The sequence below is a fragment of the Coregonus lavaretus genome (assembly GCF_964263955.1).
Source record: "Coregonus lavaretus genome assembly, chromosome: 40".
NCBI classification, from domain to species: domain Eukaryota; kingdom Metazoa; phylum Chordata; class Actinopteri; order Salmoniformes; family Salmonidae; genus Coregonus; species Coregonus lavaretus.
This window is the reverse complement of record NC_140027.1, coordinates 12,792,039-12,864,127: the sequence shown is the minus strand read 5'-3', so window position 1 is coordinate 12,864,127 and position 72,089 is coordinate 12,792,039. Positions and strand designations below refer to the sequence as shown.

The 72,089-nt window shown below is 41.2% G+C and overlaps 2 protein-coding genes across 5 annotated transcripts; both read left to right on the top strand.

Moving 5' to 3' along the window:
• Positions 1-49: 49 nt before the first annotated feature.
• Positions 50-9,513, top strand: LOC311113390 (VIP peptides-like; the record flags this gene model as incomplete). The annotated part of the gene is made up of 6 exons (XM_084156601.1): positions 50-216; positions 665-763; positions 2,710-2,814; positions 4,332-4,463; positions 4,635-4,740; positions 9,400-9,513. 6 exons carry the CDS (start codon positions 50-52, stop codon positions 9,511-9,513), a joined length of 723 nt encoding a protein of 240 aa, XP_084012727.1.
• Positions 9,514-27,663: 18,150 nt separating this feature from the next.
• LOC311113580 (equilibrative nucleoside transporter 1-like) lies at positions 27,664-70,149 on the top strand. Of its 4 annotated transcripts, XM_084156830.1 has the most exons (14): positions 27,710-27,753; positions 29,036-29,075; positions 43,891-43,967; positions 44,482-44,563; positions 44,977-45,155; positions 48,356-48,495; positions 52,235-52,369; positions 52,465-52,562; positions 53,053-53,131; positions 59,557-59,636; positions 63,542-63,650; positions 63,840-63,925; positions 66,465-66,664; positions 68,271-70,149. In XM_084156830.1, the coding sequence occupies exons 3-14, from the start codon at positions 43,942-43,944 to the stop codon at positions 68,380-68,382; spliced, it is 1,326 nt and encodes a 441-aa protein (XP_084012956.1). In that variant the 5' UTR covers positions 27,710-27,753; positions 29,036-29,075; positions 43,891-43,941; the 3' UTR covers positions 68,383-70,149. The 4 variants fall into 4 exon arrangements, with proteins under 4 accessions (XP_084012958.1, XP_084012955.1, XP_084012956.1 ...); XM_084156832.1 differs by lacking the exon at positions 29,036-29,075 and having other exon boundaries at positions 27,664-27,753; positions 63,542-63,641; XM_084156829.1 differs by lacking the exon at positions 29,036-29,075 and having other exon boundaries at positions 27,664-27,753.
• The last annotated feature ends 1,940 nt before the right edge of the window (positions 70,150-72,089 follow it).

The window sequence follows — 72,089 nt, the reverse complement described above, 5'->3', positions numbered from 1 at the left end:
TTAGTTAAAATGTTAAGCTTAACAGCAATGATGAAAAGTAATTGTCGCAATGGTGATCAAGAAGGAGAAAAAAAATGATGCTGTTATTCTGTCTCTGCATGTGCAGAGCGTTATGGCACAGACAAACTGCTTTCATCGACTTTTTTTGATGGCACTATGCAGTATGCTGTGTACCAGGACCATGAGTCTACCTGCTGTCGCCGCGTACTCAGTCAGGTAACGATATTTTATGATTTTGTTCTGACTTCTGTTCTGATATATTCATAATGATAAATTAATGAAAAGCTGACTTGAAAAGCGTCTTGTTACAGTCGCTGAAAAATACAGACAGATTTTCATTATCTTGTTTATGATAACCATATAGCCTATATGACTGTCACTACTAAAACAATGTGTAAATTATTCTGGTCTAGCTAAATGATTCTGATTGGAAAGTGTTTGTGTGTATTAAACATACTGTATGTTTAGATTCATCTCTGCCATCCTGAATTTCTTAAAAGGAACTTTTAAGAAGAAACTCAAAAGAAAAACATTATCACATAAAACATTTGGTGAATTCGACAATGTAGCGATTGAGAAATGAAATAATAAATAATGTCATTGGTAAATTATGTATATTGAATTTGATGTGACGATGGACTCACTTATTGCTTCCATTCTATAGGTCAGGGACTGTTGAGACAGATGGAAAGGGTGACTGGGATCAGAGCCTGTCAATAAATGACATGGAAACCCTTAAACTTCTCTATGATATAATTGCAAGGTAATGGTCACATTCACTTAATTACAAAATGGTTTGTGATGAAATCAGTCCCTCACTTATGTTTCTCAGCACAGAATCTAATGAAATTGGTTCCTCCTATGGATATTAATGCACGTCTGTTATATAGGTATCTGTTCCGCTGTCTTTTCTGATGGGCCAAATCTGTATTACAATTAAAAATAAAATGTGTAGTGTTGTTAGCCAATGATAATTGATAATTGGCTATCATCTACAGCAGATATCATTGCAGTATTATACATTATGATAGAATATGTACAGGAGATGTGTAGGATAATTGTAATATATACTGAACACAAAATAAATACAACATGCAATGATTTCAAAGATGTTCCTGAGTTACAGTTCATATTAGGAAATCAGTCAATTGAAATAAATTCATTAGGCCCTAATCTATGGATTTCACATGACTGGGAATAAAGATATGCATCTGTTGGTCACAGATACTGTAAAAACAAGTAGGGGAGTGGATCAGAAAACCAGTCAGTATCTGCTGTGACCACCATTTGCATTCGCATAGAGTTGATCAGGCTATCGATTGTGGCCTGTGAAATGTTGCCCCACTCCTCTTCAAATGGCTGTGCGAAGTTGCTGGATATTGGTGGGAACTAGAACACGCTATCGTACACGTCGATCCAGAGTATCCCAAACATGCTCAATGGGTGACATGTCTGGTGAGTATGCAGGCCATGGAAGAACTGGGACATTTTCAGCTTCGAGGAATTGTGTAGAGATCCTTGCGACATGCTGAAACAGGGGATGATTGCGGCGGATGTATAGCATGACAATGGGCCTCAAGATCTCGTCATGGTATCTCTGTGCATTCAAATTGCTATCGATAAAATGCAATTATGTTTGTTGTCCGTAGCTTATGCCTGCCCATACTACAACCCCATCGCCACCATGGGGCACTCTGTTCACAACGTTGACATCAGCAAACCGCTCGCCCACACAACGCCATAAACATGGTCTGCGGTTGCGAGGCCAGTTGGACGTACTGCCAAATTCCCTAAAACGACGTTGGAGGTGGCTTATGGTAGAGAAATGAACATTACATTATCTGGCAATAGCTCTGGTGTACATTCCTGCAGTCAGCATGCCAATTGCACGCTCCCTCCAAACTTGAGACATCTGCGGCAATGCGTTGTGTGACAAAACTGCACACTTTAAAGTGGCCTTTTATTGTCCCCAGCACAAGGTGCACCTGTGTAATGATCATGCTGTTTAATCAGCTTCTTGATATGCCACACCTGTCAGGTGGATGGATTATCTTGGCAAAGGAGGAATGCTCACTAACAGGGATGTAAACAAATTTGTGTTCAAAATTTGAGTGAAATAAGTTTTTTGTGCATATGGAACATTTCTGGGATCTTTTATTTCAGCTCATGAAACATGGGACCAACACTTTACATGTTGCGTTTATATTTTTGTTCAGTATAGTTAATACTTTTTACAGATGAGGTACAGGAGTGGTTCCCAACCTTTTTTGGTTACTCTACTACCAACTGAATTTATTTCATGTGCATTTTACCAGTAGGCCTATGGTCGTATGAGTCTTCTCAAGTACCCACTGTGGATAGGCTAAGTACCCCTGGTCGGGAACCACTGGTCTACAGATAGCTTTGGAGTTTAATAAGGCAACATTGACCTCACATCAGGATCCACCAACCTACTCAGGTTCCCACAGTTTAACTTTTGCATACTAAATAGTGGATACCACCTGATGAGGCTAAAGTTCTTAGCATTAGATGTCAAACGTTCTGAAGTGCCTGTCACCAGCAATTAACACTTTGTGACTGTGACATTTTGCTGAAAAATCTGCTCTTGACATACTGTCTGCAACAATCAAAAGTTAATTAATGTGACTATTGCACTTAACAGATTTTGTCCTGAATCTAGTGAAAGCATTTTATGAATCTTTTTTTTAGACCAACAAGACACGCAGATGGTCTCTTCACAAGTGGCTACAGCAAACTTTTAGGAAAGCTTTCGGCCAAGGACTACCTTGAATCCTTGATTGCAAAGCGAGTCAGGTACAACTTTCATATAGTAACCATAAAATGTGGTCTGAGGGACTCTAATTTATCTTGGTCTATACCTCTATTTCTAACATTCACGATGTAGTCAATCAGTATGTTAAATATCAAATAGCTCTAAGGTAGGTTGACCGAAATAAACACCCATGGTTTGAATTAAAGTTTTAAAGCTGAGAAGTTCACAGACGTTTATCACAACAATGTCGCATTTGCGTTCCTGCCAGTTCATCCTGACGATCAATTCATTTTACCGATGTAATGCCACTGCGATTTGGCTTGACTGACTCGTCAATTGTGTTCATGAGGTCTTAGTAGTACGTGAGGGACTATGTTTAGACAAGTTATATCTCACTTATATTGCCACATTTCTCTAATTACTGCAACATGATTAGGATTAAAGAACATTACAATGGGTAGTAACTTAATGTTGAATTAATGTAAAATATTCCCTGTTTGTGTTTTTAGCAACAATAATGTCTGCCATGGTTTTCCCAAAAATTATCCCTTCTAGTGCTGCCTCAAATCTCCCAGTAGTCAATCAGAAGGGCCTTTGGGGATAATTATTCCTGTGTAGTGACCATCGGTTGGTCATTGTGGTAATGCCCAGGTTGCAGTTCCCCTCAAACTGAACACTTTGAGTCCTATGGATTGGAATCTCCCTGAATATGGCAGAGATCCCTGAAACAATGCCCTGTGCAGGTCCGTACTGCCCGATCAGAAGTGGCACTGACCTTCCACATGGTTGCATTATTTTCAGAGAACGCATAGAGCCCCGAGTTGATTATCCTGACCATACTGCGATTATAATTTAACACACACACACAATTGCCGGTAGAAATGTGTTCAACATCCACTGAAGATGCTAGCAAGTTTACTACTGTATATAGCTACAGTAAAGTGCCGTCGTAACAGAACAAAGAGACTTGGTGACTAACCAAACCATTTGTCCTCCTTAATATTGGCTAGCTAACTATTTATACAAATGGAATCCCACAATGCCAATAGTGTTTTTAATTCGGCTTGAACGATCAGCTGAAACATAACATGTAAGAATGTTGGTTTCGCCACTTGCAACATTCTATCAGCTATAGCTACAGCACAGACCATAATCTGTGGCAAATGCCTGTTAACAGTTCTATCTGAATTATTAGTGCACACTCCAAGAAATAATGCATACCCTAGAATGCCCTTCAAGCCAATCATAAACAAGTAGAATTAGTAACTAATGTTTTTGTCTAGCAACCAGGTAAAAAGAACGACTGATGTGTTTTTGCTGAAACTACTTCATAGCCGTTGGTTATTGTCGTGCATTACTGAGAAATAATGCACACTCTATAATGCTCTTCAAGCCAATCAGAAACGAGTATTCAACAATGCCAAGTATGTTTCAACAATTCATAAGGTCTTGTATATCATTGTACAACGTGTAAACCAGTGAACAAGTAAAACTTGCTTTGATCAGATTTGATTGTAATAGATACTTTTTTGTTCACTAATTATATTTTCATTTGTAGTAACGACCTCATGGAGGACCAGTTGCCAGTAAAACGCCACTCAGACGCTGTATTTACAGACAACTACAGCCGCTACGGAAAACAGATGGCCATCAAGAAATACTTGAATTCAGCGCTGTCAAGGAAGAGGAGGTAGGAACCTGGACAGGCCCTAAAAAAATCTGTTTTTCTTAATTACATTATTTTTTTTTTACATAAAAGACTGGACAAGATAATTTAAAAAGTGTATAAAGCCTGAATGTATGTCCAATGTCTATTACAACTACTTTGTTCTCCTTTGTGGTTTTACTTCTTGCATTCTAGCTTGGAGGACCCTACTACTCCAGAATTATCCATTAGGAGTGAGCCTTCCTCACAGCAAACCAGTGATGACATCTCAATTCATGAACTCCTCAATAGTCTTTCATTGGTACAGTAGGCCCTGCTTGGATATTACCATGCTAGTTTAATGCGTTTTTAACTGATGTACAGTACTACATTTCTATGCTAATTTCTAACAAAACAATTGTGAGTTTTTGGTATTTTAAGATACTGGATATTAGCTTCAGTTGATATACTTTAAATATTAATTAATTATTAATAATATGATACTCATTTGATATGCTCCCCATTTTCTCTATGTGATTTTTCTAACACAGGGAGACAGAGGCTGACATCATACACACATCATGCTATTATGTTTTTATATTACGATGCAACATTTCTGTTCTTTTTTTTCAGACCCTCTAAGGAATATCTTCTAAAGTGAACAAATGGCAAAGCCAGCCAAAATTATATTTGACCATTATGTTATGTCATGTTATGTAATTTCCACTGTAAAAATTGTTTTTGCCTCATGTGGTACATTTCCTGAAATTGCTGTGTAGCTGAGTGATAATCACAAAACACGGATAAATCAATGGGAGTATTGCAAACTCAAAGCATTCCAAATTATATAACAGTAAAGCATAATTTTTTGCCAGTACACTGGAGATTTGCAATGTTGTTTAAACGCATTCACCAGTATTATATTATATTATATACATGCCAAATAATGTGTTATGTATTACTTTTTATTTATTTATCCAGTATTATGTATTTATTTGTCAGTCTTAAAATGTGTGAAACTATAGAAATTCCTAATACATTGAGATAATAATGGAGATGGTTGTGATAAGACATTTCAGCAACCCAATCAACTTGAGCACAGAAAGACGTTAGGAGAGTAGTTTGAAAACGTTTGAGTGAGGATGACACAGACTAAAACTCTTAGTAGCACTGCTGATTATTTATTCTATGGTAACATCAGAATAGTCTATTGTTATTTAAAGAAAAAATATAATAATATGGATTGTTTTTGTGTGTGTCAATAAAATTTAAGTGTAAGACTGTCAATATTAACCCTTTTCTGTTTCCTTTGGATTTTTCCCCAAACTGCAACCCCATGTGATTGCCCGGTAATAACATTGTTAAATGTTATTATACCCTGGCTGCATCGAACTCGTCTTGAAAGCGTGAGGATTTCTGTCACCGCTCGCCACTGGTAACAGGTCTCAGAGCAGGAGTGTTGATCTAGCATCAGCTCCCCCTAGGGCCCTGGTTTTGTCATTTGCTCTCAAATGAATTCTGGAAACCAAACAGAACACAAGTGTCAACATGATTATATTCAGAATCTGGTCCAGGGCAAGGCTGGCGGGATAAGTCACCAAAATGGCATCAGTATGTCACAGCATCCCGCTGGATGATTCACATTCCTGGAATAAATATCACTTTGACATTTTGTGATGGTGGGTTCAGGAAGTGGTGGTTGGCACAACATGGAGGAGTAAAATGACCCAGGGTTAGACAACAAGCCGGCTTGGCCTATAGGTAGTCCATATGATAGGCACACTGCATCAATTTAAATGCATTGATAAAGATTATTTGGACATCCAGATTTAAATATCTGTTTGCCACAAGTTTCTGTTTACACTCTTAGAAAGAAAGGGTTAGATTTGTTATTAAAGGGTTAATAATAATAATAATAGTATGCCATTTAGCAGATGCTTTTATCCAAAGCGACTTACAGTCATGTGTGCATACATTTTTGCGTATGGGTGGTCCCAGGGATCGAACCCACTACCCTGGCATTACAAGCGCCATGCTCTACCAATTGAGCTACAGAGGACCACAAACTCTTGTCACTGTGGTGGTCAGTGGCAAACCGTGACTATTGGACCTAGGCCTTCAGTGGGAAAAATAACCTTCCAACACGTTGTACCAAACTCAAAAACCATGACAATTAACAGAAACATAGCATCACTTCCTTAATGCGCCCAACTGAATCAAACAAGCCTGAGGCTGAGCCAACCCACTGGGCAAAAACAAGTTCAATCTGCGTTGTTTCCACAGCATTTCATGTGATGACGTTGAATCAACAAGGAAAACGAATTGGATATGAAAGTAAAGGGCTTTATGTTTCTCAAACCGTATCGCAGTTGTATGGGCTGTTTTGGCTGCCAGACCCAGTTTACCTCTGAAAAGAACATATAAGGTCATTGGACCTTAAAGGAAAACTCCACCCGAAAAATATATATAGCTTTCAAAATACAGAAATACAGCCGGTATGATGCATTTTGCATATGATGCAAAACGCAGCATCATATGATGCAAAATGCATCATATGATGCAAAATGCATCATACCGAATGTATTTCTGTATTTTGAAAGCTATATACCTGTATCTTGAAAACTTGATTGCTGACATGCAAAACATTTTGGGACTATTACAATTTATATATTTTGGGACTAATAAAATATATATATATTTTTTTAATTTTCCTTGAGTAAGCTCCTTAAGTTTACATATTGGGCTACGTTAGTAGTTGTATTAGTGCATTACTTCATACATATACCTGTTGTTGGCTTCAAATAAAGTGTCATCAATCAATCGTATTTTAGTTTAAGCCCTGAAGTGTAATTATTATCACTTCATGCAGTACTTATAGGCCTAGATCTATTCATAATATTTTAGCGATAACAATTCCCACCAAGTGGGTTAACCATACTGTAGCGATGATTGCCTTTCATGGGTTTGCTTCCCTGCCCCGCCGTTCGCTACACTGGTGTCAGAAGTGGGATGGGGACTGTGAGGCCATCGGAGATGCATGTACACATGGGGGACTTGGTGTAGAGGGGTGTGGGGACACGCTCTCCCGTAGGAGGGGGGTAATGTAGCGACCTTAACACAACACCTAGCGACCTCGTCAAGAGGTTCGGACCTCTTTGTGTAACGGTTGGGGTGTTGATCATCGGAGAGGCATATACACGTGAACGACGTGGAAGGGAAGCAGATTCTGGTTGCTGGCATGAAAGGCAAACACCCTATGCATCGTACCAATAGGGTTAACCCACTTGGTGGGAATTGTAACATGGTTTATATACCATTAAGGAAAAACCAAAAACACATGTTTTCATGTGATCACGTGATAATATGTGACGTTAATGTGATAACATGTGACAACATGTAAAGCAACATGCGAGAACATGAAACTACACATGAAAACGTGATCACGTGAAGTGTTCCAAAAACACGGTTTCACATGATTTCACATTAAATTGTGTGATTTTCCACGTGTGAAATCAGGTGGTTTTTCTGTAAGGGTAGTGAGGATCGCTACAATGCCCCTCCGAAAGGGAAGGCACATACCAGTGCTATGACTACACAGCCCCCTCACACGTTCAGACCCCACTTTTGACACTAATGTAGCAAACCATGGGGTAGGGAAGTGAATCCGGCAGCAGGTGTGAAAGGCAAACAACCTACGCATAGCTCCAATAGGGTTAACCCACTTTGTAGGAATTGTAACCTGGCTCATATAGTGAGGATCGCTACAATATTAAGCAGAGGAACTGCATATGGAAAGAAAGGTGTTCTTTGACTTCACGTTGTGGCTAAAGGCGTCATCATGCCTCAGTTCGGCTGGCGGCTAGCTGACGTCAGCTAGGCGAACCGAACGAGTGTGCTCTCATAGTCTCTTAAAATAACTTTGCTTGAAAAACAAGAACAAAGCGGCAATAGTACTGTTTGTCCATTTTGAGACGCCATAGCCAGTATACACTTCCTCAAAATTGTCACAATTAGATAACTCAAAACATCTGTCATTAATTTTGACGTTTTTGCCAAGGAGATTTTATTCGCACAATTGTACATCTAACCAAGATGTTTGGTGCAGTATTTCTCAATGAAAAAAAAAGTGTGCATTAGAAAGGAGTCGTCTCTTGTTGAATGACAACAAAGACTTTATGGGAGAATCCCTACTGTTGACCAATCACCGATGAAGGGCTGTTGACTTCGGCTCCCGAACTTCGGCTGGCCTTGAGAAAAAATGTAGTGTGCCCGACCAGTCGACAAAACCCTTACCGAAGCCCAAAACGAACAAAAACATCAGAAAATATAATCATAATATATACACATACTCTTCTGAAATGTTTAGGCTGGGAAGCATGCGGACGCCTTTAGAATAACCCATAGCTGTGTGTTATTCACAAACTGGCTATATAATTGGCTCTTGTGCCTTATTCTGTCAATCCAATTCAGAATGAAATGATCATATTTATTGTGTTCTCTATTTTTGTCCTAGAAATGGCAAGACAATTGAGCCAACTCCAAAGAAGCAAGCTGGTTGATTTTTATTTTATTAATTTTTTACCAGGGAATAGCAGCTGAGGCCACAGCCCTGACAGTGGATGTGGTGGTGGTATCAAGAGAAAAGAGAATTTAGCCTACTCTATTTTCTTCTATTATTTGTCCTGCATCTACCTATTATGTCATATCCTGAATTGGATGTTTGTCTCTGGACAGCCAATAACAGATAAGGGACAACAAATAAAGAACCTTGATGATAGGATTGTCAACTCTCCCAGTTTGGCCTGGAGTCTCCTAGAACTGGACTTCATATCCCAATCGCTGCTGTTAGAAAAATGCTCTTCTAGCTTGACCCTGTAGGATTACCCTTTATGTTTCTAGGTAGAACCCTTTTCGAAGTTTCACAGTCAGCCTGGGAGTTAGGTGTTCCATTCAAATCTACTCATGTGTGTCGGCTCCACAGGGTGACCGTGGTCAGGCCCAGTGGACCTCAAGGGCCCCGCAGACGTACCGTGGGCCAGCCAAGCCCCGGCGGACCTCCCGGGCCCCCCAGACCCCTAGTGCCATCAACAGCTGACAAGCTGGTGAGTCCACATTCACCCCAATCAATTAATTGTCATTTTCATATGTATGTCTAAAAGATGCCTCTGCAACGACTTTGCAACTAGCAAAGACGCTGAAGTAACCACAACAACAGGGTTGTTGACAACAACAGGGTTGTTGACAACAACATTTTCTGTTGAGACCAATCATAATTATTTTAGCTACATTATTTTAGTAGTTGTCCCCACATTTAACTTCTATGATGCATCATTAGCAATTTCACATTCTTTGTTTCAGACCTTTGTGGACATGGAGGCATCTGGGTATCCTGACTTGGAAACATTTCTCGTGGGTCCAGTTCTCTTCACTCCGCTGATAACCAAAAGGCCATATATTTCCTTATCATCCTTGCTGGTTCAGCTAGTGGTCTACTGCACATTTCACTTGTGTAAACCACCCTGAACCTGTTACAGATGTATGTATGCCTCTGACCAAACATTGACAGAAGTAGCCCACAGCCCAATTTGCATTTGAAGTCTGTCCACTATCTCTTTTACCAAGTCAGTTGACTGAGAACACAAAATGTATTACAGCAACACACTGGGGAACAGTTGTATGCATGGGAACATGAGTTGTTGAATGGGCCAAAATTAAGTGTACATTAATCAAGATGTCTTCTCGTGTTTGTTTTTTTGCGGGGTAGGGGCCGCCTGTTTTGCCTGGACTCCGCGGTCCCCCAGGTCCTTACGTTTTTGGGTCAGTGGGTCCCCCAGGACAGGATGGTGCTCCTGGAAAAATGGTAGGTCCTCAGGAGATTCACCCTTTTTCTATTTGCCTTCAGTGGTGCAAAGTACTTAAGTAAAAAAATACTTTAAAGTACTACTTAAGTCGTTTTTTGGGGTATCTGTACTTTACTATTTATATTATTGACAACTTTTACTTTTTCTCAAGTATGACAATTGGTACTTTTTCCACAACTGTTTGCCGTTCATGTGATGTACTACAATAGTAATACGCAATTACCTGTATAGTGTTTTATCTGCAATAACTTATAATAGATGGTCATTAAGCTGCACAGTTAGACAGAAAGAGAGATAGATAAATGAAAATGGAGTAGTTTTGTGTACAATGTATGGATGTATGTGTTTGTACTGTATACATTTGGTATTCCCAGCCAGCTGACACTGGCGCAGGCGATGCTGGTGATTAGTCCATTAGCCCAACATTTGAGTCATTCAAATGTTTTTGTTTACTTCGTTTTTAATAGCAGGAAACTAGTCATAATAATGTTGATATAGCATATTGCGTTGCATTCCATGTCTGAAATGCGCTGTATAAATAAAGCTTGATTTGAACAACTCTGGTGGACATTCCTGCAGTCAGCATGCCAACTGCACGCTCCCTCAAAAATGGAGACATCTGTGGCATTGTGTTGTGTGAAAAAACTGCACCATTTAGAGTGGCCTTTTATTGTCCCCAGCACAAGGTGCACCTGTGTTTTAACGATCATGCTGTTTAATCAGCTTCTTGATATGCTACACCTGTCAGGTGGATGGATTATCTTGGCAAAGGAGAAATGCTCACTAACAGGGATGTAAACAAATTTGTGCACAAAATCTGAGCTCATGAGACATGGGACCAACACTTTACATGTTGCGTTTATATTTTTGTTCAGTATATGTTGGGATGTAAACCAGTAATACATTTTTTTCTGATCTAATAAGGTGAATGTAGGATCTTCTGGGGCCTTTGTCATGGAGGACAGAAACCTGCAGCCGTGCACCTCACTAAAGAATTGGGGGTATGGTGGTAGTAGGCTACTTCAGGGGAGTTGGAGGTGCGGGGGGCCTAGTAGAACATAATGCAGCCCTTCTCACTCAGTAAATTCTGAAGGCAGGCACGAAGCTAGGCCCCTCTTGGTTCTCATTGGCGAAGACTGAACTCAAGTTAGGGTTTCATGTCAGACTATCCTATGCCACTTTCCAAAACAAGTTATACCCCAGAGGTTGTAAATAAAACCTTTTAAAGCTGGTATGACTTGTATTATTATGATAGGTCTCTGAAACCCATATCCGAATGGATTAAGACTGACCATTTTTCACTGAAATGGCTACTGACAGTGAACACAGGTTAGGGGTTACATTTACAATGTTACAAGTTCGCTATAGCGCTCAAGGCAGATAGAACAGGCGGAATAGAGAGATTAATGCAATTGAAATAACCTGAAACAACTGCCATGTGCAGCCAATGTGATTTATAGAGGATATTTGGTACTAATTTATAGCTTATAAAGCCGTTATTGGGTATTATTGATATTTTGTTTAAAAGCCTGTTGATGTCATTGGTTGTTTCTTTCTTTGGAACTAGCTAGCTATCACTAACTAGCTAGGTGGTTAATGTGGTGTACAGTAGGCTACAGTACTGTTACAGTATTACTTAATGGCAACAATATAGCCTTGTCACTACTAGTTGGCAAGTTACTTGATTTGGGGTAACGTTACAGTACAACATTACTAAATGATAACAACGTAGCCTTTTCACTAGCTAGTAGTTGGTTGATGGGGACAGTAGGCTACAATACATCCTTCCTACTGTTCTGTTATTCGTTGGGTCTGGAAATTGTAAAATTAGCTAATATTATAGAGAGATCACACATTCATGCAGCTGTGGTGATGTCACATTGTCTTTATCCATACCATAGCTGCTGCTATGGATATGCATTTTACTTGCCAGGTCTCCCTTGAATAAAGTGTTATTTTTGACCTGGTAAAATAAGCTAATGGTTGTGTGCACTCTCACTAGATAGAATTGTGTGGTTCAGTGGTAGATTTTCAATGTGGCCACTAATTATTGTTAATATTACAATTCTCTAGGCCCTCCATTCCCAAACCTGAAGCCCCCTGTCCCCAGCAGGAAAGACCAAGAGAAAGTGTTGGCTTAAGGTACAACTTCATATTGAGGAAATGTAAGATAACTCGATGTCAAATTTAGATTTAGAGTTACTGACATGAATAGAAGCATATACAAGCAATCAATCAAATGTATTTTATAAAGCCCTTTTTACATCCGCAGTTGTCACAAAGTGCTTATACAGAAACCCAGCCTAAAACCCCAAAGAGCAAGCAATGCAGATGTAGAAGCACAGTGGCTAGGAAAAACTCCCTAGAAAGGCAGGAACCTAGGAAGAAACCTAGAGATGAGCCAGGATCTGAGGGGTGGCCAGTCTTCTTCTGGCTGTGCAGGTGGAGATTATAAAAGAGTACAGCCATTTAGTCCAGATCGTTCTTCAAGACGTTTAAACGTTCATAGATGACCAGCAGGGTCAAATAATAATCACAGTGGTTATAGAGGGTGAAATAGTTCAGCACCTCAGGAGTAAATACCAGTTGGCTCTTCATAGCTGAGCAATTAAAGGTTGAGAGCCAGCAGGTCTGGTAGAGAGACAGGATCAAACAGCAGTACTGTGACAAGGTAGCACTTCCGGTGAGTCCTGAGTAGGTCAGGGTTCCATAGCCGCAGACAGAAACAGCAGAGACTGGATCAGCAGCACGACCAGGTGGACTGGGGACAGGGATGGCCAAGCAGTCCTGAGGCATGGTCCTAGGGCTCAGGTCCTACATCCTTTATTTAATGTGTGTAGACTAAGCCCTAGAGATTTGTAACTTCACATGATTTAGCGTACTTGTCAATCCAGAGCTGAATATTTTATATCCTTTTTACTGTACACTGTTTTTTCCCAAAGCTAATCACTGAATGTCCTACTACAAAGATGTGGTCAGGTTGACACACTTCTGAGTCACAATAACACAGAACACACACACACCACAGATTGCGAGGGCAAGTACAATGAGCAGTTGGGAAAATGAAGTCTGCTGCATGGTTGCCACACACACACACCTAATTTAGGTTAGTGTGTAGTCAAGGCTTTGTCATTAAAATAACATTGTGCCTATCTTTCAGAACAGCCAACCAGGCTCAGTGGGTGACAGGTAATCTTGTTTCCACCAAGCTGTTCCAGGCCTGGAATGGCACGCTGGAACATCCAGAGGCTTGTAGACCTGAAGCAGTGTATTGTGGTCCAGGTAATTATCCCACACACACGTATATACACACTCACTCAAATCACTCACACTGTTTTGTTGTATAATTATACTTAAGAAAATTGTTCCTCTCTCTTTTAGATCTGACACCCCTATTAGCTCAACCACAGCCCTCACAGCTGCAGTCATCTGCCCCTGCACCTGCTACACCGGCTGCGACAGGTGATACAGGTATATATCACATACATGTATACACACATGCATACTGTGCAAACAAGGAGGCCTACAAACCTGACTCAGTTACACCAGCTCTGTCAGGAGGAATGGGCCAAAATTCACCCAACTTATTGTGGGAAGCTTGTGGAAGGCCACCCGAAACCCGTTTGACACAAGTTAAACAATTTAAAGGCAATGCTACCTAATACTAATTGAGTGTATGTAAACTTCTGACCCACTGGGAATGTGATGAAAGAAATAAAAGCTTAAATAAATCACTCTCTACTATTATTCTGACATTTCACATTCTTAAAATAAAGTGGTGATCCTAACTGATCTAAGACAGGGAATTTGTACTAGGATTAAATGTCAGGAATTGTGAAAAACTGAGTTTAAATGTATTTGGCTAAGGTGCCATGCACTGCACCACTGCCTTAACCAGAGGTGCATAAACTGGGCCTATCAAGACTGACAACGCAGAGATGGGTGGCTGACAAGGACAAATAAAACAACATGCACACACACTCACTCTCTCTTGTCACACACATTATCCCCAATGTAAATACATTGTCATTACTTGTTTATTTTATGTATGCTCCAATTTATTTTAGGATTGGAGATATCTACGCCTGCATATCCATTATCAATATCTACATAATTACTCTAAATATCTATCCAATCAAAGTATGATTTGTAATATTGTAAAACAAGTATTGCTTAATTTGCAGTTTGAGGAAATTCATGCCTCCCTCTCACACATGTTATACCCAATGTAAATATATAGTTTATTTTATGTATGCTCCATTTTATTTGAGTGAAAATGTATGCAATAAAGTACATTCACAGTTAAAGCAATGTCTTTGGTTTAATGGATATTTCTCAGAATAAAATGTGTGACCAAAAGGAAGTCGGCAGACCTGCAACCCTCTGGGAGTGTGTGCAGGTTGTCTACTGCAGCTGAAACATGGGGAGATGGGGAGAGAAAGGAGGAAGAGTGCAGTTGAAGGGTTTATCATTAATAACTGACACAATTCTATAATGAATACATATTAGAATAATAATACATAGGCGTGACCAATAGTTACTGTATTGTGATTGTTTAGTGTTTTAATTACTCAACAAGTAGTGCCCCAAGGTGGGATCGAACCGTGTCTCAAAAGCAGTAGAGAAAGTCAAATAAGGTCACCCAAATTTCCGTTATGGCTATACACATCTGGCTCCCGTGAACTATGAGCCAATTGTCTTAGTGGACTGCGCCACCAATCAGTCATACTAGAAAAAATATGACTAGTTGACTTGACCACCATTGTTATCTTTTTCTTGTTGCAATGGATGTTGCTAAGAATATAAACATATAATCCTCATAGCCTACATGTTCGTTTTTTTCTCTTGTTAAAGCACATAGATGTGTATGAAACGATAAGCAGAAATGTTGAATTTGGTCATATGCGGAAATGTGCCTTACTGCCTTTTGAATTTTGTGTAACGTCAGTAGTCTAGTCAAGGAAGCATCATGCAAAATATATTGGCACACTTCACTTACCAAGACCATTGCCAAATAAGGCGAGGTGTCACCTGCTTTTATAGTAAGCATTGAGGTGGTATCACCCAAAACACCTAGAAGGGAGTGTATTTCATACCGAGCCCCTATCTTGAGATGACGTAGAGGCCTTCTCAAGGTGCCTCAACATCACGATTTCAATGGTAGAGTTGAACCGCTAGGGGCAAAAAGAGCTAGATTTAATGCTAAAAAGACCAAAATACATCACTTTTGCAACAATTTAATACTAAAAGACCAAAATATATCACTTTTGCAACAAACTGTCAAAATGAAGACCAGAATTAACGTGTTTCACTATAACTAAGCCTAAAACATCTGGTTTTCTATGAATTTTTTATTTTATTTCATGAATGTTACTCTTTAAGGCAGCGGTTCATGTCATAACAGCTCTCTAGACCCAAATCCAGACCACAAACAGACACTGAGAGACCAAGACCCAAACCATCAATGACAATGTGTATCAGTGTATCAATGTCAAAGTGGGCAAGACCAGCACAACAATTGTGCAGGGTTTTCCTGAAAGGAAGTAATCCTTACCTCATGTATGATACCTGGAGAACGGTGGGGCTACCTTTTTGTTACGCCACATTTTTAAGAGGTTAAGAGATGTTTTCAAGGGGTTAAATGTCCCTCACCAGGTGGCTTTTTTCCTTCCCCATTCCCCTTCAGCTGTTCCCTAAGGAAATGGCATTCCGTCTCCAGTTATTTAATCATTCTTTCCTGCCACTTAATCTTTTCCTCCAAAAGCGCAACATTACACATTGAACCTTGAACAAAAGACAAATAGTTTCAGTGTATGGGGTATTAAACTGAATTCTCAAAAACAGTGCCACAACATACAGTAGAGGGTTGTTTTACTACAAGTAATGGTCAACTATCTTCTTTTGGGGGGGGGCAGATGCTCATATCCAATGTGACTTACAGGAGCAATTAGGCTCTGGGATTCAAACAAGCAACCTTTCGGTTACTGGCCCTACACTCTTAACTACTAGGCTACCTGCCGCCCAGCTATGGACAGCCAACATGTCTATGAATTTGCAAGGAACTCAAATCCTGCAGTGCAGACGTGTCCCCCTGCTTAAGCCAGTACATGTCCAGGCCCATCTGAAGTTTGCTAGAGTGCATTTGGATGATCCAGAAGAGGATTGGGAGAATGTCATATGGTCAGATGAAACCAAAATATAACTTTTTGGTAAAAACTCAACTCTTCGTGTTTGGAGGACAAAGAATGCTGAGTTGCATCCAAAGAACACCATACCTACTGTGAAGCATGGGGGTGGAAACATCATGCTTTGGGGCTGTTTTTCTGCAAAGGGACCAGGACGACTGATCCGTGTAAAGGAAAGAATGAATGGTGCCATGTATCGTGAGATTTTGAGTGAAAACCTCCTTCCGTCAGCAAGGGCATTGAAGATGAAACGTGGCTGGGTCTTTCAGCATGACAATGATCCCAAACGCACCGCCCAGGCAACGAAGGAGTGGCTTCGTAAGAAGCATTTCAAGGTCCTGGAGTGGCCTAGCCAGTCTCCAGATCTCAACCCCATAGAAAATCTTTGGAGGGAGTTGAAAGTCCGTGTTGCCCAGCGACAGCCCCAAAACATCACTGCTCTAGAGGAGATCTGCATGGAGGAATGGGCCAAAATACCAGCAACAGTGTGTGAAAACCTTGTGAAGACTTACAGAAAACGTTTGACCTGTGTCATTGCCAACACAGGGTATATAACAAAGTATTGAGAAACTTTGGTTATTGACCAAATACTTATTTTCCACCATAATTTGCAAATAAATTCATTAAAAATCCTACAATGTGATTTTCTGGATTTGTTTTTCTCATTTTGTCTGTCATAGTTGACGTGTACCTATGATGAAAATTATAGGCCTCTCTCATCTTTCTAAGTGGGAGAACTTGCACAATTGGTGGCTGACTAAATACTTTTTTTCCCCCACCGTAAGTGGCATAAATCCCACACAATTCCCAGATTGTAAAAGTAATCTTACCAATAGATCTAAGACTGCTGGTACTCTGTAAAGGTGAGCTATCTTTTCCTTTCACAGGAGTGCTGGGACCTGTAAAACATCACATGCACACAATGGATCATTCAAAATGTCAATACTTCACCAGTATCCAATTTTCTCATAAAAACCTGATTTAACGGTTAACTAGATAGCTACTAGAACAGCATACAGTACCAATCAAAAGTTTGGACACACCTACTCATTCAAGGGTTTTTCTTTATTTTAAAAAATGTCTACATTGTAGAATAATAGTGAAGACATTAAAACTTTGAAATTACATACAGTGGGGAAAAAAAGTATTTAGTCAGCCACCAATTGTGCAAGTTCTCCCACTTAAAAATATGAGAGAGGCCTGTAATTTTCATCATAGGTACACGTCAACTATGACAGACAAATTGAGATTTTTTTTCTCCAGAAAATCACATTGTAGGATTTTTTATGAATTTATTTGCAAATTATGGTGGAAAATAAGTATTTGGTCACCTACAAACAAGCAAGATTTCTGGCTCTCACAGACCTGTAACTTCTTCTTTAAGAGGCTCTTCTGTCCTCCACTCGTTACCTGTATTAATGGCACCTGTTTGAACTTGTTATCAGTATAAAAGACACCTGTCCACAACCTCAAACAGTCACACTCCAAACTCCACTATGGCCAAGACCAAAGAGCTGTCAAAGGACACCAGAAACAAAATTGTAGACCTGCACCAGGCTGGGAAGACTGAATCTGCAATAGGTAAGCAGCTTGGTTTGAAGAAATCAACTGTGGGAGCAATTATTAGGAAATGGAAGACATACAAGACCACTGATAATCTCCCTCGATCTGGGGCTCCACGCAAGATCTCACCCCGTGGGGTCAAAATGATCACAAGAACGGTGAGCAAAAATCCCAGAACCACACGGGGGGACCTAGTGAATGACCTGCAGAGAGCTGGGACCAAAGTAACAAAGCCTACCATCAGTAACGCACTACGCCGCCAGGAACTCAAATACTGCAGTGCCAGACGTGTCCCCCTGCTTAAGCCAGTACATGTCCAGGCCCGTCTGAAGTTTGCTAGAGTGCATTTGGATGATCCAGAAGAGGATTGGGAGAATGTCATATGGTCAGATGAAACCAAAATATAACTTTTTGGTAAAAACTCAACTCGTCGTGTTTGGAGGACAAAGAATGCTGAGTTGAATCCAAAGAACACCATACCTACTGTGAAGCATGGGGGTGGAAACATCATGCTTTGGGGCTGTTTTTCTGCAAAGGGACCAGGACGACTGATCCGTGTAAAGGAAAGAATGAATGGAGCCATGTATCGTGAGATTTTGAGTGAAAACCTCCTTCCATCAGCAAGGGCATTGAAGATGAAACGTGGCTGGGTCTTTCAGCATGACAATGATCCCAAACGCACCGCCCGGGCAACGAAGGAGTGGCTTCGTAAGAAACATTTCAAGGTCCTGGAGTGGCATAGCCAGTCTCCAGATCTCAAACCCATAGAAATTCTTTGGAGGGAGTTGAAAGTCCATGTTGCCCAGCGACAGCCCCAAAACATCACTGCTCTAGAGGAGATCTGCATGGAGGAATGGGCCAAAATACCAGCAACAGTGTGTGAAAACCTTGTGAAGACTTACAGAAAACGTTTGACCTGTGTCATTGCCAACAAAGAGTATATAACAAAGTATTGAGAAACTTTTGTTATTGACCAAATACTTATTTTCCACCATAAGTTGCAAATTAATTAATAAAAAATCCTACAATGTGATTTTCTGGATTTTTTTTCTCATTTTGTCTGTCATAGTTGACGTGTACCTATGATGAAAATTACAGGCCTCTCTCATCTTTTTAAGTGGGAGAACTTGCACAATTGGTGGCTGACTAAATATGTTTTCCCCCCACTGTATATGGAATCATGTAGTAACCAAGTGTTAAACAAATCAAAATAGATTTTAGATTCTTCAAAGTAGCTACCCTTTGCCTTGATGACAGCTTTGCACACAAATGATAGTCCCACTAAGCGCAAACCAGATGGGATGGCGTATCGCTGCAGAATGCTGTGGTAGCCATGCTGGTTAAATCTGCCTTGAATTCTAAATAAATCTCTGACAGTGTCCCCAGCAATGCACCCCCACCCCATCACACCTCCTCCTCCACGCTTCAGGGTGGGAACCACACATGCAGAGATCATCCGTTCACCTACTCTGTGTCTTACAAAGACACAGCGGTTGGAACCAAATATCTCCAATTTGGACTCATCAGACCAAAGGACAGATTTCCACCGGTCTAATGTCCATTGCTCGTGTTTCTTGGCCCAAGCAATTATCTTATTCTTATTGATGTCTTTTAGTAGTGGTTTCTTTGCAGCAATTTGACCATGAAGGCCTAATTCACGCAGTCTCCTCTGAACAGTTGATGTTGAGATGTGTCTGTTACTTGAACTCTGTGAAGCATTTATTTGGGCTGCAATCTGAGGTGCAGTTAACTCTAATGAACTTATCCTCTGCAGCAGAGGTAACTCTGGGTCTTCCTTTCCTGTGGCGGTCCTCATGAGAGCCAGTTTCATCATAGCGCTTGATGGTTTTTGCGACTGCACTTGAAGAAACTTTCAAAGTTCTAGAAATTTTCAGGATTGACTGACCTTCATGTCTTAAAGTAATTATGGACTGTCGTTTTTCTTTGCTTATTTGAGCTGTTCTTGCCGTAATATGGACTTGGTCTTTTACCAAATAGGGCTATCTTCTGTATACCACCCCTACCTTGTCACAACACAACTGATTGGCTCAAACGCATTAAGAAGGAAAGAAATTCCACAAATTACCTTTTAAGAAGGCACACCTGTTAATTGAAATGCATTCCAGGTGACTACCTCATGAAGCTGGTTGAGAGAATGCCAAGAGTGTACAAAGCTGATTAGTACATTATTCCATCTGTGTTATTTCATAGTTTTGATGTCTTCACTATTATTCTACAATTTAGAAAATAGTAAAAATAAAGAAAAACTCAAGAATGAATAGGTGTGTCCAAACTTTTGACTGGTACTGTACATACAAGCATCCTGGCCCTCTTCAGTTGTCTTTTCCTCTGGACTCTGCATGGGCATCTTTTTGCTTGCATCGATGTTTAGGCTGTAGAAGAGCCAAAATTACATCAGTGTGACTGTCACGCCCTGGCTCTGGGGACTCTTAAATGTTGAGCCAGGGTGTGTAGTTTCTATGTTAAATTTTCTATGTTGAGTTTCTAGATTGTGTAGATCTATGTTGGCCAGGGTGGTTCCCAATCAGAGGCAGCTGTAGCTCGTTGTCTCTGATTGGGGACCATACTTAGGCAGCCTTTTGGCACCAGTCTGTGTGGGATCTTGTTCCGTATAGGTATGTTATTAGTCTACCTTGGACTTCACGTATCGTTTGTTTGTTGTTTTGTTCGTGTTCAGTACTATAATAAATATGTACGCTTATCACGCTGCGCCTTGGTCCGTCTCATCCGTAAACGATCGTGACAGTGACTAGCTACCTTTACAGATTGGAGAAAAAAATCTAAATATTAAAAATGAAACAAAATTAGCTAGCTAGCTACAGTCTATGTTCAGAATTGTACTTACTGTATTGTTGTGGCTAGCTAACCAATGTTAAAGCCAGACTCAGTAAGTGCAAAATATAATAATGCTTATTTTTCAAATAAGAGATATTAAGTCTTAATTTTACTTATTCAGTGCTTTGACGCCACAGCATTGGAAATACATGTACCAGAGCTTTTTTCTATTCCCCCCCCCCCCCCCCCTTCAGGTTTGTTTACATTTTACAGCTCATTTCTCATCCAGGCGACGTGATGACATAGGCACGAGTGTAGCCAAGGTGTAATCTCGCTCACGCACTGAGTGATGTTTACAACTCAACTGTCACTCTTCCGTAGTGCCGTTTAGCCTAGCAGTCAATCCAGTCGAACTATAACAAAAGATCCTGGTACTAATTATTTTTTAAATAAAATATTAAATTATTTTATGTAATTAGCCATCATCCATTATACTGTACACTTTGTTCTGTTCAGGAAAATAGCTAGTTTCTGCCAACTTGTTCTGCATGTTGTCACGTCTCCTCCCGTTGCTCCCCTCCGGCGCTCTGATTCGCCGGTCTACTGAGCCACCGGTCTGAGCGCACCACCTCGGCAACACAGGGGTGAGCGTCTCCTCCATCTACAACAGAGAGAAGGGCCCGCGTCCGAGTTCGCTCTGAGCTTTCGCACGGTGGTGGCGTCTTCCGGCTGGAATGAGCGTGCTCTGCGCACGGCCTTCAGGAGAGCTTACGGGAGGACATCAAGACGGAAGTCGCATGTTGGGACGACGAGATGGACCTTGATACCCTCATAACCACGTCCATCCATCTTGACGACATGTTGAGAGAGAGACGGCGTTCCTAACACCTCCCGGATCTTCAACGCTCACCCCATCTGAGTTATGGAAGCCGCCCTGCTTCCGAGTCCTCACCCATGGAGGTGGGCAGCACCCCCTACACCACCACGGACCATAGATCTCCTGGCGGCTCCCTATCTAGGTAGTATGACTCCCATCGCCGCTCCGTGAGTTTTACGTCAGCTCCTATCACAAAACCATTGTTTTTAGTTCCCATAACGGTGACTGGTTATTCCTTCTCTTCCATTTCTACTGCAATGATAGATTCCGGATCAGCAGGGAACCTTATAGATAGGGAAGGTGAACCTTCGCCCCAGTCTGAGGTCCTGAGCGCTCTTTAGCAGGTTTTCATCAAGGATCTCTCTGTACTTTGCTTTGTTCATCTTTCCTTCCATCCTGACTAGTCTCCCAGTCCCTGCCGCTGAAAAACATCCCCACAGCAAGATTCTGCCACCACCATGCTTTACCGTAAGGATGGTATTGGCCAGGTGATGAGTGGTGCCTGGTTTCCTCCAGATGTGACGCTTGGCATTCAGGCCAAAGAGTTCAATCTTGGTTTCATCAGACCAGAGAATCTTGTTTCTCATGGTCTGAGAGTCCTTTTGGTGCCTTTTGGCAAACTCCAAGCGGGCTGTCATATGCCTTTTACTGAGGAGTGGCTTCCGTCTGGCCACACTTCCATAAAGGCATGGTTGGTGGAGTGCTGCAGAGATGGTTGTCCTTCTGGAAGGTTCTCCCATCTTCACAGAGGAAGTCTGGAGATCTGTCAGAGTGACCATTGGGTTCTTGGTCACCTACCTGACCATGGCCCTTCTCCCCCGATTGCTCAGTTTGGCTGGGTGGCCAGCTCAGGGAAGAATCTTGGTGGTTCCAAACTTCTTCCATTTTAGAATGATGGAGGCCACTATATTCTTGGGGACCTTCAATGGTGTGCCTCGACACAATCCTGTCTCGGAGCTCTACAGACAATTCCTTCAACCTCATGGCTTGGTTTTTGCTCTGACATGCACTGTCAACTGTGGAATCTTAAATAGACAGGTGTGTGCCTTTCTAAATCATGTCCAATCAATTGAATTTACCACAGGTGGACTCCAATCAAGTTGTAGAAACATCTCAAGGATGATCAATACAAACAGGATGCACCTGAGCTCAACTTTGAGTCTCATAGCAAAGGGACTGAATACCTATGTAAACAAGGTATTTCTGTTTTTTAAACCTGTTTTTGCTTTGTGATTATGGGGTATTGTGTGTAGATTGATGAGGAAAACAATTTATTTAGTCCATTTTAGAATAAGGCTGTAACGTAACAAAATGTGAAAAACGTGAAGGGGTCTGAATACTTTCTGAATGCACTGTACATGGGATTTAAAGGCCCAGTGCAGTCAAAAAATGTGGTTTTCCTGGGTTTTATATATATTTCCACACTATGAGGTTGGAAAAATACTGTGAAATTGTGAAAATAAAAAATGTCAGCCTGTTGTGGTGGGATGAAGTTTTGGCCTGCCTGGTGACATCACCTTGCTGTAAAAGAGTTAATAGACCAATAAGAGAGTTCCAAACCTCTCTGCCAATAACAGCTAGTTTTCAGTTTTCCCCTCCCCACTCAGACCACTCCCAGACAGTCCTAACAACATTTTTGTTTGATAAATTGCTCTTATTTTTTGGACCATTTTAATTTAAAACAATCAGAAATGATTTGATTTTGAGTTACAAATGACTGCATTGGACCTTTAAAGCGCCTTTCAAGAAACCCAAGGACACTGTACAGCAAAAGAGTAAAAAACTAAACAATGATAAAACAATAGAATACATTTTTTTAAAGATACTTAGCTTAATCTAGAGCTGAGTAAGGGCTGAGCTAAACTGAGGGGAAAGCCAGACTGAACCAGTCATTTTTTTGTCGGTTATTGAAAATGGTGATAGAGTCAGAGTTGTGGGTGGCTGGGGGGAGAGAGTTCCAGAGTTTTGGGGCAACAGCGCTGAAAGCCCGATCCCCCATGGTGCACAGTGAAGGGGGTGCAGAGAGGGGGTGATGTGTTCCCAGGGTTTGGTGTGTGTGATGACCCTAGCAACGGAGTTCTGGATGTACTGGAGCCTATCCAGGGCTTTGCTGGACACCCCGAATAGGACTCCATTGCAGTAGTCTATACGTGATGTTACAAAAGCGTGAATGAGGGTCTCTGCTACCGGGTCCGTGAGGGATGGTCGGAGTCGGGAGATATTACAGAGGTGGAAGAAGGCGGAATTGGTGTTGGACTTAATTTGGGGCTCGAAGGGGAGAGTGGGGTCCAGGATGACACCCAGGTTTCTGACCTCTGATGATGGGCAGATGGAGCAGCAGTCAATGTACACCCACTTTCTTGAGGAGAGCCTTGGGAGCGACCAGCATGACCTCAGTTGTATTGCTTTTGAGTTTGAGTAGATTCGATGTCATCCAGTTTTTGATATCCTGGATACAGTCGATCAGAGACGGAGGAGGGAGGTCAGAGGTGGGATCGGTGTCATCCGAATAGCAGTGGAAGTTGAGACCATGGTGGCGGATGATCTGGCCCAGGGGAAGTGTGTAGATGATGAACAGCAGGGGTCCAATCACAGAACCTTGAGGCATGCCTTGGTTGACAGGGGTTGGGGGGTATTTGGAGTCTCCAAAGGACACATACTGCTTCCGGTCAGCCACGTAGGACCAGAACCAGTTGAGTGACATTCCGGTGATGCCCAGGACCGTTTCCATGGGGTCGAGGAGGATGCTGTGGCAGGCGAGTGTCAGTGGCAATGAGGAGGTTGTTGATTACTTTTACCAGTGCAGTCTCTGTGCTGTGCTTGGCCCGGAACCCTGATTGAAGAGGTTTGTACATGTCATGGTTGGTCAAGTGACACTGTAGTTGGGTAGCAACTGCTCGCTCCAGGATTTTGGCTAGAAACGGGGAGTTGGAAATAGGCTGGTAGTTGTTAAAGTTATCCGGGTCCATTCCTTGTTTCTTTATGATGGGCATGACAGCAGCCATTTTGAGTGCAGGAGGAACATTTCCAATCAAGAGGGAATAATGAATAATGTCGACCATGAGAAGGTACAGGGAAGGTAGGCATGCCTTTACCAGAGACGTGGACATGGGCTCCAGTGGACAGGTAGAGGATTTGGATCTGGTGACCAACTCTGTGATGTGGGCCACATCAACAGGAGAGAGGGCAGAGAAACAGCAGGCTGTGGGGGTAGTGTTAGCCAGAACCTGGTCAGGGGGCATGGTGGGGGATAGCTGAAGCTGCTGGTAGATGGATTACATTTTTGCGCCACAGATATTGAGATGAGCAAGATGCAGACTTCGCTCTCACAGTCACACACAGTATCTGCGCATGTACACAGGATCGCTTCACGCTGTTACAGCGTGGTAGCCAGGGCACCAAAACATTTACATTTGACAATTTAGTCATTTAGCAGACGCTCTTCTCCAGAGCGACTTACAGTTATTGAGTGCATACATTTTTTTTTTTTTTTTCATACTGGCCCCCTGTGGGAATCGAACCCACAGCCCTGGCATTGCAAACGCCATGCTCTACCAACTGAGCTACACGGGACAGCAGAGAAGTTGAGCCTCGCACTTCAACGCTCTTAGTTGTTGCGGAAATTGACCCACTATCCTGTTTACTTTCTGCATCTACATCATATCGCTGAGTCTACAACTCGGCAGCCTGAAAGCGGTAGAGTTCGGCAGTGGAGTTCCTTATCTGTGTCATGTCTGAATCCTGATCCAGGCTTGGGGCAGGCCAGTGAATGGTCCGGGGGTAGAGTCTGGGGGCCCTCTCTGACGCTGTGTAGGTCGAATCAGTGCATTCTGTTCACTTATAAAGCCCCTTTGCAAAAGTTCCCACATTACCTAACATAGACATAGTTACTAACCTATAGAAGTACGAGATACCATACCAGCTCACAGGGATGGCTAACGCTTGAATTCCGTCTGTCACTACAGGTTTACGTAAAATGGCTTTTAGTTTCTTAGCATCTCACTTATGGAACAACCTTCAGAATACCCTACAGTTGGACACATTGGTGACAACCTTTTCAAAAATATATACACTGCTCAAAAAAATAAAGGGAACACTTAAACAACACAATGTAACTCCAAGTCAATCACACTTCTGTGAAATCAAACTGTCCACTTAGGAAGCAACACTGATTGACAATAAATTTCACATGCTGTTGTACAAATGGAATAGACAACAGGTGGAAATTATAGGCAATTAGTAAGACACCCCCAATAAAGGAGTGGTTCTGCAGGTGGTGACCACAGACCACTTCTCAGTGCCTATGCTTCCTGGCTGATGTTTTGGTCACTTTTGAATGCTGGCGGTGCTTTCACTCTAGTGGTAGCATGAGACGGAGTCTACAACCCACACAAGTGGCTCAGGTAGTGCAGCTCATCCAGGATGGCACATCAATGCGAGCTGTGGCAAGAAGGGTTGCTGTGTCTGTCAGCGTAGTGTCCAGAGCATGGAGACGCTACCAGGAGACAGGCCAGTACATCAGGAGACGTGGAGGAGGCCGTAGGAGGGCAACAACCCAGCAGCAGTACCGCTACCTCCGCCTTTGTGCAAGGAGGAGCAGGAGGAGCACTGCCAGAGCCCTGCAAAATTACCTCCAGCAGGCCACAAATGTGCATGTGTCTGCTCAAACGGTCAGAAACAGACTCCATGAGGGTGGTATGAGGGCCCGACGTCCACAGGTGGGGGTTGTGCTTACAGCCCAACACCGTGCAGGACGTTTGGCATTTGCCAGAGAACACCAAGATTGGCAAATTCGCCACTGGCGCCCTGTGCTCTTCACAGATGAAAGCAGGTTCACACTGAGCACATGTGACAGACGTGACAGAGTCTGGAGACGCCGTGGAGAACGTTCTGCTGCCTGCAACATCCTCCAGCATGACCGGTTTGGCGGTGGGTCAGTCATGGTGTGGGGTGGCATTTCTTTGGGGGGCCGCACAGCCCTCCATGTGCTCACCAGAGGTAGCCTGACTGCCATTAGGTACCGAGATGAGATCCTCAGACCCCTTGTGAGACCATATGCTGGTGCGGTTGGCCCTGGGTTCCTCCTAATGCAAGACAATGCTAGACCTCATGTGGCTGGAGTGTGTCAGCAGTTCCTGCAAGAGGAAGGCATTGATGCTATGGACTGGCCCGCCTGTTCCCCAGACCTGAATCCAATTGAGCATATCTGGGACATCATGTCTCGCTCCATCCACCAACGCCACGTTGCACAACAGACTGTCCAGGAGTTGGCGGATGCTTTAGTCCAGGTCTGGGAGGAGATCCCTCAGGAGACCATCCACCACCTCATCAGGAGCATGCCCAGGCGTTGTAGGGAGGTCATACAGGCACGTGGAGGCCACACACACTACTGAGCCTCATTTTGACTTGTTTTAAGGACATTACATCAAAGTTGGATCAGCCTGTAGTGTGGTTTTCCACTTTAATTTTGAGTGTGACTCCAAATCCAGACCTCCATGGGTTGATTAAATTTGATTTCCATTGATAATTTTTGTGTGATTTTGTTCAACCCCCCCAGCATATTGGGCTGAAACACAAACTCTAGATTGTGACTTTAAAAGAGAGCCTGAAACCTAACTTGATATATGTACGCACAACTTTGACTTTAATTTAAAACATGTATTGTTGACATCAATAAGGATTTGGCAAACAAAGTGAGGTTACTGAGAAAGACAGTTGTTAAATGGAATGTTTTAGTGGTTGCATGACAGGAAGTATAGGAGTCCCTAGCCGACCTGGTTAAATATTTAAAAAACCTTCCAATATTTGTGTTCAAGGTGCATTTGATTTAGCTTGAAGCTTGCAATTTTGGACCTATTCTATTTATTCCATAATAGGTAGATTAAATATAAAGTATTGTAAAGTATTTCAGTAATTAGTCATTATGGAGGTTGCTGTCTTTTTTACCACTCCCATTGAACACAGAGCATTTCAGATAAGGCCCTATTGGTCTTTGAACCTCAGCTGTTGAGACATCGCTCGCCGGGGATCATAGTTCTGCTAGACGATTGCAAGTAAGTATTTACTCTTTTCCTTTAGCTTATTTACTTTTACTCAAATCATTTGTCTCACTTACAGACAATCTTTCCTCAGTTTGTCATATTTAGAAAGACCACACACTCACCAACACCTATCTTAGAAAAACAGTACAAAGTAAAGCACAACTAGAACGTTTAGCCTTTCTCACACCATGTGAACACATTTGTCAGACCAGCAATGATCAATAATATGGACAATTAGCTCCATTCTGCATGTTTCAGCAACTTTTCCTCAACTGCCAGTGTCTTAGTGTTTGTTTATGTGGTGGAATTTCTATCTGATCTCAAAATGTGTAATTATTGTTGCCTGTTATTGTGAGTGATAGTAGACAGAAGTAAATATACACAGCATGACATCTACATGGATTCTTTTTAATTAATGATCACATGTTAGTTGACTTTGACAGAGAGCTAAAGCAAGTATCCAAATATGGCAATATGTTGTATACAGCAAGATAAAGCTTTATCCTTCTGCCATGAATTACATTTTTTACAACAATACTTGAGACTTTTCTGACCACTCTATAATGACACATATTGTTTTGTTTGGGAAGTAAGAGCTTTTAATTACCTTCATTTTTATTTTAATCAAGGAAAGTACGATAAAGGTTTTTCTGTATGCACATTGAAGTCAATCAGGTATTTCATCCAGGATAAAAATGCACTCATGGTCAATATCTTTATTAATCCTGTTAATGATTTCCACTGAATGCGCATGGGGACTAGCATGGATAGAGCCTTACATAACATTTTGTTAAATGTTGAAATATCATAAAATATTCCTTAAAATCAAGTCACACATTTCATTTTAACAGTGATAAAAAAGATCAGACTCTCGCTTGTTGTGCACTTCAACAGCAAGAGTATCCGAAAATATTTCACACCCTGATTATGTTTTTAAAAAACATAGTAGTCATAAACTAGGCATGCTAAAGAAAAGTTTCTAGAGTATGCAGCATTCTATTCTCTCGTATAAGTAGTCATTGAAAAATACACTTGTCTCTTTAAGGGGAAGGAAGAAATGTGACATGAGCATGAAAAAACCAAGTAGCACAGGACTAATAAATTGCGTAATGGAGAAACTGCAGCGCAAGCGACAAGGACTTTTCCAAGAGCTGAAGTCAGGGTATTATTGGTTCAACTAAGGTTGTTCAATGAGGTATTTCAGAGAAAGGGATAAGACTACATGTGTAGTGGTTGAATTGAAAGAGAGAAAGAATACAATAACTCCATGACTTCTGTGTATGACCAACAACAGGTGAGAAGAGGACAGCACAACTACGGAGTAGCTAAGATTTGTAAGTAGATACAATCTATGTTTAACAACCCTGCTCCTGGATGCAAAAAAAAAAAAATCTGTGTTAATAAAATATAATGTCACGTCAGTTCACGTCACATACAGTAAGTCATATTGATTCTGCATCTGAAGATGGCTATGTACTGTATTTACCACAGTATTGGAATATTATCCTAAACCAGGGGTGTTCTTCCATTTTGGTGGGCAACTTTAACATGTCTGATTAACTACACAAATAAATTCATTAAAACAAATCAAATCAATTCAAAATCAAATTGTATTTGTCACATGCGCCAAATACAACAGGTGTAGACATTACCGTGAAATGCTTACTTAAAAGCCCTTAACCTCTTAAGGATCGGACCCTTTTATTCAATTTTCGCCTAAAATGACATAACCAAATCTAACAGCCTGTAGCTCAGGACCTGAATCAAGGATATGCACCCATTTGGAAGGAAACACTGAAGTTTGTGGAAATGTGAAATGAATGTAGGAAAATATAACACATTAGATCTGGTAAAAGATAATACAAACAAAAAAACATGCATTTTCTATTCTTTTTTTAGTTCCATCATCTTTGGAATGCAAGAGAAAGGCCACAATATAATATTGCAGTTTAGTCGCAGGTTAGATGTTGGCCACTAGATGGCAGCAGTGTGTGTGCACAGTTTCAGATTGATCCAGTGAAGCATTGCAATACTGGACTATTTTGTATCATGTCTGCCCAAATGTGCCGAATTGGTCAGTTGATACACTTTCAAGTACATAACTATAGAGAACATACAAATATTATATGGTAATACAAAATGTAAGTTTACACACTCCTAGGAATGTCATACATGATGGATCATTAGCTTATACACTAACTTTCACACATCTAGATGGCTGGGGGGGGGGAATATAAAAATTGACTTTATCAAACAAAACTAAGCCACATTGTCCGGGTGGCCATTACATTAATTGTTCAGCAGTCTTATGGCTTAGGAGTAGAAACTGTTTCTTTCTTTCTTTTTAAATTTTATTTACCCCTTTTTCTCCCCAATTTCATAATATCCACTTACAGTCTTGTCCCATTGCTGCAACTCCCGTACGGGCTCAGGAGAGGCGAAGGTCAAAAGCCATGCGTCAGCGTGCATGCAGCTGGCCCACCACAAGGAGTCGCTAGAGCGCGATGGGACAAGGACATCCCAGTCGGCCAAACACTCCCCTAACCCGGACGACGCTGGGCCAATTGTGCGCCGCATCATAGGTCTCCCGGTTGTGGCCGGCTGCGACACAGCCTGGGATCGAACCCGGGTCTGTAGTGACACCTCAAGCACTGCAATGCAGTGTCTTAGACCGCTGGGGGTAGAAGCTGTTACTGAGCCTATTGGAACTAGACTTGGCGCTCCGGTACCGCTTGCCATGCGGTAGCAGAGAGAACAGTCTATGACTTGGGTGACTGGAGTCTTTGACAAATTTTTGGGTCTTCCTCTGACACTGCCTAGTATATATGTCCTGGATGGCAGGAAGCTTGGCCCCAGTGATGTGCGGGGCCCTCTGTAGCGCCTTACGGTCGGATGCCGAGCAGTTGCCATACCAGGCGGTGATGCAACCGGTCAGGATGCTCTCAAAAGTGCAGCTGTAGAACTTTTTGATGATCTGGGGACCCATGCCAAATATTTTCAATCTCCTGAGGGGGAAAATACATTGTCGTGCCCTCTTCACGACTGTCTTGCTGTGTTTGGACCATGATAGTTGGTTGGTGATGTGGACACCAAGGAACTTGAAACTCTCGACCCGCTCCACTACAGCCCCGTCGATGTGAATGGCCCTCCTTTTCCTGTAGTCCACGATCAGCTCCTTTGTCTTTCTCACATTAAGGGAGAGGTTGTTGTCCTGGCACCACACTGGCATGTCTCTGACCTCCTCCCTATAGGCTGTCTCATCATTGTTGGTGATCAAGCCTACCACTGTTGTATCATCAGCAAACTTAATGATGGTGTTGGAGTCGTGCTTGGCCACGCAGTCATGGGTGAACAGGGAGTACAGGATGGCACTAAGTACGCACCCCTGAGGAGCCCCCGTGTTGAGGATCAGCGTCGCAGATGTGTTGTTGCCTACCTGTTGCCTAACCTTGCCACCTGGGAGCGGCCCATCAGGAAGTCCAAGATCCAGTTGCAGAGGGAGGTGTTTAGTCCAAGGGTCCTTAGCTTAGTGATGAGCTTTGTGGACACTATGGTGTTGAACGCTGAGCTGTAGTCAATGAATAGCATTCTCACATACAGTACCAGTCAAAAGTTTGGACACGCCTACTCATTCAAGGATTTATCTTTATTTTTACTATTTACTACATTGTAGAATAATAGTGAAGACATCAAAACTATGAAATAACACATATGGAATCATGTAGTAACCAAAAAAGTGTTAAACAAATCAAAATATATTTTATATTTTAGATTCTTCAAAGTAGCCACCCTTTGCCTTGATGACAGCTTTGCACACTCTGGCATTCTCTCAACCAGCTTCACCTGGAATGCTTTTCCAACAGTCTTGAAGGAGTTCCCACATATGCTGAGCACTTGTTGGCTGCTTTTCCTTCACTCTGCGGTCCAACTCATCCCAAACCATCTCAACTGTGTTGAGGTCGGGTGATTGTGGAGGCCAGGTCATCTGATGCAGCAGTCCATCACTCTCCTTCTTGGTCAAATAGCCCTTACACAGCCTGGAGGTGTGTTGGGTCATTGTCCTGTTGAAAAACAAATGATAGTCCCACTAAGCCCAAACTAGATGGGATGGCGTATCGCTGCAGAATGCTGTGGTAGCCATGCTGGTTAAATCTGCCTTGAATTCTAAATAAATCTCTGACAGTGTCCCCAGCAATGCACCCCCACCCCATCACACCTCCTCCTCCACGCTTCAGGGTGGAAACCACACATGCGGAGATCATCCGTTCACCTACTCTGCGTCTTACAAAGACACAGCGGTTGGAACCAAATATCTCCAATTTGGATTCATCAGACCAAAGGACAGATTTCCACCGGTCTAATGTCCATTGCTCGTGTTTCTTGGCCCAAGCAATTCTCTTCTTCTTATTGGTGTCCTTTAGTAGTGGTTTCTTTGCAGCAATTCGACCATGAAGGCCTGATTCACGCAGTCTCCTCTGAACAGTTGATGTTGAGATGTGTCTGTTACTTGAACTCTGTGAAGCATTTATTTGGGCTGCAATTTCTGAGGCTGGTAACTCTAATGAACTTCTCTTCTGTAACAGAGGTAACTCTGGGTTTTCCTTTCCTGTGGCTGTCCTCATGAGAGCCAGTTTCATCATAGCGCTTGATGGGTTTTGCAACTGCACTTGAAAAAACTTTCAAAGTTCTTGAAATTTTCCGGATTAACTGACCTTCATGTCTTAAAGTAAGACTGTCGTTTATCTTTGCTTATTTGAGCTGTTCTTGCCATAATTTGGATTTGGTATTTTACCAAATAGGGCTATATTCTGTATACCAACCCTACCTTGTCACAACACAACTGATTGGCTCAAATGCATTAAGAAGGAAGGAAATTCCACAAATTAACTTTTAACAAGGCACACCTGTTAATTGAAATGCATTCCAGGTGACTACCCCATGAAGCTGGTTGAGAGAATGCCAAGGGTGGCTACTTTGAAGAATCTCAAATATAAAATATTTGTTGATTAGTTTAACACTTTTTTGGTTACTACATGATTCCGTATGTGTTATTTCATATTTTGATGTCTTCACTGTTATTCTACCATGTAGAAAATAGTAAAAAATAAAGAAAAACCCTCGAATGAGTAGGTGTGTCCAAACTTTTGACTGGTGCTGTAGGTGTTCCTTTTTGTCCAGGTGGGAAAGGGCAGTGTGGAGTGTGATTGAGATTGCGTCATCTGTGGATCTTTTGGGGCAGTATGCGAATTGGAGTGGGTCTAGGGTTTCCGGGATGATGGTGTTGATGTTAGCCATGACCAGCCTTTCAAAGCACTTCATGGCTACCGACGTGAGTGATACAGGGTGGTAGTCATTTAGGCAGGTTACCTTCTCTTTCTTGGGCACAGGGTCTGTGGTGGTCTGCTTGAAACATTTAGGTATTACAGACTCGGTCAGGGAGAGCTTGAAAATGGCAGTGAAGACACTTGCCAGTTGGTCCACGCATGCTCTGAGTACGCGTCCTGGTAATCCGTCTGGCCCCGCGGCCTTGTGAATGTTGACCTGTTTTAAAGGTCTTGCTCACATCGGCTAAGGAGAGCGTGATCACACAGTCATCCGGAAAAGCTGGTGCTCTCATGCATGCTTCTGTGTTGCTTGCCTCGACGCGAGCATAAAAGGCATTTAGCCTGTTTGATAGGCCTGCGTCACTGGGCAGTTCGCGGCTGGGTGTCCCTTTGTAGTCTATAATAGTTTGCAAGCCCTGTCACATCTAACGAGCGTCAGAGCCGGTGTAGTAGGATTCAATCTTAGTCCTGTATTGACACGTTGCCTGTTTGATGGTTCGTCTAAGGGCATAGCGGGATTCTTATGAGCGTCCGGAGTATTGTCCTGCTCCTTGAAAGCGGCAGCTTTAGGCTCTAGAGTGCGGTCTTAGTGCCAGCATCGATTTGTGGTGGTAAATAGAAAAATATAGATGAAAACTCTCTTGGTAGATAGTGTGGTCTACAGCTTATCATGAGGTACTCTACCTCAGGTGAGCAGTACCTCAAGACTTCCTTAATATTAGACATTGCGCACCAGCTGTTATTGACAAATAGATACACACCACCACCCCTCGTCTTACCGGACGTAGCTGTTCTTTCCTGCTGATGCGCGGAAAACCCAGCCAACTGTATATTATCCGTGCCGCCATTCAGCCACGACTCGGTGAAACATAAGATATTGCAGTTTTTAGTGTCCCGTTGGTAGGACAGTCTCGAACGGAGCTCATCTAGTTTTTTCTCCACTGATTGCACGTTGGCCAATAGAACGGATGGTAGAGGCGGGTTACCCACTCGCCAACAAATTCTCACAAGGTACCCGGATCTGCGCCCCCTGTATCTCCGTCTTTTCTTCATGCGAATGACGGGGATTTGGGTCTGGTCCGGGAGAAACAGTATATCCTTCGCGTCAGACTCATTAAAGAAAATATAAGGCCCTAATCTATGGATTTCACTGGGAATAAATATATGCATAAATTGGTCACAGATACCTTAACAAAAGAGGTAGGGGCGTGGATCAGAAAACCAGTCAGTATCTGGTGTGATCACCATTTGCCTCATGCAGCGTGACACATCTCCTTCGCAAAGAATTGATCAGGCTGTTGATTGTGGCCTGTGGAATATTGTCCCACTCCTCTTCAATGGCTGTGCGAAGTTGCTGGATATTGGCGGGAAATGGAAAACGCTGTCGTACTCGTCGATCCAGGTCATCCCAAACATGCTCAGTGGGTGATATGTCTGGTCAGTATGCAGGCCATGGAAGAACTGTGAAATTTTCAGCTTCCAGGAATTGTGTACAGATCTTTGCGACATGGGGCCGTGCATTATCATGCTGAAACATAAGGTGATGTCTGCGGATGAATGGCAAGACAATGGGCCTCAGGACCTTGTCACAGTATCTCTGTGCATTTAAATTGCCATCGATAAAATTGACATTGGAGGTGGCTTATGGTAGAGAAATTAACACTAAATTCTCTGGCAACAGCTCTGATGGACAGTCCTGCAGTCAGCATGCCAATTGCAAGCTCCATCAAAACTTGAGACATCTGTGGCATTGTGTTGTGTGACAAAACTGCACATTTTAGAGTGGCCTTTTATTGTCCCCAACACAAGGTGCCCAACATTTTTGAGAAATAAGCTTTACTGAGATCTTATATTTCAGCTCATGAAACACTTTACATGTTGCGTTTATATTTTTGTTTAGTATAGATGACATTGCAGTGTGACATATTTACAAGGAACTTGGAAACAGTGTCCAAGCCCTCCACACATTACATAGGACACATACAGGACAAATGTGCAGGTGTGACTTGGCCTTACTGTTGTTCCTTATCTACTATCCAGGCCTATTTTTTATCATCCTTGTTTTAGCAGTTAAAACATGACTGCCACATTATTATTATTTTTATTCTGAAAGGTGGTATGAGAGGTTTTATAATAAACACCATTACAGCGATTAAATTAATGAATAATTGATTAAAAGGGAAAGGGCTATTAAGAAAAAAAGTGTTTCTGGCAGTGATAAAACATGATGCAGTGTCTTGTAGAATACTTTTCATGAATGTCATTTGAGCAACCTGGTCTCAGAGTAGGGCTGTGGCAGTCACGAAATTTCATCAGCCGGTGATTGTCAAGCAAATAACTGTCGGTCTCACGGTAATTGACCAGTAATTAACATAAACACATTTAGCATCTCCTGGCTTCCACACAAGTCACTGAAGCAGACCTTTGGAACATCTACATTTAAAAAAGTATAATAAATCCATGTACTATAGCCTACACCTTCACAATAAATCCATTATTTATTTTAGACAGGTCTAAAGAAGCATGATATGAAGAAAATGTAGTCTATTTTAGAAGAACAGAATAGCATACTCTGAGTTGTCCTTATGTTAGGTCCTGATCTGGCTATGCCAAATGGCTGTGGGCTACACCAGTTCATTTAGCAGACAAGATTTGCTTAGAATTCCGTGGCATTATTTTATAGTATGAAGAATAAAATTGAACAAAGCTGAATAAAATAGAAATAATATTTTCTCCAAACAATTTGAGGGAGTGCACATGCGGCTATTCTGTGTTGAGCGGTTAACAAAGAGTTATTATTTTTATTTTATTTTATTTTTTTAGAGAGTTATTAATGTAACTTTAGTTGTTCTACAAACGTTGGGCTATATGTTTAGATTTTTTTATACAGTGGGGGAAAAAAGTATTTAGTCAGCCACCAATTGTGCAAGTTCTCCCACTTAAAAAGATGAGAGGCCTGTAATTTTCATCATAGGTACGCGTCAACTATGACAGACAAAATTAGAAAAAAATTCCAGAAAATCACATTGTAGGATTTTTAATGAATTTATTTGCAAATGATGGTGGAAAATAAGTATGTGGTCAATAACAAAAGTTTCTCGATACTTTGTTATATACCCTTTGTTGGCAATGACACAGGTCAAACGTTTTCTGTAAGTCTTCACAAGGTTTTCACACACTGTTGCTGGTATTTTGGCCCATTCCTCCATGCAGATCTCCTCTAGAGCAGTGATGTTTTGGGGCTGTCGCTGGGCAACACGGACTTTCAACTCCCTCCAAAGATTTTCTATGGGGTTGAGATCTGGAGACCGGCTAGGCCACTCCAGGACCTTGAAATGCTTCTTACGAAGCCACTCCTTTGTTGCCCGGGCGGTGTGTTTGGGATCATTGTCATGCTGAAAGACCCAGCCACGTTTCATCTTCAATGCCCTTGCTGATGGAAGGAGGTTTTCACTCAAAATCTCACAATACATGGCCCCATTCATTCTTTCCTTTACACGGATCAGTCGTCCTGGTCCCTTTTCAGAAAAACAGCCCCAAAGCATGATGTTTCCACTCCCATGCTTCACAGTAGGTATGGTGTTCTTTGGATGCAACTCAGCATTCTTTGTCCTCCAAACACGACGAGTTCTATTTTGGTTTCAACTGACCATATGAAATTCTCCCAATCCTCTTCTGGATCATCCAAATGCACTCTAGCAAACTTCAGACGGGCCTGGACATGTACTGGCTTAAGCAGGGGGACACGTCTGGCACTGCAGGATTTGAGTCCCTGGCGGCGTAGTGTGTTACCGATGGTAGGCTTTGTTACTTTGGTCCCAGCTCTCTGCAGGTCATTCACTAGGTCCCCCCGTGTGGTTCTGGGATTTTTGCTCACCGTTCTTGTGATCATTTTGACCCCACGGGATGAGATCTTGCGTGGAGCCCCAGATCGAGGGAGATTATCAGTGGTCTTGTATGTCTTCCATTTCCTAATAATTGCTCCCACAGTTGATTTCTTCAAACCAAGCTGCTTACCTATTGCAGATTCAGTCTTCCCAGCCTGGTGCAGGTCTACAATTTTGTTTCTGGTGTCCTTTGATAGCTCTTTGGTCTTGGCCATAGTGGAGTTTGGAGTGTGACTGTTTGAGGTTGTGGACAGGTGTCTTTTATACTGATAACAAGTTCAAACAGGTGCCATTAATACAGGTAACGAGTGGAGGACAGAGGAGCCTCTTAAAGAAGAAGTTACAGGTCTGTGAGAGCCAGAAATCTTGCTTGTTTGTAGGTGACCAAATACTTATTTTCCACCATAATTTGCAAATAAATTCATTAAAAATCCTACAATGTGATTTTCTGGATTTTTGTTTCTCAATTTGTCTGTCATAGTTGACCTGTACCTATGATGAAAATTACAGGCCTCTCTCATCTTTTTAAGTGGGAGAACTTGCACAATTGGTGGCTGACTAAATACTTTTTTCCCCCACTGTATAGTATCCTACATCTTGATCGCACCAGTTTGCTTTGACCCGTTTAATATTATATATTACGTTTGACTGCTTTAGTATGATATATTAAGTTTGACTGCTTTAGTATGATATATTACGTTCGACTGCTTTAGTATGATGTGCTATGTTAGGTTAGGGGTTAAGGTTGGGAGTTAGGTTAAAGGGTTAAGGCTATAGGGAAGGGTTAGCTAACATGCTAAGTGGTTGCAAAGTAGCTGAAAAGTAGTAAGTTGTCCAAAGTTGTTAATTAGCCAAGATGCTAAAGTTGTCCATGATGAGATTCAAACACGCAACCTTTGGGTTGCTAGACGGTTTTGTACGTTTGGTATGACCTAGTGTCATACCAAACGTAACATATCATACTAAATGAAGTAGCACGGATTTTAGTAAAATATCATACGTTTTGCTCTGATACCAGGCTGATGTGAGACATAGGGCTCCATTTTGCTCACACAAAATAGCACTGAGCTGTGCAACAAATACAGTAAAATATACTTTACTCTCCAGAGTGATTGATGTTACAATTTTTTTTATATTGTCTTGATTATCATAAGAGTTGGGGTAGATTTGAAACGGTTTCCATGTTTGCTAGTTTATAAATATAATGTAAATGTTTCCCTCCACTCTGCAATGCAGGTGAAGGGAGAAGCAATCCACATTTTATTTGGCTGTTACATCAGAGAATATGACTCATTTTCTCTAACATTAGAGACTTAAAAAGCTTACAGTTGGCATTGTCTGTTACTCACACAAATTATATTATGTTTGAAACTACTTTTGTTGCTTGTCATTTGGCCACATTTCATTTCCCCTTTTTGGTGCACTCTCAGCATGTGATTAACAGCTCAGCATTTAAATCTATGACAGTGGTTTTGTTTGGTCTGTTTTCATGGTGGCCCACTAGCCACTGGACTTAAAAAATATTAGGATGGATATTGTCTGATATGAGTACAATAGTACCTTCTAACTCTGTTTACTATTTATCTCCTCAACAAACAAATGATAAAATCCAACTTGACAATAGGAATGTGATCAGATATATAGAAGTCAGTGACACATTTCTATAGAAAGGAAAGTGTCTGTTCAGTGAGGAGAAACACCCATAGTAGTCTTCAAACAATCCAAATCAGAGCAAAGAGCAGTTTGTAGCCAAGATGATTGATGGACGAAGATCAAATGGGATGTGAAGTCATAACAGTAGTACTATTCCAACTTTGTATAGGATCTTGAAGGAACTCATACGCCTCAGTAAGTCTTATTGAATATACAAAACTGTCAGTTTCCAACCTTAACATGTGATGACAATACAACAGAACAGATAAACAGAAAATACATTTACTCCCATGGGTACCCTCTAGGTAACACATTTGCCATGCTTCTCTTTCAAATTGTGACCATTCTATAGACTCTTAGAATTAGTGGTGACTCGAGGATCCCTGGAGAGCCTCAAGGAACCCCTGGAGTTCCTGAAGGAACCTTTGCTATTCAATGGTTCATATTTGCACATTTGGTTAGTTGAGGGGTTCTTGGAACAACCTTTAATGTTTCAATGTAGCAGTAGCCAAAAAAGTTCGAATGAGCAACCCAACCATGCATTTTGACCTATACATTAAGGTCTTACAGCAAACTCAGTTTACATACACCTGCTACTGCTATTGATGTGCATCGGTCAAATTGAGGGTTGGTTTGCACAATTTAAGTTTCCTTTCTGTTTTTGGCTATTGCTGATGCTAAATATGTCACGTAAACAGGTGGGACCCTTAAAACATTGTTTTTGTAATTTATTTTCTGAGTTTTTCACCAGATGGATCTTTCCCTTATTATTTTTTGTCTGTATGTTGCAGTTCAGCTTATAGCTGTGCATGTGTACAAGACAGCCTAACCAATAATAAAACCTTGATAATAATTAGCCTAACATGACAGTAGCCTAAATTATTCTTCAAAATAACTCCACTATCTTCGCTCAAGCTTAGTGCTTCTCATTTGAACCCTCAATCATATTTTGTAAAGAAGAGTGACAGTGTGTTTTTGTACAATATCTTAATTCAGTTGGGTCTAAATACTGTAGAACATATCTGCTGACATATCTGGTAGCCTATGTTTAAACTGATAAAAATGCCTTTATAAGCCTAGATGACAAAGGACAGGCCTATACAAATACATTTACATTTTGGTCATTTAGCAGACGATCTTGTCCTGATTTATAGTCAGGCAAATCCGCAATCAGAGATTTTTTCCAAGTTGGCTTGTGAACCTCTGTGCATGGGATCCGGTCATACAGTGGGGAAAAAAAGTATTTAGTCAGCCACCAATTGTGCAAGTTCTCCCACTTAAAAAGATGAGAGAGGCCTGTAATTTTCATCATAGGTACACGTCAGCTATGACAGACAAATTGAGAAAAAAAATCCAGAAAATCACATTGTAGGATTTTTAATGAATTTATTTGCAAATTATGGTGGAAAATAAGTATTTGGTCAATAACAAAAGTTTCTCAATACTTTGTTATATACCCTTTGTTGGCAATGACACAGGTCAAATGTTTTCTGTAAGTCTTCACAAGGTTTTCACACACTGTTGCTGCTATTTTGGCCCATTCCTCCATGCAGATCTCCTCTAGAGCAGTGATGTTTTGGGGCTGTCGCTGGGCAACACGGACTTTCAACTCCCTCCAAAGATTTTCTATGGGGTTGAGATCTGGAGACTGGCTAGGCCACTCCAGGACCTTGAAATGCTTCTTACGAAGCCACTCCTTTGTTGCCCGGGCGGTGTGTTTGGGATCATTGTCATGCTGAAAGACCCAGCCACGTTTCATCTTCAATGTCCTTGCTGATGGAAGGAGATTTTCACTCAAAATCTCACGATACATGGCCCCATTCATTCTTTCCTTTACACGGATCAGTCGTCCTGGTCCCTTTGCAGAAAAACAGCCCCAAAGCATGATGTTTCCACCCCCATGCTTCACAGTAGGTATGGTGTTCTTTGGATGCAACTCAGCATTCTTTGTCCTCCAAACATGACGAGTTGAGTTTTGACCAAAAAGTTATATTTTGGTTTCATCTGACCATATGACATTCTCCCAATCCTCTTCTGGATCATCCAAATGCACTCTAGCAAACTTCAGACGGGCCTGGACATGTACTGGCTTAAGCAGGGGGACACGTCTGGCACTGCAGGATTTGAGTCCCTGGCGGCGTAGTGTGTTACTGATGGTAGGCTTTGTTACTTTGGTCCCAGCTCTCTGCAGGTCATTCACTAGGTCCCCCCGTGTGGTTCTGGGATTTTTGCTCACCGTTCTTGTGATCATTTTGACCCCACGGGGTGAGATCTTGCGTGGAGCCCCAGATCGAGGGAGATTATCAGTGGTCTTGTATGTCTTCCATTTCCTAATAATTGCTCCCACAGTTGATTTCTTCAAACCAAGCTGCTTACCTATTGCAGATTCAGTCTTCCCAGCCTGGTGCAGGTCTACAATTTTGTTTCTGGTGTCCTTTGACAGCTCTTTGGTCTTGGCCATAGTGGAGTTTGGAGTGTGACTGTTTGAGGTTGTGGACAGGTGTCTTTTATACTGATAACAAGTTCAAACAGGTGCCATTAATACAGGTAACGAGTGGAGGACAGAGGAGCCTCTTAAAGAAGAAGTTACAGGTCTGTGAGAGCCAGAAATCTTGCTTGTTTGTAGGTGACCAAATACTTATTTTCCACCATAATTTGCAAATAAATTCATTAAAAATCCTACAATGTGATTTTCTGGATTTGTTTCTTCTCAATTTGTCTGTCATAGTTGACGTGTACCTATGATGAAAATTACAGGCCTCTCTCATCTTTTTAAGTGGGAGAACTTGCACAATTGGTGGCTGACTAAATACTTTTTTTCCCCACTGTATACTGTACCACAGTTTGGAAAACATGGTGAACGATCCTCTGAGATTTTACTGGGCCTAGTTTCCTTTATCTATAACAACCACAAGAGGGCAATGTTACTATGGATAACCAGAAGGACCAGTGGCCTATAGACTGACTGAATGACACAGTGTTGGGATGATTGATAGGTTGTGTGCCTAGCCAGCAAAGTGACCGGTTTTCATATGTTCGTTCTAATGCGGAGCAAAACTGGCCAATGCTAAGAGTGCAATAGCACCTATGTTGTTAAAGATTAGGCTACTTAAATTATATAAAAGATTAGACCCTACATAAAATATTAGGCCTGCATTAGTCTTTGGATAGGCAAGATCAACCACAATTGCTCATCACTTAAGATTCTCTAAGAGTTAGCCTAGCCATGATTAGGCTACTATTCATCTCAGTTTGGACTGAAAAAGTTTAGGAGGGCCTCCCTTCATGATTTGAGGTTCTGTTTCAAAAAAGCTCAACTTACTTTTACAAAAACTTGTACTGCATGTGCCTTTTATTCAATTGGACAAATGTTATTTTGCTTGGGTGTGGCATTCGTCCATCGTTGAGTTGACACACTTTGATATTTCACAAGGACTGCCACCTGTCTTTGTCAAGCAACCCCTCATACCTATTTCTTTCTGATATCACATGGGATCTTATCCAGAGGTAAATTCCTTCATGTAGGCCTATCTCCTAGGTCCTTCAGGGTGAGTTGCTTAACCTCGTACAGCTTTCACTCAACTCAAACCCACCAGCAACATCATTCCATGCTATTTTGTCAGACATGACTACTCCTACTGACTTGAGACAGTTGTATCTGTTTGATTTGGAGCTAAGGTCTGTGTAAATACAACTGTGCCAGGAAAATGTATGTAGAATTATGCAACATTGATGCCTTGCACGTCATGGTACTGTGTACCATGTACCGTGCTGTAGACCAATGATGCATTCAGATTTTAGTGCACAGTTTATGTGTTTTTAAGTGATTTTGTAGAGTGCAGACTAGGCTATACGTAGGCTATTGTTTGACCAAATGGTAGTGGGCTTTATACTGCTTTGCTTACCATGGAAGGTTTAGAGGCTTGTTGCAGTTCTAAACCTAGGCTACTGAATGGTGATGTGTATTGAAGGCAAATAGGCTATAGGCTATTCTCCAAGGGTGTTCTAGGGTTGATAATAAGGCAAAACATAACCTATACCCGCTCTACAATGTAGGCTAAAACAATCAGTTGAGTGAGTTGATGAGTTGCATTGTGCTTTAGTTGCCTAGGCTAAATTTGACAAGAGAAAAAGTGACAGCTGTTAAAGAAAAAAGGTCTGTGAACGTGCATGCCTGAGAGAGGGAGGGACAGAGAGAGGGGGGGGGGGACAGAGAGAGAGAGAGGGAGGGACAGAGAGAGAAAGCGAGAGATAGAGAGAGATAGGGAGGGGTGGTTCCTATTGATTGCACCACAGACTAAGATAAAAGAGACAATGGGCAATGAAAAGGGTGAAGGAAGGAAGTTAGGTATAAGGTTGAATTGCACATTCTGTTAGAATGATTAACCTAATCAGACCATCCATTCTCACCAGTATTGTCCTAGAGACTGAACACAGTAGGCTAACTTGTGAGATGCTATAGCCTACAGATCCCAATTGAAAATGTATTGAGGCCCATACAATTATTAAGAAGATAGAGAAAAATGATGTAGCTTATTCATTTGAAGTTGTTATTCAATTAACACATCACAGCTCTCTTCCGCGTAGTGTGGGGAATATGGAAAAGCCCTATATGTGTCGGGGGGGCTGGGGGGCAGAGAAGACATTAAGATAGCGCCAGTTAGTCACTATCAGCTGCTGAAATGCACACATAGTTGGCAACTGTATGCGCTGGGAGGAGTCAACATCTGAGTTCTTAGAATGTCCATGAGCCTACCTCTCAGCTTTATAAAATAAGAAGATCTTGACTACTGGCTGGAAATGGGTAGTTAATGATACTGAGTCTGTTGCTGTAAGTATTTTATCTCTCATCCCATTGCATGATGCTCTCTCTGTCTAATGCCTCGATATTTGGTAATATGAAGAATATTAATCTTACATTGTACAGGAGCAAAACACTGTAGCCTAGGCTATTAGTCAGGATGCTACTGAATAGCATCCAAAGAGTCAGCAGACCTTCATTTTAGACCTTCAATTTAAGTTTCAGTACTGTGGAAATGTAGGCTATTTAATATCACTAATTAAGAAACTAGTCTAACCCTAGTTTTCAGATCTCATAGACCCATATTCATGAAAATATTTTTTTATTCCACTATCCCAGTTTTATCTCCTAAAACCCTATTGGTGTTTGTTCTCTAAAGTAGTTGATAAAATAATAATAATATGAGTTTGTTTTCTTGTAATTCCTCAACATGACTGAAGGAAAAAGACGTGAAATGTGTTTCAATCCATCCCATTTCTTTCAGGTTTGGTGCTGAGCTGTGGAAAAGGGTGACAGTAATCACTGAAGAGAAATAATGGCCGTCCATGAGCCAAAAGACAAGTGAGTAGCAGCCTCTTTATGTGTTGAATGTGTATGGCGACATCTTCAAATTTTGACAATGCACCCACAGATATAGTATCAAGTTTCTGTGACACTTTGGCTAGTCCTTCTTGATATGGATATTGGCAAATTATATTGGAACGTGGTGCTTGCTTATGCTAAAAAAATCTACAGGCTTTGTGACTTCTTGGACCCAAATGGTAATGTAACCTCTACGTTAACCTTTGGATTGGAAGTCTGTTACGAGCTCCCCTAAGGGAGTTAACTCTTTAGGGACTGTGGTTAGCGTGCTCACCTTGAGGTCAGTCAGACGTCCAGGGTTCCCCCATTGGTTGCACCTAGTCCCGCAAAAATTACTGGAATTTGCTTAATTGAATCCCACATGTTGTCTCATAACAGTCAAGTAATTACCATTCTACCTTATCATTTCTGTGGGCCTACATACTATGGTATTTATTGTCAAATTACAAATAAAGTCTGTAAGCCTAGTTTCCTCTCCTCTGTCATCCAACAGAAACAATGGCGTGTGGCTGATCTTTTTCATGCTGGGCTTAGGAACTCTCCTGCCATGGAACTTCTTTATGACAGCCACCATGGTAGAGCACACAATATTTTCATATCATCTACTTTAAGAGTGTGAATAATTAAAGAATACATTTCAGAGATACAATGCCAGAGCATTTAGTGAAATGTCTGCATTCATTTCAAAATATGTCTCAAGTCTTACTTTTCAGATATTCTTAATAGCCAGTGATAATTAATATAAATACTGATAACCCCTAATTTATTCATTATAATAATTAATGATGGATTGGATTTAAATTCAATAGCATTTTTCCAATTTTCTCAAAGTGCTTTACATTATAGTATATTTTATACATTATTGTATTTCATCCACTGACAATGGATAGCACCCATCTGGGTGATGCATGGCAGCCATGTTGTGCCAGAACTATCACCACACATCAACAATTAACTCAAATTAAGTGACTGTCCTCTGTCTCTACAGTATTTTACCAGCCGTCTCAGCGACCCCTCCCAAATGGGCACCGACCTGTCAGGCAATGGGACAGGGGGAGAAGGGGACAACCGTAGCCTTTTGGAGGCCAAGTTCAATAACGTAATGACGCTTTGTGCCATGGTGCCTTTACTGGTCTTCACCTGTCTCAACTCAGTCCTGCATCAAAGGTTTGCCCACCACCCCACCCACATCTTTCCTAATGCATTAAAGCTCTACTCCAAAAGTTATAAATACAGTAATGTACACACACAAGGGTAAAAACATAATGGTTTGAGAAAAATAGTGTTTTTTAGACAACTGGGAACTTCTGAAGATTAGGGCATTCAAGGAGTTGGTCTGATGGTATAATGTGATGTCATTGGCCACCCCTCCTGCTTGAGGAACAATAGAGGAGCAATGGAGAACAAAAGAGGAAAGGCCCACTCTCACACTTGTGTCATGTCATGTCATACCTGGACCACCTATTGAGATGCGCCTTTTATTAAAGGCCCAATGCAGTTGTGTTTATCTCAATATCAAATCATTTCTGGGTAACAATTAAGTACATTAGTGTGATTGTTTTCAATTAAAATGGTCAAAAATAAACAAAAATAACAAAATCTTAGCAAAAATGCAATTTCTCAAGCAAGATTTTTGCTAGGACAGTCTGGGAGTGGTCTGATAGAGGGGCCTAATTGGAGGAACCCAATGGGAGGGATGTGGAACCTAAAAACTAGCTTGTATTGGCAGAGAAGAGGGAAAACTCACTTTGTTATTGGTCTATTAACTCACACAGTGTACAAAACATTAGGAATACCTGCTCTTTCATTGACATAGACTGACCAGGTGAATCCAGGTGAAAGCTATGATCCCTTATGAGTGTCGATGAATGGGAAAAGACAGGTTAAAGAAGGATTTTTAAGCCTTGAGAAAATTGAGTCATGGATTGTGTATGTGTGCCATTCAGAGGGTGAATGGGCAAGACAAAAGATTTAAGTGCCTTTGAACGGGGTATGGTAGTAGCTGCCAGGTGCACCAGTTTGAGTGTGTCAAGAACTGCAACTCTGCTGGGTTTTTCATGCTCAACAGTTTCCCGTGTGTATCAAGAATGGTCCACCACCCAAAGGACATCCAGCCAACTTGACACAACTGTGGGAAGCATTGGAGTCAACATGGGTCAGCATCCCTGTGGAACGCTTTCGACACCTTGTAGAGCCCATGCCCCAACGAATTGAGGCTATTCTGAGGGCAAAAGGGGGTGCAACTCAAGATTAGGAAGGTGTTCCTAATGTTTTGTACAGTCAGTGTATACTGCTTGGTGATGTGAATTTCATGTAGTCTGTTCAAACAACTCTTACACTAAAAGTGCATTATTATAATGTTCACAATTTCACAGTATTATTCCAACCTCATAGTGTGGAAATATATACATTTTGGACTGCACTGCCGCTTTAAGTAAATCAGGCGTTAAATGAGGTGAAAATGAGACTGGAGCAGAGAGGAAGAGGCAAAGCGAAAGGTTATATGCCGTGTTCACATGCTAGTCGGAACTAGGAAATGCTGACAGTTCTGACTTGCTAACTGGTTGAACGCGGTACGTGTATAACTAGGAGTGCTGAGCGATTAGTGCCTTTTGAGGTCGGTTCGGTTTCGGTTCGATTATAAAAAAATATGTTTTTGATTTTGGTTTCGATAATTTTATTCAACATTAAATTAACTATGAAATAGTGAGGTCCACATTGTGTAGACATCAATAGAAAAATAGGAAATTACTATGAAATAATGAAATATTTCAGTTGTATATTACTTAGTTTTTATTGGATTACTTTATTATTTTTCATTCCTTAAAGTCATCATCTCATCTCTGCTCAGGCAGTAGCAGCCAAACAATGTTCTCTGTGCTCCCCATAACTGTACTGTCTTTAGTCATCCTATTTATCTAGGCTAGCCTGCCTAAGCATGCTGCAGAGCTGTCTGACTAAATCATTTACTAGTTCCTCAAAGTAGATAAGGCATACTTTCACCAACTGTCTCTATCCCTCTTGTTGTGTTGTGTACATTCCTCTCTCATACGGTCTGTGTGTATCTAACCTATCATAGCAAGCTTAAAAGTGTATCCATCTCGGTCCGAGTTGGAAAGAACAGGTGCAGTGGATTATGGTTATGTTGAATATTTAAAAACTACAACTCCCTTCAGCCCAGTGTCGCACACAGTTCTTGACATGATTTCTCTTGTGAATTATTGGATTTCTCTCTAGAGAAATGGCATGTTGAGCTCACAACAAAAGAGCTAAATGGTATTCAAGTAATTGAACCGATGTCGGTCAATTAATTGTTAATAACAAAAATAACAATTTGGGTTAATCGCTCAGCACTAATAACTACAACCAGTTAGCAACTCGGAAATTTCCGACTAGCACGGCATTACTCCACCCAAAATCTGTCCACGAAAATAAGCCCATGAAGTGAGAAATGTTTGTATGGAGGTCAATGAGAGTGACGAATTTAAATTTAAAAAATTGCTACGTGAGGCTTATTTGAACGAACAGAAGTTTCGTAATGGCTAGGTTGTTACGAATGCACTGTTAGAAGTGGACGCATGGGCAACTTGGAAAAAAATGACTTTATATCAGAGGTGTGCCTGTTGTCATAGAGATAGATAGAGGACTCATCATGGCTATAACCAGTTTTAGTATGGACATTGCCATTGTGGGCTTCCACCATTTTAAAGTAGTCAACTGTGTGGGGATTCCTATGAGATGGGAGCAATCAGCCAATGAAGAAGAAAGTGTACTACTTTAAAATGGAGAAAGTCTCAATGGCGTTGCCAATGCTTTCACAGACACTATAATGGCACAGATACAAATATGAGTCCTCTATCTATCTCTATGGCCTGTTGTTCGCACGCATATCTGCCCTCTCATTGGCTAGAATGGTCCCACCTGATCTCGCCTCCTCCCGCCTGCCTTCCATCTTTGAGAACATGTATTTCCATTGTTAGAGTGGTCACTTGAATATCTTGCCAATATAATAGACAATCTTTGACTGGAGTAGGACTTTAATCTTTTGCTGGACAAGCTAATATGATAATGTGTGCCTGTATTGAGCAGGCATGTTTAGAATCCCTTTGGGGTTCAACTTAGACGGTTGTACCCTTTTTACACTATCGTGCCGACCCAATCTGCACTGTGCTAGCTCAGATATTTTCTTTTCACATTTTCCTTTCCAGCATGGTTCCAGCAACTACAGTGGATGCATAGCCAGGCCAGCACATTTCAGCTTGGCCCAGCTCGGTTCAGTAGTGTAAAAAGTATACTTTGCAGGAGAACCACTTGTAATCAGCATAAGATTGACCTCAGAAATTTCACTCCAACTCTCTAACTCCCAGGATTCCTCAGAAGTTTCGGATCATGGGCAGCCTGGCAGTGATTTTGGTGGTGTTTCTTCTGACGGCCATCTTGGTAAAAATAGAGATGGCACCCCTCCCCTTCTTCACGTTGACCATGATCAAGATTGTCATCATAAACTGTGAGTTTTTCCGGCCTTTCTAGGGTCCCTTTTTTGCCCCCTTCCTTCTTCTTTTTAACGTGTCAAATCTTTTCCCCTTCAATCATCTGAGTTGTCCTGAAAGTAGAACTAGGCCTCAGCAACCTCAATGTCGTATGTCTTTATTTTACATTTTGGTAATTAGCAGATGCTCTTATCCAGGGCGACTTACAGTCAGTGCATTCAACTAAGGTAGAGAGAACAACCACATATTACAGTCATTGCAAATAATACCATTTGTCAATAAAGCATCTATCAGCAAAATCAGTGCTAGTAAGAAAATACAAGTGTGAGTGTTAGTGCAAGAATGACACATACAACAGTAAGGTATTTGTTTTGGGGGGGCATTCACAACTAGCAGGATAACTATAACTGAGTTGAGTTTTATTTCATTATATATGGCAGCTAGAAGCTGAATTGCGTATACAGGAAATTCAAGAAAAATAAATCAGGCTAATCAAGAAAGTAAAGAGGTCTGAAGAGATCATGGACCAGAGAGTTGTTTCCTAATCTCAGCTTGTTACCTGTATAAAAGACACCTGTCCACAGAAGCAATCAATCAATCAGATTACAAACTCTCCACCATGGCCAAGACCAAAGAGCTCTCCAAGGATGTCAGGGACAAGATTGTAGACCTACACAAGGCTGGAATGGGCTACAAGACCATCGCCAAGCAGCTTGGTGAGAAGGAGACAACAGTTGGTGCGATTATTTGCAAATGGAAGAAACACAAAAGACCTGTCAATCTACCTCGGCCTGGGGCTCCATGCAAGATCTCACCTCGTGGAGTTTCAATGATCATGAGAATGGTGAGGAATCAGCCCAGAACTACACGGGAGGATCTTGTCAATGATCTCAAGGCAGCTGGGACCATAGTCACCAAGAAAACAATTGGTAACACATTATGCCGTGAAGGACTGAAATCCTGCAGCGCCTGCAAGGTCCCCCTGCTAAAGAAAGCACATATACAGGCCCGTCTGAAGTTTGCAAATGAACATCTGAATGATTCAGAGGAGAACTGGGTGAAAGTGTTGTAGTCAGATGAGACCAAAATTTAGCTCTTTGGCATCAACTCAACTCGCCGTGTTTGGAGGAGGAGGAATACTGCCTATGACCCCAAGAACACCATCCCCACCGTCAAACATGGAGGTGGAAACATTATGCTTTGGGGGTGTTTTTCTGCTAAGGGGACAGGATAACTTCACCGCATCAAAGGGACGATGGACGGGGCCATGTACCGTCAAATCTTGGGTGAGAACCTCCTTCCCTCAGCCAGGGCATTGAAAATGGGTCGTGGATGGGTATCCCAGCATGACAATGACCCAAAACACATGGCCAAGGCAACAAAGGAGTGGCTCAAGAAGAAGCACATTAAGGTCCTGGAGTGGCCTAGCCAGTCTCCAGACCTTAATCTCATAGAAAATCTGTGGAGGTAGCTGAAGGTTCGAGTTGCCAAACATAAGCCTCAAAACCTTAATGACTTGGAGAAGATCTGCAAAGAGGAGTGGGACAAAATCCCTCCTGAGATGTGTGCAAACCTGGTGGCCAACTACAAGAAGCGTCTGACCTCTGTGATTGCCAACAAGGGTTTTGCCACCATGTACTAAGTCATGTTTTGCAGAGGGGTCAAATACTTATTTCCCTCATTAAAATGCAAATCAATTTATAACATTTTTGACATGCGTTTTTCTGGATTTTCTGGATTTTTTGTTATTCTGTCTCTCACTGTTCAAATAAACCTACCATTAAAATTATAGACTGATCATGTCTTTGTCAGTGGGCAAACGTACAAAATCAGCAGGGGATCAAATACTTTTCACCCTCACTGTACCTTTTTCTGAAATTGAGCACATTAATAGATATTAAGCTAACTTTTAATAAGACCGTAATTGAAACTGTACAGCCTACGAACTTAGTTTGATGTGAGTCTTTATTGGAGACTACCTAGGGTGTATTCATTACGGAAACCGTTGACTGTTTAATTAAGAACCAAACGGAAGCAAACAGGGACCTACCTGAATTTGTCCAATAGAAACTGTAGTTAGCATTTTCCGTTTGGAGTAAACGGTTTCTGTTGCAATATGTTTTGCAACAGAATCTGCATAATGATTACACCTCTGTGCTGGAGTACATCTGCAAGATGGTGCTGGCAGGCTTAAATAATAAATGAATGTCAAATCAATTGCACTAAGTTGTTTTCCTTTTTGTTTTCTGTCACAGTTTAGCAAAACATAAAAAAATTACCAAACTAAATTTGTAACTAGTAGGTTACTTAAGTAGTTTTCTGACCGGATACTTTGTTACTCTCACTTGAGTAGTTTCTTATTAGGGCTACTTTTACTTTTACTTGAGTAAATTACAATCTAAGTAACAGTAATTTTACTTAAGTACAGATTTTCAGTACTCTACCCACCTCTGCAAATTATACATAGCCTAACTATAAAACCTGGGCGAGCATACACACTGGAGGAAAGTTTATTGTTATACAGTAGGCCTACATCTGTCAATCAACTGATGGCCCAAATCAACTTTAGCCAGGGAAACACAAACAGTAGCCTATTAACAAGGGGCCTATTGCCACCATTGATGGCACTAGATTATCGCATGTTGATGTTTCGTTAAACCATCAATATGCTCTAAATTCATCCGCACAGCTGATCTCAATTGCAACCATTATTGGTCACATCACATCAAGATGATGTCGGTGTTACCTTAGTCAGAGATCTGTATATAATGATGAGATGCTCATGTCTCTGCCCTAACAATGGGAGTCGTTTTTGCCAGAAGGAAGTAAGCCAGAATCGAACCCACACTGACATGGTAGGCCTATATCTGCGCCCTGAAGGCAACGGCCCTAACCGCTAGACCATCCCAGGCCACGATTGAACTGAATTTTGACAAGTCACTCGTAACCTTAGGATACACTTCACACGTGTACGTCATAGCCTAGTGAAGACCAACATCTATTTTGTGTTATTAAACTATATTTAATGACGGTGGTTGATATGTATGGTTGCATTTCAGAAACACTGTTGCAGTAGTAGGACCTAGAGATAATATTATTTTGATAGCAGGCCTGATCCCAATGACTCAACTGCCCCCGCATGGATAGAAAGAGAACTGCACATTTTCAAGGAATCACAAGGCTCATTTGAATTTCCTGATGTAGCAGGACATTTCTCCCTGACAAAAGAGTGATCAAGTTAAGATCCACAATCTGTGGGCTCACCACACATTTGATAAAAGGTAATAGCGGTAACATTGTTTACAATTCATTTCTATTGAGCACAACATAATCCAAAACACAACCAAAGCAAATGCATCCAACAAGTTTGTAGAGTCACAAGTCTGATGTAGTCATTGTGTGCTAGGAATATAGGACCAAATACAAAAATGTTGACTAATTTAATACACTATAATTGAATTTGTTCAAATACTTATGACAAATAATTTCATTTCTAAATGGTAAAACAGATATGTATGAGAATACCCTCAAATAAAAGGCATTCTGTTCTGTCACCTCATGAAACACCTCCAAATACTAGAGTATACAGTAGAGCCAAATTAAAAGATTTAGCTTCATTGTCCAAATAAATATGTAGGGGAGTGTACAAGCGATAATTGGGGCATATTGGAATCACTGTCTGAGTAGTTATTCATTCGTCAAGCGATAATTCCTTGTTGTTGTATGACTGGACTGTTTTTTTTACAACCTCTTCAGCCTTTGGCGCTATCCTGCAGGGCAGTCTGTTTGGCATGGCAGGCCTAATGCCTGCCAAATACACCACGCCCATCATGAGTGGGCAAGGCCTGGCGGGCACTTTCGCTGCCTTCTCCATGATCTGTGCTATCGCAAGTAAGTCTGAGAGATGATACACCTTTTTTAAGAGGGGGCAACCGTGGCATTTCAAAATCAACTCTCTCTCACTCTCTCTCTCTCTCCTTCACCAGGTGGCTCAGAGATAAATGATGCTGCTTTTGGATACTTCATCACAGCCTGTGCAGTGATCTTATTGGCCATAATATCCTATGTGGTCCTCCCTAAACTGGTAATAACTGAACTCTGGATTTAATATGTTATTACATCAATTTGGCTGAAAAGGTGCTTAGGAGAGTCTACTCAATGATAATAAGTAATGCAAGTAATACTTTCGGGCAATTTTACCGTAATAGAATTACGGTGAAATCTCCCTCAGTTTTATTCTGTTCACAAACTTTGTATTTGCACAGTGTTTCCTGTAAATTCTCTTTGGAAATTGTTAAAAGTAGTCCTTGTGCATAGAGTTTTATGGTTTGTTAAACTTTGAAATCAATGTATTTTCTTTGGTATACATTTTAAAGTGAAACATCTGAGTCTCAGCGTAATTCCGTTACCCTGGTTACCCTTTCACAACTTTTAATTCACTACTTATTAATTTCCCAGTGTTGTTAAAGAAAACAAGATATGTAATACCTCCATTTGAGCCATTCAAGTTGATCTCTTCCGTTTAACTACCATCCCCAGTGTGAAATAATTGGTCATTCTGAACCTTATTTTAGGAGTTCTACCAATATTATACGAGCCAAAGTGGAAACAGGGTTAGTGATGAGGAGAACAAGCTGGATCTTCTCAAGAAAGGTAAAATGACAGCAATTTCTGTTTCTTATATTTGTGAAAATATTAAATGTAGAAATAAGAGAATTGTCCTTTTTATTTTATTGTATAGAAAAGTAAATCTAAGACACCCATTGAATATATTTCTATTCAAACATATTTGTATTACCAATTTTATCAATCATGGAAGATAACAATACATTAAAGGGGCAATCTGCAATTGCTACATACATTTTTGGACTTTTAAATTCATGATATATAGCCATTGATTCTTAAGGAATATACAGTGAGGGAAAAAAGTGTTTGATCCCCTGCTGATTTTATACGTTTGCCCACTGACAAAGACATGATCAGTCTATAATTTTAATGGTAGGTTTATTTGAACAGTGAGAGACAGAATAACAACAAAAAAATCCAGAAAAATGCATGTCAAAAATGTTATAAATTGATTTGCATTTTAATGAGGGAAATAAGTATTTGACCCCTCTGCAAAACATGACTTAATACTTGGTGGCAAAACCCTTGTTGGCAATCACAGAGGTCAGACGTTTCTTGTAGTTGGCCACCAGGTTTGCACACATCTCAGGAGGGATTTTGTCCCACTCCTCTTTGCAGAACTTCTCCAAGTCATTAAGGTTTCGAGGCTGACGTTTGGCAACTCGAACCTTCAGCTCCCTCCACAGATTTTCTATGGGATTAAGGTCTGGAGACTGGCTAGGCCACTCCAGGACCTTAATGTGCTTCTTCTTGAGCCAATCCTTTGTTGCCTTGGCCGTGTGTTTTGGGTCATTGTCATGCTGGAATACCCATCCACGACCCATTTTCAATGCCCTGGCTGAGGGAAGGAGGTTCTCACCCAAGATTTGACGGTACATGGCCCCGTCCATCGTCCCTTTGATGCGGTGAAGTTGTCCTGTCCCCTTAGCAGAAAAACACCCCCAAAACATAATGTTTCCACCTCCATGTTTGACGGTGGGGATGGTGTTCTTGGGGTCATAGGCAGCATTCCTCCTCCTCCAAACACGTGAGTTGAGTTGATGCCAAAGACCTCGATTTTGGTCTCATCTGACCACAACACTTTCACCCAGTTCTCCTCTGAATCATTCAGATGTTCATTGGCAAACTTCAGACGGGCCTATATATGTGCTTTCTTGAGCAGGGGGACCTTGCGGGCACTGCAGGATTTCAGTCCTTCACGGCGTAGTGTGTTACCAATTGTTGTTTTTGGTGACTATGGTCCCAGCTGCCTTGAGATCATTGACAAGATCCTCCTGTGTAGTTCTGGGCTGATTCCTCACCGTTCTCATGATCATTGCAACTCCACGAGGTGAGATTTTGCATGGAGCCCCAGGCCGAGGGAGATTGACAGTTATTTTGTGTTTCTTCCATTTGCGAATAATCGCACCAACTGTTGTCACCTTCTCACCAAGCTGCTTGGCGATGGTCTTGTAGCCCATTCCAGCCTTGTGTAGGTCTACAATCTTGTCCCTGACATCCTTGGAGAGCTCTTTGGTCTTGGCCATGGTGGAGAGATTGGAATCTGATTGATTGATTGAACAGGTGTCTTTTATACAGGTAACAAACTGAGATTAGGAGCACTCCCTTTAAGAGTGTGCTCCTAATCTCAGCTCGTTACCTGTATAAAAGACACCTGGGAGCCAGAAATCTTTCTGATTGAGAGGGGGTCAAAAACGTATTTCCCTCATTAAAATGCAAATCAATTTATAACATTTTTGACATGCGTTTTTCTGGATTTTTGTTGTTGTTATTCTGTCTCTCACTGTTCAAATAAACCTACCATTAAAATTATAGACTGATCATTTCTTTGCCAGTGGGCAAACGTACAAAATCAGCAGGGGATCAAATACTTTTTTCCCTCACTGTAATGTATAATCAATTGTATATAATCAATTGTACATAAAGCTAGCAAATATATAAATTATTGTTGATGATGAACTAAGCAAGGTTATCCATTCCAAATGAATGACATAATTGTATTCTGGGTTTATTTTGTAAATGATCTTACCCACTGGGCACACACTGGTTGAACCAATGTGGAATAGACGTTGAATTGACGTCTGTGACCAGTGGGTAGTTGTCTAACCCCACCTGAACCCAAAATATAAGCGGGTCCATACTTGCAAACATTAGAAAAAGTTTACGTTTAAAATTATGCTCCGTCTCAAAATGCGCATCAGCCAACACCCTATGCAAGTAGCCTTGTAGGCTTTTTGAATGGTCTTCAATGGGCAAAAATGTAGATCAATGGTCTTCAGCGCAAAGACATCTGACAGAAGTAAATGTATCCACAAACTCAAATATATTTTTTAGATACTGTATCTTATATGACACCGTTTTCATGAATTTGATCATATACTCACCAAGCCCATTCAAAAGACCATGGACATGAACATGGCAGTATGATGTAGGAACGTGTAACACAGGGTATTATACAATCGTTGATGTAGTTGTACGTGATACAACGCTACATGTATACCTGTTCCCATAAGATAACCTGCCACATTTAGCCCTATGCTAACCTGACCAGGTGGCAGTGATTATATCCGGTAACAAGTTCTGCATCCGCCAATTACAAATGTTGATGTAGATGGACGTGATGGAATACTTTTCCATAAGAACGTCCTTAACAGTAGTCAAACGGTTCGCGATAGTCAATGGTACTACAACATACACAAAATGTCAACTGAATGATTTGCTCACAGTTTAGTGAGCCTGGCTCCTGGTTCTTGTCACCTTTTGCGGCAAGTTCGAATCCCAGGTGAGATATTGTTTATTCTTTTGAAATGTAGAATTACAATTATTGTGATAGTGTTGCGAAGGGAAGTGCAGCCAAAACCTTGTAAATGAAGATGAAATCAAATCAAAATAATGGTTATTTGTCACATGCGTCGTAAACAACAGGTGTAGACTAACAGTGAAATGCTTACTTATGGGTCGTTTCCAACAATGCAGAGTTAAGATAAAGATGTATTTATTTTTTGAAAAGTGACAGGAGGAATAGTCTAAATACACAGTGAACAACGAATAACAATAACAAGTAAAAGTAGGCTAACATGCCTATACTATATACAGGGAGTACCAGTAGCCTACCAAGTCGATGTGCAGGGGTACCAGGTGATTACAAATCTATATTATAATATGCTAAGGATTCTAAACTGCGGGAAAGTCTCCTCCTACAATTTTGGGCCGATGTTCTTCATTTTAGGCTCAAAAGAAGGTCCTCCCACATCGGATGATCCACTTTATATTCCGGTGTGTTATGTATTTTTGTTTATTTTCCCGGTTTTTGTGTTTGGAATGGCACGGTTACTATTGCATCATCCTGCCAATACTAGGTTACTATGACGTTACTGAAGAAAAGAGGTTTCAAAATTCTAACTGTGATAATTATTGTATCATAATTTATCCCATGATGTCTTGACTCCCGCCCCCCCTCCAACCCTATAAAGGGACCCCGGCCCTTCTAAAAGTAATTCATAGTCTTATTTATCATTCACAATGCCCAGAAGATGCAGAGCATCCACCAGCCGCCCTGTCCGCAGGTGCCTCTGCCCCACCTGACCTAGCCCCAAGTGAATTAGCATATGTGATATTTGTACAAAAGAATATGTACGCAAATGAATCTCTATTGAACAAAATACATCTGCAATTCTGGAGCCCTATTTTGACAGTAAAATTATAACAACAATAGCCTAATTGTCAAACCAAAATTAATGCCAATCACTGATTTAGGTATTGCACATAATATATATATATATATATATATACACATTACCAGTCAAAAGTTTGGACACACCTACTCATTCCAGGGTTTTTCTTTATTTTTATTATTTCTACATTGTAGAATAATAGTGAAAACATAAACTATGAAATAACACATGGAATCATGTAGTAACCAAAAAAGTGTTAAACAAATCAAAATATATTTTATATTTGAGGTTCTTCAAAGTAGCCACCCTTTGCCTTGATGCCAGCTTTGCACACTCTTGGCATTCTCTCAACCTGCTTCATGAGGAATGCTTTTCCAACAGTCTTGAAGGAGTTCCCACATATGCTGAGCACTTGTTGGCTGCTTTTCCTTCACTCTGCGGTCCAACTCATCCCAAACCATCTCAGTTGGGTTGAGGTCGGGTGAATGTGGAGGCCAGGTCGTCTGATGCAGCACTCCATCACTCTCCTTGGTCAAATAGCCCTTACACAGCCTGGAGGTGTGTTTTGGATCATTGTCCTGTTGAAAAACAAATGATAGTCCCACTAAGCGCAAACCAGAAGGGATGGCGTATCGCTGCAGAATGCTGTGGTAGCCATGCTGGTCAAGTGTGCCTTGAATTCTAAATAAATCACTGACAGTGTCACCAGCAAAGCACCACCACACCTCCTCCTTCATGCTTCACGGTGGGAACCACACATGCAGAGATCATCCGTTCACCTACTCTGCGTCTCACAAAGACACTGTTTGGAACCAAAAATCTCAAATTTGGACTCATCAGACCAAAGGACAGATTTCCACCATTCTAATGTCCATTGCTCGTGTTTCTTGGCCCAAGCAAGTGTCTTCTTATTATTGGTGTCCTTTAGTAGTGGTTTCTTTGCAACAATTCGACCATGAAGGCCTGATTCATGCAGTCTCCTCTGAACAGTTGATGTTGAGATGTGTCTGTTACTTGAACTCTGTGAAGCATTAATTTGGGCTGGTAACTCTAATGAATTTATCCTCTACAGCAGAGGTAACTCTGGGTCTTCCTTTCCTGTGGCGGTCCTCATAAGTGCCAGTTTCATCATAGCGCTTGATGGTTTTTGCGACTGCACTTGAAGAAACTTTCAAAGTTCTTGACATTTTCCAGATTGACTGACCTTCATGTCTTAAAGTAATGATGGACTGCCGTTTCTTTTTGCTTATTTGAGCTGTTCTTGCCATAATATGGACTTGGTCTTTTACCAAATAGGACTATCTTCTGTATACCACCCCTACCTTGTCACAACACAACTGATGGGCTTCAATGCATTAAGAAGGAAAGAAATTCCACAAATTAACTTTTAACAACCTGTTAATTAAAATGCATTCCAGGTGACTACCTCATGAAGCTGGTTGAGATAATGTCAATAGTGTGCAAAGCTGTCATCAAGGCAAAGGGTGGCTACTTCGAAGAATCTCAAATATATAATATATATTTTTATTTGTTTAACAATTTGTTGGTTACTACATGATTCCATATGTGTTATTTCATAGTTTTGATGTCTTCACTATTATTCTACAATGTAGATAATAGTAAAAATAAAGAAAAACCTTTGAATAAGTAGGTGTGTCCAAACTTTTGACTGGTACTGTATATATATAAAATTCAAAATAAAATAGCTAGATGATCCTATGACCAAGGATCATTCAGCTATTTTTATTTATTTTAGGACCCCTGAAGGTATAATTTTTTTAAATATATAAAACAATTATTTGATGAAACATTGAATTTGGCCGGTCCCGGGCCCTTAAGACCGTAGGGGATTTTAACAGAAAAGCTTGACACAAAGGGGCTCAAACCCATGCTTAACTTGCACTGTTGATTTTGAGTCAACCACTTTAGCAATGTGTACCACCTGGAAGCGGTGGTGATAATGGTGCATGACAGTTATTTGACAAGTCCATAAGGCTCTGTCTTTTTTGGGGGAGGTACGATAAACGTACATGTTGTATACACCTCATTTATATTTAAAAGTACATGAATGTGTGTGAAACTGATCAACTAAAATGTGGGATTTTGTCATATGTGAAAACGTGCCTCTTGAATTGTTCTAACGTTAGAAGCTAGTAGCCTAGTCAAGGATGCATCACGCAATATTGCCACACTACAATTGTGAGAGACCAAGTAGAACAAATGTAACCTTGAATTTGGAGGTTTAAAATATCCCTCTTGTGGCCAAGACCTATTTTCAGAAATGATATTGCTTGGTGGATATAAAGTCTAAGATCCATGATAGGCTGATGCAGAATTTGTTAGAGGAAATAATCACCAGCCAGCTGGTCAGGTTAGGGCTAAATGTGCCAGGCTATTTTATGGGAACAGCTATCAATACATGTAGCGTTGTATAACGTGCAACTGGCTGATGCACATTTTGAGACAGAGCAAAAAATGTTACTTAAACCTATTCTAATGTTCGTAAGTATGGCCCGAAGCATGCTTTACTCCTGTTTGTAAACTATTTTATTGTAAACAAACACTCTATAGCCTCAAAACATGGTTAAAACTTGAATGTTGATATCATGGATGGTCATTCCTTGCATCCATAGCTCTGTCTATGAATTTGAGAGTGGTTACATATCTCCAGCCCCATCCCTTAGCTGTTTACTGAAACAGTGGTGGGGTATCCGCTTTGTTATTGTTTGAACTGCAGATTACCCCTTTAATGGATTGCCACATTCCTTACCCCCTCAGAAAATGCTACAGAGAATAGACCAGTTTTCAAACAAGGAGAAGAGGAGCAAAACGTGTCCATGTTGACCATCTTCAAGAAGGTAAATTATGTCGCTGAAGTTCAGCTTTATTGCAGGTTGAAATGTAAAGGCAATGCTCCCGTGTTAGCGGAGACTGCATTCACGCCACGGTAAACGCTGCGGAAATTAGCTTTACATTTTGATGGTGCAATCTGTAACGCTTCAGTTAATCAAATCAAACTTTATTTATATAATACATTTCAGACACGGATGCAATACAATGCACTTTACAGGAAAATGAATAAAAACAATGAAAAGACCATGAGACAAACAATATATATGCAGTGCCTTCGGAAAATATTCAGACCCCCTGACTCTTTCCACATTTTGTTACGTTACAGCCTTATTCTAAAATGGATACAATAGTTTTTTCCCCTCATCAATTTACACACAATACCCCATAATGACAAAGCAAAAATTGGTTTTTAGATATAACAAAAATAAAATACATTTACCTAAGTTTTCAGACCCTTTACTCAGTATTTTGTTGAAGCACCTTTGGCAGCAATTACAAGCTTGGCACACCTGTATTTGGGGAGTTTCTCCCATTCCACTCCTGCGTTGTCTTGGCTGTGTGCTTAGGGTCGTTGTCCTGGTGGAAGGTCGACCTTCATCCCAGTCTGAGGTCCTGAGCGCTCTGGAGCAGGTTTTCATCAAAGATCTCTCTGTACTTTGCTCCGTTAATCTTTTCCTCGATCCTGACTAGTCTCTCAATCCCTGCTGCTGAAAAATATCCCACAGCATGATGCTGCCTCCACCATGCTTCACCGTAGGGATGGTGCCAGATTTCCTCCAGACGTGAAGCTTGGCATTCAGGCCAAAGAGTTCAATCTTGGTTTCATCAGACCAGAGAATCTTGTTTCTCATGGTCTGAGAGTCTTTAGGTGCCTTTTTGGCAAACTCCAAGCGGGCTGTCATGTGTGTTTTACTGAGGAGTGGCTTCCGTCTGGCCACTCTACCATAAAGGCCTAACTGGTGGAGTGGTGCAGAGATAGTTGTCCTTCTGGAAGGTTCATCTCCACAGAGGAACTCTAGAGCTTTGTCAGAGTGACCATCAGGTTCTTGGTCACCTCCCTGACCAAGGCCCTTCTCCCCCGATTGCTCAGTTTGGCCGGGCCGCAAGCTCTAGGAAGAGTCTTGGTGGTTCCAAACTTCTTCTATTTAAGAATGATGGAGGCCACTGTGTTCTTGGGGACCTTCAATGCTGCAGAAATGTTTTGGTACCCTTCCTCAGATCTGTGCCTCAGCGCAATCCTGTCTCGGAGCTCTACGGACAATTCCTTTGAATTGGCTTGATTTTTGCTCTGACATGCATTGTCAACAGTGGGACCTTATATAGACAGGTGTGCCTTTCCAAATCATGTCCAATCAATTCAATTTACCACAGGTGGACTCCAATCAAGTTGTAGAAACATCTCAAGGATGTCCAATGGAAACAGGATGCACCTGAGCTCAATTTCGACAAGATTCTCTGGTCTGATGAAACCAAGATTGAACTCTTTGGCCTGAATGCCCAGCGTCACGTCTGGAGGAAACCTGGCACCATCCCTACAGTGAAGCATGGTGGTGGCAGCATCATGCTGTGGAGATGGTTTTCAGCACTAGGAGACTAGTCAGGATCAAGGGAAAGATGAACGGAGTAAAGTACAGAGAGATCCTTGATGAAAACCTGCTCCAGAGCGCTCAGGACCTCAGACTGGGGCGAAGGTTCACCTTCCAACAGGACAACGACCCTAAGCACACAGCCAAGACAACGCAGGGGTGGCTTTGGGACAAGTCTCTGAATGTCTTTGAGTGGCCGAGCCAGATCCCAGACATGAAGCCGATCTAACATCTCTGGAGAGACCTGAAAATAGCTGTGCAGCAACGCTCCCCACCCAACCTGACAGAGCTTGAGAGGATCTGCAGAGAAGAATGGGAGAAACTCCCCAAATACAGGTGTGCCAAGCTGGTATCGTCATACCCAAGAAGACTTGAGGCTGTAATCGCTGCAAAAGGGGCTTCAACAAAGAACTGAGTAAAGGTTCTGAATACTTATGTAAATGTGATATTAAAGTTGTTGTTTTTTTGTGTGTGCAAATATTAATAAAACCTGTTTTTTCTTTGTCATTATGGGGTATAGTGTGTAGATTGATGAGGAAAAAACAATTTAATCCATTTTAGAATAAGGCTGTAACGTAACAAAATGTGGAAAAAGTCAAGGGTTCTGAATACTTTCCAAATGCACTGTAACTCTTAAAGAAAAAAGATTTATGTAATATCTTATGTTCTTGTCTATAACAGTTTTGTACTTTGTCATGTATTTGTACGTTTTTTGTGCACCCCAGGAAGAGTAGCTGCTGCTTGTGCAGTAGCTAATAGGGATGCTAATAAACTAAACTATAGCGCAGGTCACCAGGGAGGGTGGAACAGGGGGTGCAGGGGGTGCAGGGGGTGCAGGGGGTGCAGGGGGTGCAGGAAGAAAAAAGGTTTTAAGACTAATTTAGATGTTTTTCTGCTTATAATTTCTGACATTTGGTAGACTATTTCTTAATCAACTTGTCAATAATAAAATACTAGCAGCATGTCTTCTGTCATAACTTGTTGAGCTAGAAGACTAAATAAAGCAGTTCTCACCAGAATAATGTCATAAAACGATGTGCGTCAGTAAGATCAAGTTGACATTGGTAAAGTTTTCTCTTTCATTTCTGCTTCTCTCGCGGAGCAAGGAAGTTTAGGGAACATGGAGGAAACGCAATTACTCTGAAACAGCGGAAAGATTTTTCCCATGTAAAATGTTCTAATTCCAAAATTACATATTGGTTTCCTTACTCTGTAAGCAGTCTATGGAAAAGGTATGACTGCAATCCATGCTTTGATTTAGTTTACTTGGCACTATTTCCATATGCTAGTGTGTGGCACAAATCCCATTCAAGTCATGGGACCGATATTAGCATTTTTCGCACATGATGTTCAAATCATCTATAAGTGACTTTGCTGAGCTTCACAATCAATTTTAGATACAAAAAATTATCATGTTCAATGTTTCTTTTGCAAAAAAATATTAGTTAGTTTCACCATATTCAAATGAGAGTTCAGTTCACAGAACAGGGTTGACCTTAAAATGAGGGACAGGTAGTTTTTTTTTTACTTTAAAAATGAATCACAATTAATAAATAATACATTTCAGAAATGACTTGGTCGAAGCAACAACATAACTAGGGCTTTACAATCATGGTGAAAACTTGGAGAGATCTTGGTGTTAAGTGGGTTAAAATCTTCCTGGAAGTAACAGAGGGTGCACGGAGGGACATTTCAAAATGCAGAATTTTGGCACTTTAGCAATTTATTCATATATAAAAAAAATCTGATTTATTGAATTCTCCATGTGGTCTATATTAAAGGGAACTTCGTTGAATATAACATGCTTTTAAAATTCAATATTGCTGCACAATTTCTACTTACAATATCAAAGGGCACTCATTTCGTGGACGACCCAATTATAACTAAATTGCAGTTTATTTAGCTGTCTTTAGCATGTGGAATGACCAGTCACTTTCATAGCATATTCGTTTTTGAGTTTTAAAAAATGTATTACATAAAATTCAATTCACTTTATGAATTGGAAAATCATGAAAACCAAGACACTCTTTATATAAGTTCTTAAAATGGATTAAAATGCCGTAGCAATAAATACTTTTTAAATATTTGTTTTTCCATGACTTCGAAAGTAGATCCCTACACCAAAGAGCACCTTCAATCACACTTTTGATATTCTACAGTTCTACAGTGTATACTGCTGTCTATCTTTCTTTTGGGTTGAATTAACTGAGGCATGCAAGCACAATAGTGCTTGTCAAGGGTATATCTACATGGGAGCAGGCATCTGTGGGGGGCTCAGCTGGTCTAATGTTCTTTCTTCTTGACCTCTGACCCATTTACTGTAGATCTGGGTCCTGGCTCTCTCTGTGTGTTTTGCCTTCACCATCACCATCGGCACCTTCCCAGCAGTCACTGTGGATGTCAAGTCTACCATCGCTGATGGAGGCACCTGGGGTGTGTGTGTGTGTGTGTGTGTGTGTGTATGAATATCTATGATAAGAGCATGGTTTATGAGTCCATATTAGAGTATACCACTAGTCATTTTGCAAGCCTTTACAAAATGATCATATTCAATAATTCACAATCAATGAAACACAAATGAACAGATGTGGTGTCTTATTGTACATTGCCCTCTCCTCTCAGAGCTGTACTTCATCCCGGTGTGTTGTTTCCTGCTCTTCAACCTCAGCGACTGGGTTGGGAGAAGCCTTACTGCTGTGTGTATGTGGGTAAGTCAGCAACAAAACACTTGAAATTGGTCACTTTTAACGGAAAGGTCTGAAACTAACTGATTCGTATTCAAACTTTGTGAAGTAAGGATTCCAGCTCATAGGTCTGGATTGCATTTTGCTTTCCACACACAGTTAAGTGATAGAAGGCCCTAGAAGCCTTGGTTCGGAGGATAGTCGATCTGTGACCCAACACCTTTATGTGAGATTAAGTCAAATATTGCGATTTGCTTTATTATTTAAAAAAAATAAAAGTACAGAATCAAAGCTTCAATATGGTGTATCATATACACTGTATATGGAGGAAACAAGGGAAAGTTATGCTGCTTTGAAAGTTGATTAACCTGTAAACCCACTTAGGAGACAAATAGGAGAAAATGCTCTTGAATGATTTTGCAGAGATTTTCACACTTGGTATAGAGCTCTTCTTTGTTTGCACCGATTCAGCATCGTTCACACCCTCTTAAGCCTTAGCCACACCCATCTATTTAAATCAGCATGGCATTGTCCTCCAGAAAGTTGTCTCTATACTTAAAACTTTTGCCCACTGAGCTTTGTCGATAGCACCAGCTAAATTCAGGGCAGCAATGTTTTTGAGAGCTGTAGCAACACTTTTGCAGTTGTCCATAGCTACAGTGCATTTGGAAAGTATTCAGACCCCTTCACTTTTTTCCACATTTTGTTACGTTACAGCCTTATTGTAAAATGGATTAAATTAAATCCCTCATCAATCTACACACTTGTCATTAGTTTGATTGGCAAGTTGCTATGCCATACAAAAATGTTTGCTATGGAGGCTCTTCCCCTTTGTTAACTTGCCAACTACACAGCTAACACAATCACTTCAAACTGAAGCTGGAAAGACCGCAAACTAGCTGCATTTCATTTCGTTTGAACTGTTTTTCTATTGAAAATGAAAAGGAATCTCTGCACACTCAGGATTAATGCACAATTTTCAATTTATTTAGGCTGAGCTTTCAGTCGTCAAACCGTCATCAGAGCATACAAAAACACACAATGACAGAGGCCACATATAGGCAATATAAACTCTAGCTCAAGTCACTTTTTCTGAGATAATTGATTACTGATGTGCCTCCTGGCATTTGTGTTGTACACATGTTGCTCATCATGTCTGATTAGTCTCCTGAGTGGCGCAGTGGTCTAAGGCACTGCATCGCAGTGCTAACTGTGCCACTAGAGATCCTGGTTCGAATCCAGGCTCTGTCGCAGCCGGCCGCGACCGGGAGACTCATGGGTGGCGCACAATTGGCCCAGGGTAGGGGAGGGAATGGCCGGCAGGGATGTAGCTCAGTTGATAGAGCATGGCGTTTGCAACGCCAGGGTTGTGGGTTCAATTCCCACAGGGGGCCAGTATAAAAAATATATATATGTATTCACTAACTGTAAGTCGCTCTGGATAAGAGCGTCTGCTAAATGACTAAAATGTAATTGCATTGACGCACGTGGCCATTGTGTGTTTTTGAATGCTTTGATGAAAGTCTAACGACCGAAAGCTCAGCCTAAATGCATTTAAAATTGTGGGCATATGTAGAATGTGTGTGTTGGGGTGTCAGTGTGGAGTTCAGTGTGTGTGCATAGAGTCAGTGCAAGAGAGTTAGCGCAAAAAGGGTCAGTCCGGGTAGCCATTTGATTAGTTATGTAGCAGTCTTATGGCTTGGGGGTAGAAGCTGTTCAGGGTCTTGTTGGTTCCAGACTTGGTGCACTGGTGCCACTGCAGTAGCAGAGAGAACAGTCTATGGCTTGGGTGGCTGGAGTCTTTGACCATTTTTTGGGCCTTCCTCTGACAACGCCTGGTATAGAGGTCCTGGATTGCAGTAAGCTCGGCCACAGTGATGTATTGGGACGTACTCACCACCCTCTGTAGTGCCTTGCAGTCGGGTGCCTTGCAGTTGCCGTACCAAGCGGTGATGCAGCCAGTCAATGGTGCAGATGTAGAACTTTTTGAGGATCTGAGGATAAGAGACACGTTTTAATACCAGTTTTAGACACATTTCTGAAAATGTGAGGACAATCAGAATTGTGACAAGATCAGGACAGGACCCATGTTAGCGCCAGGTGCTAGAGTAATACTAATAAGTACTATTGATCAGATGCTGCCTGCCAAAAAAAACTCTAAGAAATTCCTTGAAAATGCATTTCAAATATACTCCATACTTGATCTTGCAAACAAAATCTGTGATGTTGAAAAATCAGAACAATAGAGGTAAATTTACCATCTGTTTTTTAGAAGAGAAGAAAATACAGGTTAACACTGAACTACCCTGAATTTTAAATAAATAAATAAATACCTTATCTTATCGACTAACTTGTCTTGTGGTGATCAGCTTAAAACAAACACTGCAGTAATGTTTTATTGAACATAAAAATGTTTTTCTCAAAAGGGAATTGAAGTTGTAGACTTCCTCTATCAAATAAAGCACTTGTCATTTACAAATCCTTGTGCATTTCATTGCATGCGCATGCGGTGTGTGTGGCTAAGGTACAGTAGTGTTGACATCCCTCTGCCATTCACTTTCAGCCTGGGAAGGACAGCAAACTGGTGCCCATTCTTCTGGTGGCCCGTGTGATCTTCGTGCCGCTCTTCATGCTGTGCAACGTTCAGCCCCGCTACAACCTGCCTGTCTTCTTTGAACACGACGCCTGGTTCATTGTCTTCATGATCCTCTTTGCCTTTTCCAATGGATACCTGGCCAGCCTCTGCATGTGCTTTGGGCCCAAGTAAGACCTCTTGCCTACGCCTGGGCACAAACCCAAATAGATAAACTTTCAAGGTACAGGGCAACATTTTCCTCTCGCAATGACGCGCTGTGAGCAAACGAACCGTTTGCTGACAAAAAAATGTAATAGACGGGATTAGTACGATTATAATATGCAGCGTGATTCACACTAACTTTTCTTTAACAGGGAAATCCCATTGAGACCTAGGCCTCTTTTTGCAAGTACACAAATTATACAAAATATACAAACACAACGTAATAAAACATAATATTTACAAGCAATTTAAGAAAAGCAATCACATTCCTCAACAAGGGGCAGGTAGCCTAGCGGTTAGAGCATTGGGCCAGTAACTGAAAGGTCGCTGGTTTGAATACCCGAGCTGACAAGGTAAAAGATATGTCGATGTGCCCTTGAGCAAGGCACTTCACCTTAATTTGCTCCAGGGGTGCTGTACTACTATGGCTGACCCTGTAAAACAACACATTTCATTGCACCTATCTGGTGTATGTGACAATAAAACATATTATTAACTTGAACTGCCCTAGAGGTAACGGAGCACAGAGGTCTGCAGATCATTCCATACACAGGGTGCAAAAAAACAGAATGCTGATTTCCCGTAGAGATCAACGGGACCTCTAGAGTTAGCCATCCCTGTGATCAGGTCTGGTGACTCGTTTAATTTAACAATGAAGTAAGGTACGGTGGAAGTTTGTGCAAGAGGGCTTTATAAACAAAAATAGAGCAGTGTATCGATCTACGAGACGGCCAGCCTACTTTCTGATATAGGATGCAATGATGTGTACTGAACCTGTCGCCTGTCTGTGGTAAACTGCATCTAATGGTTTCAGTGTAGTGGCAGCTGCAGTCATATAAATGGTGTCATTGTAGTCTAGCAATGGCAGGAAAGTTTACTGAATGATCTGCTTTCTGCTGTTCAGGGAGAGGCATGATCTATTTCTAAAGAAGAAGCCCATTTTTTTAATTAACTCATCCATATGCTTTTTAAAAGATAACTTTTCGTCAATCCAGATGCCCAGATATTTATAAGCAGGGACACGATCAATGTGGGCACCATAAACCAATTACATGACACCTGATTCAGGCCAATCTCAGACAACCTTTGAATTAGTAAAGAGCGGTCGACAGTGTTGAACGCTTTAGACAAGTCAATAAATAGAGCAGCACAGTGTTGCTTCCTATCCAAACAATTTACTACGTAATGTAAAACCAATGATACTGCCGAGATGGTGCTATGCCCTGGTCTGAAGCCCGACTGATGCACATTTAGAATATATTTTGAAGTTAAGAAAGAGCTTAGTTGAGCATTAATCAAGGATTCTACCATTTTTGCTAGGCTAGAAAGTTTAGAAATAGGGTGATAATTATGTCTGTTAGAAGGACGAGGCACGGCACACATGGTACACACAAAGAAATTGTGAGGTGCAGTTTTTGGAGCTCCTGTCTATTTAAAACGTTATGGTTAGTTTACTCACGTTGCAAGGGTCATTACGAGAAGATAATGTCTCCCAGGTTGACAGAAATGAGATTGCACCTAAAATCTTACCACACCCTGATCGGCTGTCATTCTCTCTCTCTCTCTCCACAGAAAAGTTGCTCCTCATGAGGCGGAGACAGCTGGAGCCATTATGGCCTTCTTCTTGTCCCTAGGATTGGCTCTGGGAGCGTCCCTCTCATTCCTCTTCAGAGGCCTGGTCTAAAATGGCACCCTGTAGAGAACATAACCGATAACCCAAACACGACCCATAACACTTGCATTGTAACAAATTGTCAAAAATGTATTTGTTTCTTTTTTAAACAAGCAATACTGATTCACCTCAAATCTGGTCTTCCAAAGAACAGAAGGTGGCAAGCAGCTTAAGGCCAGGATTCAATCCGATAGCACTTTATCGGCTATGCGCTATTTAAAGGTAATTTTCCAATTGAACTGACATATACAGCGTTTATCGTGAATGCGGTCTCCGCAAACGCCAGAACATTACCTTTAACAGCCGATAGTGTGAGGATTTATTTGTTTGACAGCTACCAAACTAACCAAAACTGAACTAAGTAGAGCGTTTGTGAAATTAGGCATCTACAGGTTCCTATTATCCATGGGAGATAACATTCTATGCAATTCAGTGCTTCCCTTTTGATTCTGTAGTATTCCAATTTGAATCCTTATTAAGCTGAATCCTTATGAAGCCATGAGCTCAATACGAAGCAAGTCAAACACAATTTAGGGCTATATTAACTGCCATTTATTGGCAAATATATTTAATCAGTATGAGTGCAATAGACAGTGTATACAGTGTAATCATGAATAACATTACAACAAAGGGATGACACAATCCCTGCAAGAAAGTGATGTGCAGTGTGCACTATTAAAGATAGACTCAGCAAGATGACGTTGCAACAAGCAATACCGCAGATATTGAGATGAGCGCGAATCTGCCATTGGGGAGGCTGGTGGGAGGAGCTATAGGAGGACAGGCTCATTGTAATGGCTGGAGTGGAATTAATGGAATGGAGTCAAACATGTGGTTTCCATATGTTTGATCAAATTTCATTTATTCAATTCCAGCCATTGCAATGAGCCCGTCCTACTATAGGTCCTCCCACAGTCTCCTCTGGTATCTGCACATGTGCATGGGTGCGCTTCACACTGCCACAACGGGACCAAAACAGCTACGGGACCAAAACTGAAAATAAGTTTAGCCTCGTGCATCAACACTCTTAGTTGTTGTGGAAATGTACCCAATATTGTGTTTACTTCGTGCATGCAACGTCATCTCACGAAGTCTACCTTTAGTCATGTGCCCTAACAAGAGCTGACAAACACGGACAAAGCCAAATCAGCTCCACGCCATGGTCATTTTGACAGCCTTCATTTTGTTAAGAAATGACTCAAAGAGCTCTGTTACAATGACTGTCGTTGCAAACTGCCATATCTCCATGAATTTTTTAAATGTTGCTTACAGTAGTGTATTGTTAATGTCTTAATGGAGTGTCCCAAAAACAGTATAGTTTCACTTTAAATTACGACAGTATGATTAGCAGCCTTCAAAAAGCCTGCTTTACAGTAGCAGGAGATGAGAACAATATCTCGAAGCTATGCCTAGCGGGGTATCACTTAAATATTATGTGCTAATATTATAATATTATAAATATTATGTGCTAATGTACATATGTTACTGTGTATAGCAAATAAGAGTACACTACCTCTTCCATTTTTGTATAGCTTGATAACTCATGCCCCCAATTTAAGCATGTTTTTTTTTCTTTGCCATTATGAGATATGGAAGAAAGGGAAAGTAATGCAGCATTACTTTAATGCTTCACTGCACTTTGTCATTGTCACCTACTCTATTCAATGTCATGTAAGAATAACTGTACCAAAACGTCAATATGAACTTTGCATATAAAAATGGAACCATGTGTATTTTTTCCAGGTTTTTAATACATAAAGTCATTTAATCAAACTTTAATGCAGATGGCACTGAAATATTATTATAAATATTATTGAATGCTCTAGGAAAGTGTGTACTAATAAATATGTAATCAGAAAATATTATATAATCCACTGCTAAATCATAAAGATGTTAAGTGGCTTCATGTGGCATGTGGTCTCAGAGGCATAGAATTGGTGCGTTCCTACGAGTTCATCAGAGGGATGAGCCTTGGATGCACTTTTCTAATTCACAACATATTTCCCTAGTTCACAACATAGTTCAATGTGTGCTCCAATGCTACTTTTTCACTGTGCTCTTTCTGTCTGCAAATAGAAACATCCATATTCCCCCATGCCGATTACATACTTCAGAGTACATGATGAATTTCTGCTATTCCTCACAGTCATGATCCTCTTGCCAGCTTAACCCTGAGAAATACCTCAGGATTTCCCAATCTCCAATTAAACTGTCTGCTGAGCGCATATTTCATGAGAAGTATTTATGTGGAGATGCATGATAAGGATGACATGGGGTTCAGTCAGGGTCAGTGTTTTTCATTCCTTACGTAGTTTTGCACACATTGCTCAACACCTCAAGACAGCAGTGAACACTAGTAGGATGGATGTGGCCATGATGTGGCATCTGCACATCTTAAGTGAAATCCTAAATCAAACCCTGCTCCCTATCCCTGACACTTGTGAAGATCTGAAAGAGTTGTTGGTGTATGTGAAATGAAAGCTCCACCGCGTCTTCTAATTTACAGATTTACAGTGCACCATTGCCTAGGCGTTGATATAGAATTGGGCATCACATTTCTGTCCAAAATCCCAGGCATGCGATTGGACATTCACAGATGTTGGATCTTAATTCGACCCGTTTTGTCGTTGGAGGAAAATAATCCTGCAGCAGGAGGATTTGAATGACTGAAGAAATATTTAGAATTGCCACCAGGGGGCAGCTGAAAGCAGTGTTTGTATACAATGCAGTACACCATACCTACATTGTACATTAGACTGCAAGTCCACTGGGCGCCAGTTCAAGTATGCTATGTGCAGGCTACAGAGCGTCTCATGTGAATCCTTATGTGGATTATCATAAATTGACACATTTGTAGGGGTTAGGTGTATTTTTCCTTAGGGAAAATAATTTGTTTTAATCAATTGTTTTATTATATGTTCAAGTCAAGCAATAGGCAGAATAAATTATTGGTGGCCTCAGTGCCTGTGTGGTCCAGCAGTTACAGCTGCTAATCCCGGCACCCACATGCCAGAGTCGGCATGGGTTCAAATCTGGCCCACTGCTCTTTGACTCACCCTTCCCAACATTGTTCTATCCCTTCAATAAAAGTGTCCGTTTTCAGGAACTCAGTCTTTGTTTTGATTTGCCAGGGTCGTCGTTCTTTCTATATCTTAGACTGCGGTCAGTGCTTCGTGCCTATGGGGTCCCATGGGGTACAAGTTTGGGAAGGCACCCGATGATAGAGTGGATTTTTACATTCCAGTCCAGAGGTTTTGTTTCTGCTATTTACTCTCATCTTCAATTCTTAAAGCAGAAAGACCTTTCAATGGTTAAAGCATGGGTAAAGGATTTGGCTGTCGATGATGAGGCTATTGATTGGGAGATCATATTTCCCTCATCAGAGAACCCAAACCATCAGTTAATTCATTTTAAACTTTGTCATAGATCTTATTGGAGATCACTTTCATGCAAAACAGGCTCCAAGCCCATACCGTGACCTATGTAACCTCAATACACTTGACACATACAAACATATGATATGGGATTGTCCGGAGGTTTATGAGTTCTGGAGGAATGTGTCGTCTATTCTCTCTGACATGATTGATAAAACTGTACCCGTTGAACCAATTCCACTGTTGCTTAACGATGATACAGGTATGCAGCTGAATGAGAAACGGCAAAAGGATTGGCTGTTTGGGTTGACTGCTGCCCGAAAACTTGTTGTTCATCGCTGGTTG

Coding starts and splice junctions, on each gene's coding strand:
- LOC311113580 (XM_084156829.1), top strand. CDS start 43,942: ATGGCCGTCCATGAGCCAAAAGACAA. Junction 44,564..44,976: donor TCTTTATGACAGCCACCATG/GTAGAGCACACA, acceptor CTGTCTCTACAG/TATTTTACCAGCCGTCTCAG. Junction 63,651..63,839: donor CGCTGATGGAGGCACCTGGG/GTGTGTGTGTGT, acceptor CTCTCCTCTCAG/AGCTGTACTTCATCCCGGTG.